Below are 72089 nucleotides of genomic sequence, written 5' to 3'. Positions count from 1 at the left end.
AACCTGATCGAAGCCATTGAACTATCCTCGGACATGCACCGTCGAGGACGCGACAATGTCAACGTGGAGTGCCTCAAGGCCTACCATGAGCCGCTCATTGTGACAAGCTGTTAGGTCACCAGGCGGCTCCCTTTTCGTACTAAGAGTATTTGTAGCGAAGCGTTCGAACTCGGTAATGGGTCGTCCTCTCGAGCACCTTCTAGTGGGTCGCCCTATTCGGCTCTTTTCAAGAGAACGCAGCTCGTGCTGACAGTCGGCCCCGCCTTGACTGTCACTGTCGAGTATCGTCGCCGAGCGCCCACTAATAAACCTCTCTAGATCACGTATTGATGTTGCGCCTCAGATATGCGTAATATATGCTTTTTTATCGAAAATGTTCACAAGCATGAACGCAGCTAACCGTTAAACATGGGTGGGTGTTCTGCCAGTGCTTAAACTTTGGCCGGGTGGCTGAATCGTTGAATCATGTGACAGACAGACAGAATGTGAGTAGAGCCTGCACCACTAATGTATCGCAGGTTGACAGACAGACAGACAGACAGACAGACAGACAGACAGACAGACAGACAGACAGACAGACAGACAGACAGACAGACAGACAGACAGACCAAAATTTCTGCGTTTAAGTTTCCCAAGAAGAACCATCGTCTTTAAAAACAGGCGCGGCCTGCTGCGTGGCGCAGAAACGGCGTCTGGGGCTCAGTTTTCCTTGCGCCCGCTGTGGCGGCGGCGCTCCGGTACAGCCAGAGCCATATATACCTCTGGGTACACCCGTTCAAAGAGAAGCGCTGACGCGTGTACAATAACGCGTGTTGTTGATGCGTGTACAATAACGGATCACCTGTCCGGTGATCCGTTATTGCGAAAGCCGGAATACGTTTACGGGCATGTTAGAACTCCGCAGCGCTATTTACGCCATCGTGCGGAGGCTTCTTACTGAAGTTCTTGTGATTAGATGGCAACCCGCTAGCTGGTCGGCAAGCAGAGCAGCGACTCCCTTCAATTAAAGAAGCGACAAGAAAAAACCGCGTTAAGCGATCTGGGTAAAGAGCTGCCATGTTAAGCAGCTAAAGCAATGCCATTCAGTTGTTTCGGAATGAAACGAAATACTTTGAAGCAAAATTGGTCCCAGTTAATAAATTTTAAATCCAATACTCTTGTGCACAGACGTTTAGTGCTGCATTATATATTCATATAATAACAAATTTGCGAATGTGTCGAAGTATCTTAAGATAGAATTGAAATGCACCGTACCGCATACAATCAGTGTTGCAGTATCTTGTATCGGCATATGAAATACTTGCCTGTGTATATTTATCGTATCGCCACACAATTTCAAAGTATCTGCGCAGTCCTGCGCACGATCAGCCCATAACTGAGAAATGCTGCCACGCAGATTTTCTTTCCGAGGCCACCCTTGCTCGCAGTACGACCTGAGCTGAGCGCACTCCCCATTTGCAGCCTGGTGAACTCGGAAGTCTTCGAGGAGGACCGCAAATGTGGGAGGGATAGCCCGGAGTGCTACTTGGACGTACAGCTCCACCTTGTCGACGGCTCGAGTCGCTGGCTGCGCGGCGGTCGGGTCTCGCGAGAGCGCATCTGCGGTAGCAAACTGTTTCCCAGGCACAACTTGACGTCGAACTGGTGCTGGAGGAGGTGTATGCGAAAGCGCTGGATGCGGCGTGGCATCAGATCGAGATCCGCAGTTCCAAGGAGTTTGGCCAACGGCTTATGGTCGGTCTCCAGTGTGAAACAAAGACCCCGAAGGAACTAGTCACACCGGTTGATGGCCCAGGTGGCAGCCAGTGCCTCTTTTTCGCTCTGGCTGTACCTTCGTTCCGTTTCTGTCAGTGGACAAGAGGCGTATGCGAATGGTCGGCGATCCCCTGATGGCTGGTCTTAATGTAGCACTGCGCACAGCCCGAAGGAATTGATGGAATATGTCATCAGGAGTGCAGGGTTGTACCTTGCGAGGCAGATGTCTTAGGGTAGCATGGTCTCTAGCTGCTGAAGGGCTGATACTTGCGCTGGTCTCCACGTCCCGGCTGCAGTGTTGTTCAAGAGACTTTGGATCGATGCGGTCGTCTCAGAGAGACCCGGGAGGAAGCGACCCACGTGGTTGAGCATACCGAAAAAACATTGGACATCATGCACGTCCTGAGGAGCTGGCATGCGCTGAATGGCCGTCACCTTGTCTGGATCAGGAGCGATGCTGTTGGCACCGACGACGACGACAAGGAATCGTACACTGAACACGCGGAAACTTCACTTGGCTGCGCGGGGGTGACCCATGGTTGTTGGAAGCGACCGAGGACTGCTTGCAGGTGTTGGTCGTGCTCTTCTATGGTACGGGCAAACACCAGGATGCCATCCATGAGGTTAACAACACAGGCCAACCCTTCCAGCAGGCGAGACATCTGAAGTTGGAAGTATTCTGGGGCCGACGTTATGCCAAATGAGAGGCCACAATGGCAGCACCTGCCAAACGGAGTGATGAAGCTCGTATACTTTGGGAGTCGCGCGCCAGGCATACTTGGGGGGAGCCTAAAGTTGCGTTCAACGGCGAAAAAACTTAGGCGCCGCCGAGCAGTCCGAGGGATTGGTCGACGGTAGGAAGTACGTGGCGCTCCCGCAGAACGACTTAGTTGAGCTTGATCAAATCCACGCAACGTCGGTAACCCCCCGCTGGCTTCGGGACGAAGACAAGGCCCGCGCACCAATCCGTCGGTTCGTCGACGCGCCGGATCACGCCCTCACGCTCTATCCTGTCTAGCTCGTTGTTGACTACGTCTCGTAGGGGTGTTGGGATAGGCCGGGCAGTGCTGAAAGAATACAGCACCGCATCAGGCTTGATGCAGATCGTGTACTCTTCCTTCCGGGAACGTGCCCGGGCCGATGAAAAGGGCTGAATGGGCTTCCCAATTTGGTGTGTTCGGCAGAGCTGGCGTGACATCGCCGACAGACTTGACGACACCAAGAACAACTATGGCGAGATAGCCTAGAAGGGGCTGCTCTTGTCCCGCAACGACGTAGAGGCGCTCATTGACTTGTCTCCCTCTCTAAGACAGCTCCGCGGAGAAGGTGCCGAGAAGCTTCAGGGATTGTTTCTCGGGTCCGAAAAGTCCCTCACCGCGCGGCTTATCGAGGATGGCTGGGCTGCCAGGAAGCCAACGCGGAACCACCGAAACGTCGGCACCTTGAAGGCGAGAGGGCGCCCGATGACTCAAACTTCAACGCACCGCCCGTTCCGAGCCACCACCGCGACGGAGTGGAGCTCCATAGATCCGAGGCGCTTCTCTGAGCGACACACCGACGTGAAGTGGCTTCGCTTCTTGCAGTGGTTACAAACCACTTTAGCAGCTGGGCAGTCGGAGCATCGGTAAACTTCGTGACCGCAAAAGTGGCAGAAGTGCCCATCTTGCCCGCTTTTCGAAGCCTCGCCTACGTTGCTCTTGTTGGTTTGTTAACCGTCGGCCAGGTCACGTGACGCAACGTAGCCAGAGACCAATCTGTGGTTTCGCCGCGTGCGCGCTGCGCGGGCTTACGTGAAGTCACCACGCCCACGTGCGTTACCGTCGGCGGTTGCCCAGCGGTGAACGACAGGCGTTGTTTCTCGCGCTCGGCGTCTTTGTCCTCACGGGTTTGCACAAGTGCGTCGTCAAGGGAGAGGATCGTAGTGCGGAACAGCTTGTCTGATATATGAGACTCCGACAAACCCACGACGAAACGGTCGCGAATGAGAATCTCTTCAACGGCTGGTGACTATCCGTTACACTTGCCTGCTATGTTCCGAAGGGCCGTGAAGAAATTGTCAATGGTTTCGCCTGGGTGTTGCGTCCGCTTGTGGAACTGAGAGCTTTCGTTCACCTCGTTTACGGAGTACACGAAGCAGCTTGAGCGCCGCCTGGTGGCTTCCGCATAAGACTTGCACGCGTCTTCGTCGGATATGAGCGAACTGAGGACGATGCGTGCCCGTGGACACATGCAGTAGAGGAGGGTCCCTACCCTTGTCTCGTCCGACACTGCGTGCATGACGGTGGCGAAGGAGCAGTCTGCGAATTGCTGCAACCGGGGAAGCCACTTGTCGGCATCGTCGAAGGAGAATGGGGCCTAGTTACGGAGACTGGCGGCAGCAAGTGCAGGAACTGGGGCGTCCTTATTAGCCACGTCGAACGGCAGGAACCTGGGATCCCACTTGTGGTGGGCGGGTTCGAGCCGAGGCGGCCGAGGATGCAGGCCGAAGCCCGAAGGCCGCGGAATCAACACGCACGGTCCATGTCCGCGGCAGAAGTGACCCAGTTTATAATCAATCCACCCCTTATGTACTACCACCTAGAGGGCGCCTCATGTTCGGCTTGGCACTCACGCCCTCTACACATTCTGCCATTAGGGCGGACGATGATACTAAAGTGCTCCCTCGGCAGGCGGGGTAGCCTTGAGGCCGCGGCTAGGCGTTTTTATTTATTTATTTGAATATATTGCAGGCCAATTTGGCCCAGTCAGGAGGGGGTGTACACAAAAAAATACAAGGACAGTTCAACACGTGCAATTGTGCAGTCAATCACTAATCGATAGCATCGCGGTCTTATACAATGCAGTAAAGGTTGCACAATAACACCAACAAAAGACAATAATTGGGTAATAATTAATCACACTCTTATATAGCAAAATGAAACACAACATCAGCAGGAAAGACACTCCAAAATTAATAGAAAATGTGCTCTTCAAGAGATTGACCAAATTCGGCAACATTATTACTGAATCTGGAAGTGTATTCCAGTCCCCCATAGTTATGGGGAAAAACTACGTTTAAATGCATTAGTCTTTGCGAAAATTGGTTACAATGAATGAGGCATAGTGTGTCTTGTTTGTCGAGTTGTAACAGGACGAATGTACGCAAATCCTGTATATTCAAGTTACCAGCCATTATATTATGAATACATTTTATGCCATGAAACTGCCTTCTGAAATGTAAAGAAAGTATTTCGCTTTTGGTCATGAGCGCGCTTGGGGAATCTGTCCTCTTATATTTATTAAAAATAACTCGTGGTCTTGCACTGAATCATTTCCAGTTGATTAATGTTTTTTTTTATTTTTACGGCGCCGGCGGCGATGGTGCGGGACCCGTCGCGTCCGTTGCCGCGTTGTGTCAAAATTGCCCGGGCGCTGACGCCGGGCTGCCTTTGCAGCTTGCGCTTGGAAATCGCTGTGGTCCATACGGACTCCAGGCACACCTCGGGGGTGATGTCCTCCCCCTCGGCCGTCAGATGCATGGACATTCTTGGGAGCAGAGTGTGTGCGAAGGCTAGGCCTCGCCGCGCCTAGCAAACGTGCGGTCAGGTAGCGGTGAAAAACTACCGAAAAATGGCGAAGAAACCACCCACGGCGAAGAACTTGGTATTGGTGTGGTCCTCGAGGCGTACTGCCTCCAGTGGTGCGAAAATTCGTTTAAGATGTCACGTTTTTCTGGCAGGAAATATTTACAGAAGCGGGATCCGATGTGTCCGCTCTAGTGGCGTCCCCTGCTTCTTTCCTACCTCCAATGGCACAACAGTAGCTGTTTAAGCATACGCGATATTTTTCCCAAGCGATGGCGTGGGTGCAAGCTTCGCTTTTCTGTACAGACGCTCCTTTTTATTAGGATAACGATTAAGGCGTTTCTTGAACCGGGGATTGGCTTTGTCATTCTAAATGGACACCAAGGGAGCGTGTCGGTACACTGAATTTGTTAGTATGTTCTTGAAAAGCAACCAATTCTGTTCAACAGTCCTATGGAAAAATGAGGGCAAGAATGCCTGAATGTAAATTCGCTTAGTCCAATATTCATATTCTTATAACAAGCTCGACTAGTCTCGCGGATTTTAATGATAGCACTACTGCGATATGTTAGACGAATGGTAAGTTGTAAGCGGATATGATTACTAAAACGTCCGATAAGCGTATCTGCAAAGGTGAGGGGCTGCGAGTAGCCACATTGCACTCTGCCACGGGTGCCTTTAATAGCCATAATAGCAGGGGTTTAGCGTCCCAAAACCACGATATGATTATGAGGGACACCGTAGTGGAAGAATACGGAAAGTTCGACCAGCTGGGACTTTTTAACGCGCAGCTAAAGCCGTGGCCGGGATTCGGTCCCGCGACTTTCGGGTCAGCAGTCGAATGCCGTAACCACTAGACCACGATCCGACGTAAAAGGCGCAAAGACGACGACGGACAAGAGAGAGAAACACACACACAGGGCGCCACTTCCAGAAATGTTTATTCCGGGAAAAACATACGTGCTATTTACACAGACAATGCATGCACGTTTAATCGCTGCGCAGTCGCATTCAGAAAAAACAGCTCTTTTTGTGATAAAGATATGAAGGCCGCACTCCCGCAAGCATCACCTGCTCCAAGGTTCTTTTTTTGCCTCAATTATTAATCTATTGCATATTCATCCCGCCTCCTGGCGACCACAGAGCTGGCGCGAAAATCCGGTGAACACTTGCCATCTTTGCGATGGATCGCCAGGTGACCCTTTCTGCCAATCCTAACATTATTGCAATGCTGTCTGAGCCTATCGTTTAAGCATTGCGCAGTTTGTTCCATGTACTTTTTACCGCATGGCAGGGGAATATCGCAGACCACTCCAACCTGGCGTTCGACATACTTTCTTTTGTGGTTTCCGGTACAGGCTAAGGCTTTCCGGACGCAAGGGTTTCTCATTCTGCAAAGTTTACGCAGTTTCATAGGAGCAGAGGAGACCACCTTTACATCTGCTCGCATGGCAAACTTTTTTGTGTTATGAGACACACAGAAGAACCGACATTTGGGCGAGTTGGATTGCGTTAAACATGATGAGTGGTTTTCAGCGCAAACGACGAAGCACAGACAAGAAGGAGGAACGCGAACACCAGCGCTGTCTGACAACTAACTTTATTAGCAACGAAATCACACATTTTTAAAAGCGCAACCTATCCCACGTGGGCACACGTCGATGACGCCAGACCAATGATACAGTACGAGATCAAAGGTGTAACTGTAAACATAATGTATCACGATAATAATAATAATATCTGGGGTTTTACGTCCCAAAACCAAGATATGATTATGAGAGACGCCGTAGTGGAGAGCTCCGGAAATTTCGACCATCTGGTGTTCTTTAACGTGCACCTAAATCTAAGTACACGGTACTCTACCATTTCGCCTCCATCGAAATGCGACCGCCGCGGCCGGGATCGAACCCGCGACCTTCGGGTCAGCAGCCGAGCACCGTAACCGCTATACCACCGCGGCGGACAATGTATCACGAGGCAAAACAGTTTAAGAAAGCAATCTCTCTGTCATGCAAGGTGATAGACGGCACACTTACACGCCTAGGGCCTTTCTTGAAGTTATAAAACGCCTCCATTATCTCCCTGGTGGCCTGGTCCGCATGCGCGAAGATACATAAGGTGTGTTGAAACACCGGTGTGCATGCATGTTCTGTGGAATACTTAGCCAAATGGGAATACGGATTGCCTACCAGTGAGCGCTTATGTTCCATTAGTCTAATATTCAGGCAACGGCCCGTTTGGCCTATATATACGTGACCACAAGAGAATGGGATTTGGTAAACAACGCCTACTCTGCATGGGACTACCGGAGATATGTGTTTCACCTTGCACGTTTTTTATTATTTGAACCTGTTCTTTTTTCAAGCAACTTCCGATCAATGATTGCACAGATTTTCTTCACTTTGTTCGGGGCTGATAGGAGAACTTTAACGTTGAAACGTGCTGCAACGTTTTTAAAACCATGTGACAGTGTGAGCATAAGGTCTTACGACACATTTATCTTTGCTCGTTGGCGCTGAATTTATTTCCAAGGTGCGAGTTAATCTCGCTCTTTTTATGAGCTTCTGCACACTCATCCTGAGAACATTATCTGAAAATCCCGATGCTCTGAGACGCTCAATCTGTGTTAAAAAACTGTCCGAGATTAAATGACTACATGTTTTAAACAATGCTGCGAACAAGCAGGAAAAAGCTATACCATTTTTTGCGCTGAAAACCACTCATCATGTTTAACGCAATCCAACTCGCCCAAATGTCGGTTCTTCTGCAGTATATTTCTATTACATCGGGCTCTGTTCTTCGTCCTAACAGCTACGACCTATCTAACCCTTGCACGCTCGCGTCGATGATGGCTGTCTGCATCTGCAAAAGCAGGATTCTATCGTGGCATGCCCGATATGCTCAGTGCCCTAGTGAGGTATAGTCACTCTGTGGCTTTCTACAGCCTTCGACGGGTCACACCAAGAGGATGTGTAAAATCATGCGCGCAGAATGGATGCATCAGGCCAGATACTTCACGGACTGTCTACGCTCGGCGTGTTGGCAGGAGGACAAAGGGAAGAGCAGGAAGGCTTTCCTAGAATGGCGAAAAACTTCCAACCAGCTCGCGGATTGGACTTGGAACAATATCCGGCCTTCCCTTCCGAAACCCCAGAAGGTCAAGGTAGCTGAAGCCAAGGTGTTGGTCCTGGGCGACGGGAGCATACCGGGGGAGCACAGAAGGACGCTGGGTCTGGGACCGAAGTTCGCGCATGAACCACGCCTGAGCCCTCCAGAGAGGTTAGCTCTAACCAGGACAATTACGCGCCTTGGGATGGAAGAAGACAGGCCACGCTTCATTGGTGAATGTGTGGTCGTGTTAGAACGAACTGGAAGAAAGGACTCGACGGCTAGGTCTGTGAAAGACATTGTGCAATATCCTGTAAGTAAGGAACTTCACATTTTAACCTTAGATAAAGAAGGTTTCTTTGTTGTAGTGCCAGATATTGTGTATTGTGAAAAGGCAGCTTTTGCAATTAATAAGAATTTCAGGCAAGTAAACCGGAAACCTGATAAAATTAAGGAACGAGCATTGTCACTACTTCGCCGCCATAACTTGGAAACGTTAGCCTCGGCTGTAAGCAAGGCCAAAAAGCTTAATTTGGATATTTTCTTCGCTGTGAAGACCCATAAAGTTCAAGTTCTGTTCCGAGCGATAATCACGGAAACGGACAGCTGGCAATACTGTGTGTCGTCATATCTGCAAAGACACCTTAATTCTTTGGTGATTGTGGATCCCTTTCTTGTTCAAAATTCAAATGCTCTCGTTTCTTTGCTTGTCTCGTCTAACCCTGGTCAATGCAATATGTTTAGTGTAGACGTGGAAGACTTATATTATAATTTACCGCATGATGCCCTAATGCAAAGTGTAGAAATGTGTATCACTGAAGATAATAATGAAATAGCCTTCGCAAGTGGGTGTGGTGTTTCGGTAGGCACGTTTCTGGAAATTCTGTCCTTTTACTTAACTTCAACGAGTGTAGAATGGAAAGGGAAGTTTTTCATACAAAGATCGGGGGTGTGCATAGGACCAAAGGTCGCGCCAATTCTGAGCAATATTTTTCTAGGAAGGGTGGACATGAATGTGAAAAGTAAACTGGGTGACAATGTAATCAAGGTGTTGCGTTATGTGGATGATTTTTTGATTTTTGTTACAGAGTTCAGCTTCCCATATACGGTAAAAAACGTGCTTGATCTTTTGCATGAATGTGGGCGTGGCCTGAATTTCACCTATGAAGTGCCGCAGAATAAACAGTTGCAATTTCTACATGTCAGTCTTAGACTAGGCAAAAAACATGTGTGCTGGCAGTACAGCCCAAGATCCAACAAACCCATAATAAGTTTTAATTCGGCACACTCGAAAGTTGTAAAAAATGGTATAGCTTTTTCCTGCTTGTTCGCAGCATTGTTTAAAACATGTAGTCATTTAATCTCGGGCGGTTTTTTAACACAGATTGAGCGTCTCAGAGCATCGGGATTTTCAGATAATGTTCTCAGGATGAGTGTGCAGAAGCTCATAAAAAGAACGAAATTAACTCGCACCTTAGAAATAAATTCAGCGCCAACGAGCAAAGATAAATGTGTCGTAATACCTATTGCTTTTTAGCGCAAAAAACGACACCACAAGAAAGAAGACGGAACACAGCGCTACTCTCAATTGACATGGTTTATTGCGTCACTCCACTCTTTAGCGCAGCCAGATACAGGTAGGACATGCGCCGTGCACCCTATGCGCACAATCACCACACCTTGGACACCTGAGCGCAATCATGAAAGCGCATCCAAAAAGCAAAATTCAGCAGAAAACAAGGTAATGGACGGCACACTAATGCACTGCGACCCCAATGATTGAATGAAAAAAGCTTCCGATAATTCTCGGGCGGTGGTGTCACGACTGTTTTTAAGATAGTGGTTAGTCTAAACAAGGCTTGACAATTGCATTTTTTGCAGTGTTGAGCTAAATGTGAGCCTGTACCAGTCGGCAGGGATCGCTCATGTTCTTTAAGGCGCTCATTCACGTAGCGGCCTGACTGACCTACATACACTTAGCCACAAGAGAGTGGAATCTTGTAGACCACCCCTACGCTGCACTCGACAAACTTCTGGTGTCTTTTCACATTGCGGCTTTTTGTTTTCTTTACAAACACGCCTGCACAACATAGGCAGTTTCCGGGGGGCAGAAAATACAACCGGGATTTGGTACCTAGTGGCCACATTCTTAAGATTGTGAGCCACGTTATGGCAATACGGCACTACTACTGGCTTCTTCTCTGTGTCGTTTCTACACTTCTGGCGCTTGCCTTTCAGCTTCTGAAGCAACTTCAGAGACCGACGTCACAACCACACTTGGGTAACGCGCATCCTGCAACCTTTTTAACTGCGCGTTAAAGCTCTCGTTAGCTGTGTGATGGCACGATTTCATTAATGATGATTCAAGACACATCATGGCAATGGCACGTTTGACAACCTTAGAGTGCGCAGACTCGTATGGCAGAAGACCCTTACGTGCACGCGGCGAGTACATCCAGCAGGCATGACCTGCTTGTAAGGAAAGTTGTAGATCCAGAAACTGCAGTTTACCATCCTTTGTGAGTTCGTGTGTGAAGGTTAAACCCTTGCCGTTGTCCTTGAACAGAGATAAAATATCAGCTACTGCGCCAGAGCCTTCGTGGTTAGTTTGTTTTATCACAACAAGGAAATCGTCAATATATCTAAAAATCTGGACCAGGTCATTGTCTAAAACACTCTTAAGAGCACGGTCGACAAAGGATAAAAAAATATTACAAAGAGCAGGCGCCACACACGAACCAATACACACACCCTTTTTTTGAATAAATAGCTGGTTTTCGAACGAGATAAAAGTTGCGCTTAGATAAAACTCAAGAACGGACAAGAATTTTTCTGAGGACATTCCAGTAGCATTGCGAAAGTCTAACTCTCCGTTTTCTTCGATGCAGGCCATCACACAGCGAAAAAGCTCATCGTGCGGTATCGAATAATATAAATCTTCGACGTCCACAGAAAAAAAGTTGACAACTGAGTGGTTGTCTCTCAGAAAGGAAACAACATCGGAGGAGTTTTTTATGCCGAAAGGATCTTCAATGGTCAGCAGATTCAACTGTTTTTGCAAAAAACGGCTAACTAAAATCTGCCAACAATTGTTTTCACTGACTATTGTACGGAAAGGCACATCCAATTTCTGCGTCTTAGCAGTGAAAAAAACTTCAAGAGCGAGCACTTTGCATTGTTTGACACCTTTAGCAAGTTTGGTGAGGCCTACGTTATCCAACAAGGAAACTGCTTTGCTTTTTACCTTGTGAGGTTTCGCTGTGGACGGAATGAAGTTCTTGTTGACAGCCTGGATGGCTTTGTCGTTGAAGACTGCAGCCGGGGCTACTACAAAATTACCGCCCTTGTCACTTAATAACAACCGCAGTTCATTGTCTTTGAAAAACGACACCGTTTTCTTGATCAGAGCCGACGAAGGTGGGGAGTCCTTGTTGACAGTCCTACGCAAGGTATCCACTCCATCAAGGAGGCACCGTTCCTGGTCTTCCAGTTCAGCGTTCCTTGAGATGCGCCTATTCAATGCCAGCAGCTCATGTGCTGGAATACTTGGTTCCGTGCTAAACTTCGGACCTTTCCTTAACAAATGCGCAACTGTGTCAGGAAGCCTGACATTACCGAGAACATGGTAGCCACCAGTGTCGGCTTGCGTTGCGTCCTTCCTCGGCGAACACCTTGACCGAAATTGTAGCAGAAGCTGCACCCACCAAAATTCAGTAGTCTGAGCTGCTAGACGTTTGTAGCAGCCAAATTTCTTCTCGGCCACGGTAGAAGTGTCCCGCGAGTAGCATGTAGCCTTCAACCAGTCATACAGAAGACGTACCTGCCGCCAAATTTCAGAGCGCAGAATCCGACAAAGGCGCCGTGCGTGACCAACGGACGGCCTCACACTACCGAAGAGGAGAGCCACTTCTTGTGGAACGAGTCCTTTCTTCATGCAGAAGGAAAGCATCCTGGCGCGGCACACAGCAAACGCAATGTGACTGACCAGAACGGTAGGTTCTGGAGTTGACGCAGATACACAAAAAACAGGGCCCACAGCAGAAGAAATATAGCTCAACAAAATGCGTTGGCGGGCTAGTTGGTGAGAATCCATAGAAGTTTGTCGAGTGCAGCGTAGGGGTGGTCTACAAGATTCCACTCTCTTGTGGCTAAGTGTATGTAGGTCAGTCAGGCCGCTATGTGAATGAGCGCCTTAAAGAACATGAGCGATCCCTGCCGACTGGTACAGGCTCACATTTAGCTCAACACTGCAAAAAATGCAATTGTCAAGCCTTGTTTAGACTAACCACTATCTTAAAGAAGAGTCGTGACACCACCGCCCGAGAATTATCGGAAGCTTTTTTCATTCAATCATTGGGGTCGCAGTGCATTAGTGTGCCGTCCATTACCTTGTTTTCTGCTGAATTTTGCTTTTTGGATGCGCTTTCATGATTGCGCTCAGGTGTCCAAGGAGTGGTGATTGTGCGCATAGGGTGCACGGCGCATGTCCTACCGGTATCTGGCTGCTTAAAGAGTGGAGTGACGCAATAAACCATGTCAGTTGTGAGTAGCGCTGTGTTCCGTCTTCTTTCTTGTGGTGTCGTTTTTTGCGCTAAAAAAGCAATATGGATTCTCACCAACTAGCCTGCCAACGCATTTTGTTGAGTGTCGTAATACCTTATGCTCACAGACTGTCACATGGTCTAAAAAACGTTTCAGCACGTTTCAACGTTAACGTTCTCCTATCAGCCCCGAACAAAATGAAGAATCTGTGGAATCATTTATCGGAAGTTGCTTGAAAAAAGAACAGGTTCAAATAATAAAAAACGTGCAAGGTGAAACACATATCTCCGGTAGTCCCATGCAGAGTAGGCGTTGTTTACCAAATCCCATTCTCTTGTGGTCACGTATATATAGGCCAAACGGGCCGTTGCCTGAACATTAGACTAATGGAACATAAGCGCTCACTGGTAGGCAATCCGTATTCCCATTTGGCTAAGTATTCCACAGAACATGCATGCACACCGATGTTTCAACACACCGTATGTATCTTCGCGCATGCGGACCAGGCCACCAGGGAGATAATGGAGGCGTTTTATAACTTCAAGAAAGGCCCTAGGCGTGTAAGTGTGCCGTCTATCACCTTGCATGACAGAGAGATTGCTTTCTTAAACTGTTTTGCCTCGTGATACATTATGTTTACAGTTACACCTTTGATCTCGTACTGTATCATTGGTGTGGCGTCATCGACGTGTGCCCACGTGGGATAGGTTGTGCTTTTAAAATTGTGTGATTTCGTTGCTAATAAAGTTAGTTGTGAGACAGCGCTGGTGTTCGCGTTCCTCCTCCTTCTCTGTGTTTCGTCATTTGCGCTGAAAACCACTCATCATGTTTAATGGGACACACGATGAACTTAGGGTTTTGCAGCTACGTTTTCTTTTGCACGAGGAGTCTGTCCACTTAGCAGGCCCGCAATTTTTTCACGATTGTTTCAGCCGCAGAAACTAGCGCAGCCTGCGAATAGCCTGCCTCCTCCAGGCGATTGATCTGCTTGCAAGAAGTTTACGCTACACGATGGGGACAGCATTTCTGAAAAAGATTAAACAAGGTTGGCAATGCCCCCCTTTACAAGCTTCGAATGACAGGAGCTAAAGGATAGCAGCGGTTTATACGTCCGAGGCTGGAACTGCCAGCACACATGAGTTGCGAAAAACAATCGCATGTCTATACTCGGGGACAACTTTCTGTGGCAATGAAGGGAAAGCTACAGCGCCACAATACACGTATCCTACCGCTAATGAATGTAGTCCCACAATTGCGTCCGTATTTTCTGCGTGAGATATATAACAAAACATGGCTGATCCCTCCGTCATAGGAATCGGTATAACACGAAAGTGAAACGTGTCTTCACAGGAGTAGTGGTAATTGTGTAGTGATATATGAGAGCTTGTACAATGTCTAATCGTGCTTGGCAGCTATAGCACCGTTTGACGTGGATGCACCCATGTTGACAGCATGTCTCTATCGCGACGACTAACGCCTATGATCATGATTAAACCGTTGTGGTAGCTGACGTTGTGAACATATATTTGGACACAGCAAATCGTGAATCCCGCGTAAGGATGATATCAACAAGCTCATAATCAACATTGGTACCCTGTATGCACTTCTTCAAAGCGTCGTCAATGAAGGAGAGAAAGGCACGGTGTGCGCTTTCTAGTAATGGGTGACCGACGCCTGCGCTCATGCATACATAACACACACTACGCTTCAGCAACACGGGAGGTAGAGGTTCGTACCCTGAGCCGCAAACGCGTGCGTCCCGCTGGCCTCTGTCTCGCAGGCGCTGCTATCGCTCCACCAAGGCACGACATTCGCCCGTCGAAATCAAGTCCTTTCTGCAACGCATATTGCAGCAGTTTTGTTAGTCGGTGCTCTCGCAATTGAAGCAGTCGGCGGCGGAGAAATCCCGTTGGTTCACGTGGAAGCTGCACTACTTCGATGAGCCGACGCACGCTAACACGGAGCCAAAGACAAAGAACGTAACTGCATAAAGGGTGCCTCGGCGACGCCAGCGCGGCCAGTCCACCTCTCTGGTATCGAGACGCTTTAACCGTGACGTCCGATATCGTTGGCAATCTCGGAGTAAGCGCTAGTAAGTGTCGATCGTGAGCATTACTTCTTTTCACATCTCACAGACGGCGGCACCACCCCGCTCCGCCTAGAGTCACTAGAAAAATTTCAGAGTATCGCATCTGTTTTCCGCGCGCCGCCGCCGACGCGATTGGCTTACTCGCATCACGTGACCTCTCACCGCCATATCCCTTCCAAGCGCTTTGGGTGCAGGCGCGTTGAATGCAGAGCACAGCCGGATATTTAGCAGTACCACGGTCCCTAGAAGTATTTCGTCGCTTTTTTAAACGCGTCATGCAGATGCCAGAGAGTAGCTCACCAGTAACCGAACGTTGCTGGTGAGCTACTCCGGGAATTTCGTATATTTTTGCATTCCGTCTGGGAAACATTAACGTCAAAGAGCGTCGTTGTACGTGGCTGCATAGTCGGCCGCGGAATGAATTTGCCCCCCTCGAAGAACACTCCTTTCTGCAGTGAACTACATAAACTTTGCTGGAAAAGCTCTCATGCAACAGGATACTTCACCTTTTCGGTTCGCTATGTTCAGCGATATTGGAAACTACACACTACATACCTTTCTATTTGCTCGGCTGTTTATATCTCGACCTGTGGAACAGATTGTGCATGCATTTCGAGTTTTAAGCGTGTCACGCACGAGAGCGAAATCGAAGACTTATTAAAATAATAACTGTTTACTGTATACTTTGAAGGCAATTGTCGCATGATCATTTGCCACTGCGCAAAACTGAGGCGTGGCACTCTGTTGATAAACTTGGTATAAGGCAATATGTTATTAAGCGTATTTTATTTTTTTTTCTAAAAATATATTGTTGCTAATGCTGCATTGCGCCGAGCGTACCCTTACAATACAGTTGAGTGGGCGAGAAATTGTCACAGCAAAAAAAAATAATAATAATAATAATAATCGGCCCATCTTCCCACGCATTGAGGGAATCGATTTCATGCGAGCCCTAGATCTACATACATACTGTGTTGCAGTAGCATGCGCGTTGAAAATTTGCGGCATGTGCTATTTCTGATCAAAATAACATAAAGCACTGCGCCGAGGAAGTTTTAACAAGAGTGCATTACGAAAAAAAAAAGTTGAAATTAAAAGCAGTGCAGAAACCGAACCCTAGCTGTTTACGCGCTGGCAACGCAAAAAAAAAAAAAACTTTGTCGGAACACAGCAAAATATTTGCAAATGCACTGTAACGTTGGGAATATTAAGGAGACAAAAAATAGGAAATGAAACAACTGAGTAGTGACGTCAATCATTTTGATGGCTTATTTTCTACGTATCTGTTAAGAAATGACAACGTATTCGCAAAATAAGATGCACCTTACCTACCGCACGCCGATTCGCCCGTGCGTTCGGCTGCTGGCGTTCCGAACCGAGACAAATACTTCACGCACAACTTCCACTTACCGTACACACACCACTTCTATTACAGATAACACCCAGCTGAACAGCAAGCATGGTGCGCAAGTAAGGTATGCATCAGCGATCAGTCGAAGGACGCATTGCTGAACGTTCTCGATGTTCGATAATGTTCTCAAATGCGCTATGAAGTGAACCTGAACACCGACTGCAAAGCTAGCGCAAACAGTCAAAATTCACCAAGTGTCGAAGTAAAGGGCATCTCGTACGGTCATTACGCTAATGCAACTATACAGCTCCGGATCTTGCGAACACACTCGGCCGTGAAACGAAAAGAGACCGCTGAAGCCACGAAGAGAGTTCGCGAGCACATGGCAACATTCGCCGCACGTTTCATTAGCTACACCGCTTACCGCGCAGTCGATTCATGACTGTCGATGACTCGAAATCACTTCTGATATCCTTTTGAAGAAACACACACACACATATTGCAGTTACGCCGAGCGTAACACGGCATCGAGGCGAAAAGATCGGTCACTTCTCAACACACGTTACCAACGCGCCGGACGGTCCGGAAGGGATATGGACGCCGCCGCCCAATGTTGCCCGCGTGCAGCCTACCTTTGCGGTACTCTGAAATTTTCCAGTGACTCTAGCTCCGCCCACCGCGAAAGAGAATGTGTGGAAGATATAAGGGACTATACAAGCGCTATCCGCACACCCGCTCCGCATGTGGCGGGACGCCTGCCGCTCGCAAACGGAGGAGGCGTCGTTCCGGTTTTTCCTCCTCCGTTTGCGGGCGGCAGGTGTCCCGCCACGTGCGGAGCGGGTGTGCGGATAGCGCGTGTTTAGTCCCTAAGGCGCGTTCGCGCCGTGTCTAGCATCTCCCGAGTTAGCTTAGTTGCTAGGGCGTCGGGCGCTTGCCGTCGCGGCCGCAACGTCGTGGGTTCGATTCCCAGCGGGGTATGTTTTAGGGGCGAAGCTCCTTAAAGCGGCACCCGTTCGTCCCCGTCGTAGTGCGTAACCAGTCTTAACGCTAGTACCAGATCTTGACCTTCAAGGTGGTGCCGGTGGGAGATTTCTCCTGTGCGTTGTTGAACAATAAAAAATTCGCAGCGTGCGCGTTAACTAAAAGCCGAATTCTTCTGTTTCTCATTCCCATTAGCAGCCATTGTTTACCTCCAAGGTAGTGCCTGGTGAGATTTCTCCTGTGCGTGATTAAACAATAAAAATTTTGTTCAAAACGCCGTTGATTGATGAAATAAACCAACGAAAGACGCCAGATGTTTTCTAAAAGCAAAACGAAAAGACGCCAGATGTTTCTAAAGCAAAACGAAAAGACGCCAGCTGCTTAACGAAAGACGCCAGATGTTTTCTAAAGCAATGGTTTTCTAAACAATGAAAATTCACAGCGTACATGTAAAATTAAAGTGAGCTGCAAGCCGTCATAACTCTCATCGAAGCTTTAGTATAAACGCGCCCGATCTCACGTCGGTCATGATGTACTGGGCAGAATTCACGGAAGATTCACGGTTTACCGATGAACCTCCGCAGCTTCGCCCACTCATCATCATTCACTCCGTGGATATGCTGTGATTTTTTTTCTTAGTCTTTTTCTTCCTCACCCGTTGTCGTCCATTTTATAAACGTCATATCCGTGACGGATGTACTTGGTGGACCACCGCATAAAACACTTTCGTGTTAATACTCCTTCACTTTCTACATGTAGCTTTTGTGACGGAACGCAATGCACACAAGCGAGATATTTGTATTTATTTTACTTTATACGTTGTCACTTTGCGTTTTTGCGTGCTTGAAAAATTCGCGCCTTTTACCCGTATCTTAGACGCTGAGCAGCGTTTGCGTCAAAATGCAACGCTTGACATCACTTTCCACGGCGTTACGAGACGCGCGCCGAAACGGACTGTTTCGCGTAGCAGTACATGTGCAGATGCTCCGCCCCCGCAGCTATCCCTTCATTGCCACAGAAAGTTGTCCGCATCGTGCATCGGTACGGTGGCGCCACCGCTCGGCTCAGGCAGTTACACCCTCTCCCAACCCCCCATAGGATCCCATGCATTTTGGATGAAGTTTGCGATACCGTTGCGCAAAAACAAACTAGCGCCATCTCTCGACAATACGCCACACCGACGATGCAACACCTCCTCTTTCTTCAACCGACTGGCCATGCTCCAAGCTAACTCCTCTCTCCACTTTCTCTTATTTCTTTCGGTGGCCGTGAGAGCGCGCGCTGTGCACTGTGCAGTCGACAGTGCACCCGACAAGGCCGGCTGGGCTCGTCGCGTCTTCCTTGGACGTTGCAGCGTTAATATTGTGTAAGGCGGTGGCCACACGTCGGACGATGAACCCTGATTTCGTTCAGCTGCCATCTCATTAACGGCAATGTTTCAGACGCCTCAGTTGTGTACTTTTGTCCGTTGGTTGCTGGACAAGATGGCTTCCTGCAAGACCGCGTTTTCCCAAGTCAGCTGTGTGTGCAGTTGTCGGTGTCGTAGCAGTTTGATGACGCGAGGACGTCAACTGGTGCTACATCATGGGAACCGCTGAAGTGACTGCAAGCTTGACGACGATGTGCCAGAATATTCTAGCGTACTGCACGCGCACGATTGTGCTACACTTAAAATACCACGCTTGGCCTCGCGCGTCAACCTGGTACGACTGCGTACAACAAGTGTGTTGTTATCGTTGTTGCGTCGGTTAATATTGAATTCCAATTGGAATACCGTTTTTGCAAAGGTAAGTGAAGCTGTAAGTAGTTGCCCTTCTATATGCTCGCTACTCCACGAACATTACTTCTAGAATCGCATTTTATGTTGAGCTCCACGTACCAAAGGAAAATCTAGCATATGAGATACATTACACGCGTGCGCATTTCCTATATAAATCTGAGTAATGCCACGCGTGCCCATTTCCTATATAAGTCTGAGTAATGCCATGCTCAATTTAAAGCGCATGTGTTAGAGGATTGTGGCTTCAGTGGTGAAAGTGATTAGATATTCCGAAATATGTGATTGCAATGCAGTTAGAACTTTATCGTATGTTAACACGGTCTGTGAACAAAAAAAAATGCTGCAGATCACGCAAACAACTTGGACACATGCACGTAAGAAACGTACGCAGTGCATCGCGCGCACGCATAAAAAACGGGCCTGTCATTTTAAAACAAATAATATAGAACAATCGACGTAACAAACGGCATGGTTGTCTAGTGGAGCAGCGTGGACAGTACAAATATCACACCAGAATGAAAAATGAATAGAAAAACGGCGAGTAACGGGCGCTTTGCCCACGGCTTCTATGAGCCACGCATATCCACCTTTCGCCACCGTTCGCCGTTGGTGGCGCCACCAGTACAGCTCAAAGCAGCAGCGCACGAGGCGGATAGAAACGTTATAGATGATTCGACCGAAAGTTCATGAGTCACTTCAGTTGGTTATAAAATGTGTCTAAAAGTTGTCAACGTTTTACTAACGATCACGTCGGCGTCACTGGAGTTATTTTCACTAAAAACTAAAAAGTCATCCAGAAACCTAAAAAACTTTTTTAATGCCTCTACCGCCGAGCAGACTGGAAACAGATCTATCTGTATGAGCTAGAAATAAATCACTTAAAAGCGGACCTAAATGTGAACCTACGCAGACGCCGCTCTTGTGCAGGTACAGACGGCTGTCCCATTCAACGTAGGTGGACCAGAGATAGTTGTAAGATTGCCATTGAGTTTGGCTTCTGGTATAGCCGCGTCATTATGAAATGACACGGAACCAAGCCTGCATGTGCATTCTTGGACGCACAGTGGTAACTTATTCTTTCGTACTGAAAAAAAAATCGGCAGATCCCATCCCTTGTGGGAATCGGTTTTATGCGAAGCAGCCAGCGAGTACTTCTGTGCTCTATATTATGGCGTTGAGCCAATTAGCGTTACAAGGTGGATCGACGTGTTTTTGTAAGTGTAGTAGCTGTGTGTACCTCGTGGCCTTACTGGGCACGTCGACAACACTGGCATTTAAGGGGTAACTTATGGTGCGAGGTAGTGTCAGCCCTCCATGTTACATACGTTAGTACATACGTTAGTATTACCAAACTAAGTACACTTTTTGGTGCAATCATGTGAATATCATACGCAACTTGCGTCGAGCAATGCTTCAGTATGGCTTCCTGAATCATAGGAATAAAAAAGTAACGTTTATTAGAGTGCTATAAACTCGAAGCCAACACTAGAACCACAGACGTTAATTTGATATTACGTCTGTATCGCAGGAGTACATATGTAGTGTTTATTGCTTTCTTGTAAAATTAGATAGCCAGCACCAGAACCACAATTGACGTTGCACCGACATTAGGCCTGCGTAAGCTGTTTTTCCAAGCCAGTTTATAGACCTGGCACAGCTCTGTGGTGGAATACCTGATTGCCATGCGGAATGCTTGGGTTCGATGCCTGCTGGGATCTTGATTTTTATTCTTTCCATTCCTCGGGTCAACGCTGCCGATGTCGGTCTTTGTTAACGCTCTCGCATTTAAATTACCATTATATGTTCTCGCCGTTCCTGGTTAGATATAAACTGTCAATCACCTGTGGCGCATAGCCGTACACCGCGGCCCGTGGTTAACGGGTGTGTTCCACACGTCTAAGTACAAGCCACAAAGTATGGCTGTTTCTTGCGCGAGGAAATAACGAGAAAAGGGGTTCAGAGGAGCGCAAACTTTCGACTGTTTATTCAAGAGACAGTGCAACCAAATATATAGGCACAGACATGCGCAGCAAACTAGGCACACAGCGAGCGCATACCACCCTAATCACAACCTGTGATCTATGAACTTGCGCTCTGCCTGCGAAAGAGACAATGAAGTGTCACTGATACACATGGAACCTCGTGCTTTGATATGATATGCCTCCAACAACTCTCGAGCCGTGGTGTCCCCGCTTCTACCCAGAATCTGAATATTACTCAAGCACGGCTCACACTTATGTGAACTGCAGTGGGTCGGCAAATGTGCCCCATCTTTACCTTTTAGTGAAAGCTCGTGTTCCCGCGCACGCTCATTCACGCACCTTCCCGTCTGGCCGACATACGTCTTGCCACAGGAAAGCGGAAATTCATACACAACACCGGTGGCACATTTTGTGTACGACTTGGCGTGCTTCTTGCCGCAACCACTTTTCTTGCTCCCATCAGATAGGATACGTGGGCATAGCTGAGACAGCTTCCGCGGCGCAGAAAAAACAATTGGCACGCCATGTCTGTTAGCAACCTTCTTTAGGTTGTGTGCCACCCGGTGCATATACGGTACGACCTCAGGTCTCACCGTTCTCCGCTCTTGCTCTACCCCCGAGCCGTGGTGTTCACTCTTGAACTTCTGGAGGAGCGACTCGGCGACGGCGATGTGTTAACAATGTGTTAGCGGCCTTTTGCCGACTCGGGAAGGGATTGGTGTTCACACACGAGTTGCCGGTTCGCGGCTCCTTGCAGTTTTTAGACTTCAGCATTACCCTGCAGAGGTGTCACGCCTGTTGGCTTTATTCGCCTAGGTCTACAAAATTGCTGCCATATGAGTCGGCGCATTCCAAAACTGTGAAAAGGGCCATAGCTAAACATTGCCTAGAGTCTGCACTTGCAAGGTCGTGCTCACACGTGATGCAGAAGGGTTTTCAAAACCAATTGGATCGACTGGCCTTGGCTGGTTTCCCTCGCACGCTCCTCATCGCCGTCGCCGAGTCGCTCCTCCAGAAGTTCAAGAGTGAACACCACGGCTCGGGGGTAGAGCAAGAGCGGAGAACGGTGAGACCTGAGGTCGTACCGTATATGCACCGGGTGGCACACAACCTAAAGAAGGTTGCTAACAGACATGGCGTGCCAATTGTTTTTTCTGCGCCGCGGAAGCTGTCTCAGCTATGCCCACGTATCCTATCTGATGGGAGCAAGAAAAGTGGTTGCGGCAAGAAGCACGCCAAGTCGTACACAAAATGTGCCACCGGTGTTGTGTATGAATTTCCGCTTTCCTGTGGCAAGACGTATGTCGGCCAGACGGGAAGGTGCGTGAATGAGCGTGCGCGGGAACACGAGCTTTCACTAAAAGGTAAAGATGGGGCACATTTGCCGACCCACTGCAGTTCACATAAGTGTGAGCCGTGCTTGAATAAGATTCGGATTCTGGGTAGAAGCGGGGACACCACGGCTCGAGAGTTGTTGGAGGCATATCATATCAAAGCACGAGGTTCCATGTGTATCAGTGACACTTCATTGTCTCTTTCGCAGGCAGAGCGCAAGTTCATAGATCACAGGTTGTGATTAGGGTGGTATGCGCTCGCTGTGTGCGTAGTTTGCTGCGCATGTCTGTGCCTATATATTTGGTTCACGGTGTAAGAATATTCAGGTGTTGACACTGCGCGCGCCTAAGCGGCCAGATAATGTTCGGTCGTGCGTCCGTTGAGCGGTGCGCCATCTAATGGCTCGAGGCGGAGAGCGCCCGCGAGTAGCCGAACCACGGTGGTCTGCGTCATCGCCGCCGCGCTCGCCGTGCCCTCTCCTGTTACTCTCTCGATTTCGCCCCTCGATGCCGCTTGGCGGATGCACATTGTCCAGCAAAAGGCAAAGAAAAAATGCGCGTTATCAGCAGCATGCGCGTTGCTATGGAGACGACTGCCCCGCTTTTCGTAGCGCCCTCTAAGAAGGCGCCGATGAAACTGCAAGTCATCTGATAAGAACCTGATCATTATCTGGACGCGCGTGGATTGCGGTTTCCCATGCGTTGGGGGAAGAGTGTCATCACCTGAGTGTATTCTTACACCGTGATTTGGTTGCACTGTCTCTTGAATAAACAGACGAAAGTTTGCGCTCCTCTGGACCCCTTCCCTCGTTATTTCCTCGCGGCAAGAAACAGCCATACTTTGTGGCTTGTACTTAGACATGAACCGACTAGCCAAGCAACGTGTACTTCTAGATGTTCCACACGTGTCTGGAGGAAAGTGTTTGACGACGTACGCGACAGCATTTTCACATTATTCATGTCATGACCCGACAGTCATATTCATCAAATCCTCTTACCCTCCCATGCCAATTTTGGCCTAAACAAAGTTAAAGAGGCGATCATCAGGGCATCCAGACGTAGGTGGCTAGATAAATAGATAGATACGTAGATAGAAACGCTCAAAGTGCCAAAGGTTCGCTAAGAAATGCCTCGCATTTATTACAGTTTCTTCAAATCTAATAAAATGCCGCAAAAGTGGACCCTGTCTGCCCTTATAGGAAGTTAACGACATCAGTAGAATCGTGGACGAGGTGAGGGTCATCTACCGTGAGTAGCTCCAGCTTCGCTTGCAGAAAGATTGCGAGGCACTTCTTCCGGGTATTACGCGCAGACAAAATTACTCCTAAAGGACACTGTCTTGGCACTGAAAAATACATCGAGTGTACTTGCTTTACTTTTCGTAATGTCCCACGCTTGCTTTGACAGGCTTATATCTGCACACAGCTTCTTAGCTTCACTCTTCAGCTTTCTCAGAGAAACATCGACGCGACGAAGAAAAACAGCCTCAGGGCATCAAGCACCTTCATCTTGTATAGGTACCGTGGAAGACGGCAAAGCCGTCATCCTTGTCGGAAGGGAGCACACAATAGACGTTCGTCCTCAGGTACGACGCCAGGCGATGAACTGTAGAAGAACCTGGGCCACTGTGGTCTTGTAGAAGGACGTCTACACCAGTCGACACGCACCAGCCCCTCTCACTTGCCGGTGCCAAATGGGTGACCTTGTGCACGAAGAAAAGCAGTTCTGAGGCGCAGGTTTTCGGCTGCACGGCGAATTTCGGCGCCTGGACGAGACAGCTGCTGACGGCCTCAGGCAACGTCACGTCCCCCTCGGTGAAGAAGTCTTTCCCTAGGACTCCTTTCTTGGTAAAACGATGCTGGTCTCGCAGCTGCGACAGAGTACACTGTTAGATGATCTTGGTAGTTTGGCTTGCGAGACGGTTGAATTCCCTGTGAACCCGTTTCTTTCCGTGTTCTTTCATAGAGCCGAGCAGTTGGGCTTTCAGGTGTGTTCTGTAGAGGTGAGCTTGCCTTGATCATTCAGACTTGACGACGTTACACATGCGGTTGCCATGACCGGCTTCACGTCTTCTGGTAGCAGGTTACGCCGAAGGCAATACGAGAGCAGGCGTGATTTACGCGCGGCGACTGCGACTAATGAAACTGTGGCACACGGGTTAGAAGAAACACTTAGCGGAGAGCCCGATGTACTGGAAATATACGATGATAAGGTGGACAAGTGGGCGTGTCGGTATTGCACAACGTAATATGCGCGAAGACGTCGACGGACAAGACACACACACACAGGGCGCCACTTACAACAATGTTTATTTCGAGAAATACATGGGTGTTATTTATACATACAACGCTTTCGTGTTCCATCACTGCGCAGTCGCATTCAGAAAAAGCAGCTCTTTTTGTGATAAAGATATGGAGGCCACTCACGCAAGAGTAACCTGCTTCAACGATCTTTTTTGCCGCAATGATTAATCTATTCTATTTATTCCGACTCCTGGCGATCGCAGAGCAGGCGCGAAAATTCGGTGAACACTTGCAATCTCCACAATGGATTGCCAAGTGACCCTCCACCACCATTCCTAGCATTATTGCAATGCAGAATGACTGGTCCACGATTCTACTGATGTCGTTGACTTCCTTTCAGAGGAGACAGGGTCCACTTTTGAAGAATTTTCTTTAGATGTGAAGGACCTGCATTATTCCTTACCAAAGAATGTTACTTGCGTGCGCCCAAGAATGCAGAGACATAATAAGCTGGGACAGTTGGGCGAGTTGGTTGAAGTTCATCTTTAAAAAGCGCTAAAGAAACCACACCAGACAGGTAGGAAGGAGACAGGGCGCGTCGTCCTGTCTCCTTCCTACCTGTCTGTTGTGGTTTTAGGGGCGAAGCTCCTTAAGGCGGCACCCGTTCGTCCCTCGTAGTCGTAGTAGTGCGTAACCAGTCGTAACGCTAGTACCAGATCTTGATCTCCAAGGTGGTGCCGGTGGGAGATTTTTCCTGTGCGTTGTTCAACAATAAAAAATTCGCAGCGTGCGCGTTAACTAAAAGCCGAATTCTTCTGTCTCTCATTCCCCATTAGCCGCCATTGGCATGTTCCAGTAGGAAACGTTAGTAGAAGTAGAAGTGTAAGTGTTAGCTAAAAGCCGACTTCTTCTGTCTCTCATTCCCATTAGCAGCCATTGTTTACCTCCAAGGTAGTGCCTGGTGAGATTTCTCCTGTGCGTGATTAAACAATAAGAATTTTGTTCACAACGACGTTGATTGATGAAATAAACCAACGAAAGACGCCAGATGTTTTCTAAAAGCAAAACGAAAGAACGCCAGATGTTTCTAAAGCAAAACGAAAAGACGCCAGCTGGTTAACGAAAGACGCCAGATTTTTCTAAAGCAATGGTTTTCTAAACAATGAAAATTCACAGCGTACAAGTAAAATTAAAGTGAGCTGCAAGTCGTCATAACTCATCGAACCTTTAGTATAAACGCGCCCGATCTCACGTCGGTGATGATGTACTGGGCAGAATTCACGGAAGATTCACGGTTTATCGATGAACCTCCGCAGCTTCGCCCACTCATCATCATTCACTCCGTGGATATGCTGTGATTTTTTTCGCGCTTTCTAAAGATGCATAGACAGGCATGGTTCTAGGTCATTTCAGAACGACGCGGGTATACCTGAAGCCAAATTCAGAGGAGCGAGCGGCGTCTTCATAGGTTCATGTGTAGCTCCGATTTCAAGTGATTCATTTTCATCTCAGCCAGGTAGATCTATTTCCAGTCTTCTCAAGCGTAGTGGCGTTATAATAGTTTGCAGGTTTGTAGATGACGTTTTAGTTTTAGGGGCGTAGCTCCTCTTAGTCTAACCTTGTCACGCGTCCGTTGTCCGGCGTATCTCCCGGCAGCCGGCAGTAAACGGCAGTATCTGTCCGGTGGTGGTGGTGGTGGTGTGCGGCGTGACCACCCTTACTGCGCATGCGGATACCCTCTCCACACACCTCCTCTCCACTCCCCCTCACCATTCGCCATGTCCTCTAACCCTTTCCCCTTTCCCTCTCCACTCGCCCTCTCACCTTCCCCTCTCCCATACCCCTCTGCTCCTCCCCTCTCCCATACCCCTCTCCACTTCCCCTCCCCCTTTCCACTCTTCCTTGAAACGCGGGCTAGACATGCCGAAATTCTCTCCTGCGCAACGCCGCGATGAGCTCGAGCGCATGCGCGTCCCCTCCCCTTCTCTCTCCTCTCCTACGCTGCCCCCCTCTCGCCCGCCTGTCGACCGCGTTCCCCGCTCGCCCTGTGAGAATTAACGGCCAGGCTAGATGGAAGATACGACGCGCGTAGCGTCCCTCTTCGCGTTCCACGACGCGAGGTCGGTAGCATGCCCAAAAAACGCCAACGGAACGCGATCGTGGAGGTGCTCCGGCTTCGCATGGCCTCATGGTCCTCCTACGCCCTCCCCCCCATCTTGCCTCGCGGCGCCAAAGCAGGCAGCGTCGCGAGGCAGCGTCTTGATTGAAAAAACCAACCGCTTGCGCTGCACAACCGTTCACTGACCACCCCGTATATATAGGCACTGGATTTTGACCTCCAAGGTAGTGCGTGTGTGCGATTTCTCCTGTGCGTGATTAAACAATGAAAATTCACAGCGTACATGTAAAATTAAGGTGAGCTGCAAGTCGTCATAACTCTCATCGAACCTTTAGTATAAACGCGCCCGATCTCACGTCGGTCGTGCTGTACTGGGCAGAATTCACGGAAGATTCACGGTTTACCGATGAACCTCCGCAGCTTCGCCCACTCATCATAATTCACTCCGTGGATATGCTGTGATTTTTTTTACAGAATAACTCAATAACTCCAGTGACGCCGACGTAGCCGTTAGCAAAACCTTGACAACTTTTGGGCACATTTTATATCCAACTGAAGTGACTCATGAACTTTATGTCGAATCATCTATAAGGTTTTTAGACATGCAATTATTTTTCGCAACTAGCCATGTCTGCTGGCAGTTCGAGCCTCGGGCGAATAAACTTTTGCTATCCTTTAGCTCCTGTCATTCGAAGCTAGCCAACCTCAGCTTGTTTTTCAGAAATTCGGTCCCCATTGTGTAGCGGAAGCTTTTAGCAAGCAGATCAATCGCCTGGAGGAGGCAGGGTATTCGCAGCGGGAAGAATCACGTTGTTTCTCCATTGCACATATGGACGCTGCACCGACACCCATAATTTTGTCGACCGTATGTGCCAGTGAGTCGAGGGTTTCTGTGGAGGAAACACTCAAAATAATCCGGACCTGGTGTGGCAGCCGCCGTAGGAAGAGTTCTCGCACAATGGATGCGTCCAATGCAGTAGAGTGGTGTCCAGTCAGATGCCGCATGAGACGCAGAAGCTCCGTAGGTCACCAAGTTCTTCCGCGGTGAGCAGCTGCTGCAGCCTGCGCTGTTCCGACTCGGCTGACCGGCGTATGCGCTCTGCTCTACGAGTCATAGGGGTTGTGAGGAGGCGGAGAGCGCAGAATGTCTCTTACGATGGTGATGACAGCAAGTGGCGAAACACGGATGACATAGTCGTACCTTGCTGTAGGCGATATTACTCGGTGTCTCGACGCAGAGTGACTCGACGCTCTGAAACCAGAGTTCCGAGTCCGACTGCCAAGACTCCCGTAGCTTGAGAGTAGCGACGACAGGGTCGGGTACCGTGGGATTCGGCGTCACGTCGCTGTTGGTTGTGGTGTCTATGGTCAGCTGGAATGAACGGGGCTGATGGCCTTTACGGTGGTCACCCAAGAAACGGGGGTGGCCATTAACACTCGCTGCGTTGGCGAAGGGACGAGCAGGTGGCACCTCGCCGTTCGACGTCCGGCTCGCCACTTGGGGGAAGACGGCAGGCGTTTCCTATGCCAGATATTTGTCGCCGTTCAAGCATAGACGCGGCCGCTCTCGCCGGTATTTTCTCTCGCGTTCGACCGGAGCGCGCGGAGCTGCTAAGGCGAAACTTCGTCGTCACCGAGGCGCTGGCGGCTCGCCATAAATGTAAGCCAATTTCTATTATTCATTTCTTCGTGTTACGGTGGAGGCAAACGATCACGGCGAGATTTAGACGTGAGAGCTTACCGTTAAATTTGTACCGACTACCTGCAAATGTACGCATTCGCTGTCGTGATAACCGGTATCTATAGGATGGCAATATTTTGCGGCTGCGGGCCCATAAAGCTAGACTGCGTGTTCCAATACGACCCCAACTTGGATAGTTATTCACCGAACACACGACGCCATCAATTACATTAACTCTGCATGCATACTTCACATAAGAGCAATGAGACCAAAAGCAATCAGCTTGCGATATGCGGCGACTTGTACCAATTCTAAGTAACACTCTCGGAGTACGCCAGGAGCGTCGATGTTGGCATAGGTGTGCGCAAAGGTTCCCCTTAAGGAGGAGGGCGGGTGCGGGTTCATCGTAGTGCCCCCCCCCCCTCTCCTGGGTCCAGCATAAATATTAATATCTGGGGTTTTACGTCCCAAACCACGATATGATTATTAGAGATGCCGTAGTGAAGGGCTCTGGAAATTTCGACCATCTGGTGTTCTTTAACATGCGCTGACATCTCACAGTACACGGGCCTGAGCAGTTCGCCTGCATTGAAAATGCGACCGCCATGGCCGGGATCGAACCCGCAGCCTTCGGGTCAGCAGCTTAGCACCATAACTACTGCTCCACCGCGGCGTACGGTTCAGTATAAAGAAACATGCTTCACAATGAATGAATAAATGGAAATGAAGTGGTCACATCTTGCGCAGAATGACCTGCCTTAGGTCCCTGACTTTCCGGGAATAGTGGACAAATCTTGAGATGCAATATCGGGCGCTGTCGGCCGCCATTATCCCGAGAAGTCTGCGTTGCCATAACCCTGCTCTTTAGACCCTCATGGGACAAGTCCGACTGAATAAAAGTATGGGGCAGACACTTAGGCGATTAAGAGGGATGGCCTGTGCGCACGCCTATGAATGATGGGATAGAAAAACGCCGCCAGCTAGGTAACTGAAAAAAAAAAAACAGCAGCATACCCGGTGTAAGTGAGGCCAGCTCTTGGCTGGTAGCCACCGAGTTCAGAGTGTCGACGAGCCCTCTTCGCTCCTGCTCCAGAGAGGCAGCATGCTCTCGCAGCAATTCCACACGCTTCTCCACTTGGTCGAGCATCTTGACGAGGCGCTCGACGACTTGGGAGGGGACGGCAGCATCACGCGTTGCCGACGTCGCCATGCCAGAACCGGCTGGCAAACTTCTTCACCTTCTTCTCTCGCTTAAGACGCTTGCTTGCTTCTTCTCTTGTCCAGAACCGAAACATGAGCATAGAGACAGTGCACAAAATTCAACATAACGCAAGTCATGCTTCATTCTTTAGTGACAATTCAAATATTATATTTGAAACACCTTTGTGAAGCTGTCCACTTTTTGGTGAATCCCCCGAGTTGAGTGTGTGCCACAAGCTCCCAGCATTTAGGTTACCTTACTACAATAGTTCCTGCAACAATTGTTCCCACGTGATCCCGCCAGCCGGACATGAATGCAGTGGCGCCCGCATTCACTAATGTATTGAACACGCCTAACGTATCCGGCAGGAATTACATGAAGTTCAGTTAAGGATTCATTTTAAAATGTGGACGTAGGGGCAACACGAACGCCGAATGTCAACTCCAAAGGCTCACAGCGGCGAAAAAAAAAAAAGCAGACAAAATGAGCCACACGTTTATTTCTTTATTTTTTATGTGATCGGGCTTCACGCACAAAAACTGCTACCAGCGTGCGGTGAACGCCGCGCCCAATGTCCTGGAAAACTTCTCGATTGTATTGCAGTATCCGAGTTTGGAGACTACACTAGTAGTCGCGTTTATTCTGGAAGTGGTGCGAGCACCACCGAGAGCCGTGGAAGGTTCGATCACTCACGAACAAAACAGCGCGTGCCTTCTGCCGAGGATCAGATGTTCGACAACCGTATATCGCCGCTATTGTTGTGCTGTGATTGCTACTCGCGTACACAATGAGTGTTCATTCTCTGTTCAATTCACAATATCTCTGCACAAGTTCACCCAATACGTATTTGTAGCTTACCAGCTTGATTTTCGCTTTTTCACTGTCCAACACATGACGTCTGATGAAAGTGCTGCTTCATTCATGCACCGGACGCACCCGTCAAGCCGTGAACCAAGCCCCGCCAGCGCATATTGAGGATCTAGTGAATACAGAGCTAGCAACCAGGCCGGCACGCGATGGGCTGCTTCCAACACAGGACGCTCTGATGTCATACCATAGCAACGGCGGTGGACGACAGCGGCTACCGACCGCGCCGCTGTATCGTACGCCGATTTTTTCTGCGCGCTGTGATGGCGGCGGTTGCGCCAGATTGGTTACAGTTACAGTGTTCTAGAAGTTACAGTGTACTAGCTTGGGTGTTGTGGTGTTGTCTATAAGTGTTCTGTGGTGTTGTCAACGCCCGTGGGTGTTGTGTAAATGGGTGCGCGTTATCGCGCGACGCCGGCACGGCCCATCGCTTTGCTCGCGCATATTGCGAACGTGGGATCTTCGAAGCTGTGGCAGACGGGGGCGGCGAAGAATGTGAACCATCGATCGTGGACTCAGCCCAACGGTACGATGCGCGCCAAAGGTATGTGAAAGTGTGCCAGCCTGCATTGCCTGCTCGCGCTGTTGTTCCGGCCCAGTAATTTGTTTTGATTCTGTTCGGTTGCTGCGCAGAAGTGGTGGTTCTTCCCCATACCGTGACTGGATTTTGTTTCCGTGTTCTCCTTATATTTTGGCTTTTGTTACCTCGTAATTCTTGCCTGGAGCACGATGATGCCGCTGTTTGTATCGCTTTACGTATTAACAAATTAAAGTTTGCCTTGTGTAGGGGACTCCGCAATCTTGGTCGCTTGGGGCATTCGCCGTAACACTTATGCGCCCCTGCCGAAAAAGCATGTTCGATTGTGACGGGTACAGCTGTGCAAAGAACAGTCAATGTGTTTGTAGACTCGCGCGTTTGTTGTTTCCAGAAGAAATGAGGATGATACTGCTGCTATAGTAAAAGAAACACAATCTTTGCAGGTCATGTCCTTAAAAGTACAATGGTGCAAGGGTACCCAAATTTCTACAAGTGTTCTACAACGATGCAGTGAGACCCCAAGAAAAGGTAGGCGTCACACAAAGGAACAGGAAGATCAATAAGAATGACCTTTTGTTTTTTTGACACAGACAATTGTTGCAGTAACCTCAAGGCATAAAACATTTTGGCTGCCAAACAGTGCTATCAGATCGAAATACTTAAGTGTGCACGAACATGGACTGAGGGGCATGATGGCAACACAAGGGCTTACTTCCAACTAATCATTTATTTACAAAACTGCACAATATGAACACTTTCTCTCATGACGAAACAAGACTGAAATGCCGGCATCAAGTGTATACATGGACGGTGCACTGACGCACGACTGACCCGCCTGTCAACCAAATCAGCTTCGACTATCTTCCTGACATCTTGCCTTATTTCTCACTGCTACCTGGCACAAATTATACAGTGGTTTATGAGGCGTCCTATTCCTTAACCTGCACTCATGACAATGTGCAGGAAGATTGCTGTCTCCCCGCCTTCCTCTTGTGTTCCTGAAGTCTTCGGTTCAGACACCTACAAGTCTGTCTGGCTGATATAGCTGAAATTGCGCGATAGGGGATCTTCATATACCACTCCAGATACACGATACAAATGGGTCCCAATGCTTGGTACTGGATGGCTCTTTCGTTTTCTTGAATGGAAGAGTAATTTGGCAAAGCTTTTCTAACTTCTCGGGGCCAGAAAACACCACTCTGATACTGCTGCAGTTTCCAATCTTTTTTAGGCGTTGCGATCTATTATGCATGCGTGGAAGCATGACAGTATGGACTGTATTTCCTACTTGAAAACGGTGAGCACGATTAGCATGGCAGGTCAGTTGTGCGGCAGCGCACCTTCCATTATTTTATCTAAGCAAACGCAGCTTCTGAGCATGTTCACCTGATATTGGCATTTCTGTCTTGTGGTGGTCATGAACGAAAGCATTCATATTGTGCTGCTTTGTAAATAAATGATTAGTTGGAAGTAAGCCCTTGTGTTGTCATCACCTCCTTCTGTCCTTATTTGTGTGTGCTTAGATGTGCTGCTATGCAAAACATTTGCCTGAAAAACGTTGCTGTAGTGTTCTCAGAAGCAAGAAAACCTTTCTTAGTGACTGCATTTCAATGACTGGTAACCGGAGTCATTACGGTTTTAAAAGCAAACAGCTTTTTTAAGAATTGGTCTATCTTGCAATCATTTATCTCTATAAACCTGTTCTTTTGCGTTATGACTACTGTGGCAAGAGCCTGCTAATTCTAAGATGACACGAGGTAAGTGCAACTCTGATATGAACAAAAGTCTGGTGTAAATTTCTGTGAGGTAACGTCTTGGTGAAAAGGCAAATTTTATGTGTCAGTATCTTCATTCTGGTTCTTTTGTTCCGTTTATTGGACATAACTATCCTACATTCAAGTATTGTTCAGAAGTTTTAGCACTAAAGTGTTTTATGCTGGGATCCACCAACACTTCAGTGACGTATTTTCGTCACTGAAATGACATTTAAAAAATGCACACGATCAGATGGCAAAGCAAAATTTAAAGAAAAATTGGCCGCGTATCTGCGTGCTGTAAAGACGCTGCAAATGTCGTGTAAAGACGATAGAAGAGGCGCTGTGTGAAACATGATATGGACGTGTTGCGTGCTGGTATCTCGCAATACGTCGGGAAACATGAGTGCTGTGTTGCGTGCTGGTAGTCCCGGCGCAGCAGCAGGCGAAGACCGGCGGTGACCAACGCGACCGGCGGGGACGCCAGCCAGCCCGAAAACGCGGTTTGGCGCGAAGCGCTGAAGCAGAGAACTCTCCACACACTCTTTTATTTACACGTCCGCAAAACAGGAACGCCAGAGCGGCGCCCACAACCGGCAGCCTCAACGAGTACTCTCCACACACTCTTTTATTTACACGTCGCCTGGGTAAAACAGGAACGCCAGAGCGGCGCCCACAACCGGCAGCCTGAAGGCCGCCCACAACGCTGCTTTTTCATTAAAAAAAATTTTTTTTTTCACCTTCTTGGCCTTCTCAAAACTAAAGTTTTTCAACACCAACCCATGGCATTCGTACAGTGCAATACAGAACCGAAACCGAAACACAACAATGAGCTCGTGCGAAGGGCACGGAGGAAGGCAAATTAGACGACGACGAAGTCAGCGCAGTCGCATTTTCAGCTTTGTTGAAACAGCGCTCACTAGACGACGACGAAGTAAAAGGAGGCACACGACAGGCAGCGCCTGTCCTGTGCCTTCTTTTACTTCGTCGTCGTCTAGTGAGCGCTGTTTCAACAAAGATGAACGCATACCAACTCGCTCAAGCTTCCATTGTTATGCATTTTCAGCGCAGCTTAAGAAACTAGGGTCCTTAAAATTACGTATGTATGCATTTTCTATTAAAGGAACACGCCACCTAATACTTACCTAGTGATGTTGCACCTCAGATATGCATGATATTTACTTTTTGATCGACAACGTTCACAAGTATGAACAGCCATACCAGTTCAAGACGGCTGGCCCTTGGGCAAGTGGTTCAACTTTGACCGAGTGGCTGAATCGAGGGACGTGCCGACAAACAGAAAGGCAGAAAGACAGACCAAAATTTCTGCGTTTAAGTTCCCCAAGAAAGACTATCGTCTTTAAAAAGTTCCATCAATGGGAGTCGAACCCACGCCCTCACGCTCCGTGACAAAAGATGCCGGGCACGCTATCCACTGCGTCACTGTCACACACTCTGGAGGCTTTACAAACACGCCCTTTAAATCTCACACCACGAGGTGGCGACCTTAACCCAAGCCTTGGCCTCTCTCATAGCATCCATCCATAGTGAAAAAAAAATTGGCCGCGTATCTGCGTGCTTCGCTGCAAATGTCGTGTAAAGACGATAGAAGAGGCGCTGTGTGAGATATGGACGCCATCTCGCAATACGTCGGGAAACATGAGTGCTGTGTTGCGTGCTGGTAGTCCCGGCGCAGCAGCAGGCGAAGACCGGCGGTGACCAACGCGACCGGCGGGGACGCCAGCCAGCCCGAAAACGCGGTTTGGCGCGAAGCGCTGAAGCAGAGAAACGTCCGCACTCAACGAGTACTCTCCACACACTCTTTTATTTACACGTCGCCTGGGTAAAACAGGAACGCCAGAGCGGCGCCCACAACCGGCAGCCTGAAGGCCGCCCACAACGCTGCTTTTTCATTTAAAAAATTTTTTTTTTCACCTTCTTGGCCTTCTCAAAACTAAAGTTTTTCAACACCAACCCATGGCATTCGTACAGTGCAATACAGAACCGAAACCGAAACACAACAATGAGCTCGTGCGAAGGGCACGGAGGAAGGCAAATTTCAGCGCAGTCGCATTTTCAGCTTTGTTGAAACAGCGCTCACTAGACGACGACGAAGTAAAAGAAGGCACACGACAGGCAGCGCCTGTCCTGTGCCTTCTTTTACTTCGTCGTCGTCTAGTGAGCGCTGTTTCAACAAAGATGAACGCATACCAACTCGCTCAAGCTTCCATTCTTATGCATTTTCAGCGCAGCTTAAGAAACTAGGGTCCTTAAAATTACGTATGTATGCATTTTCTATTAAAGGAACACGCCACCTAATACTTACCTAGTGATGTTGCACCTCAGATATGCATGATATTTACTTTTTGATCAACAACGTTCACAAGTATGAACAGCCATACCAGTTCAAGACGGCTGGCCCTTGGGCAAGTGGTTCAACTTTGACCGAGTGGCTGAATCGAGGGACGTGCCGACAAACAGAAAGACAGAAAGACAGACCAAAATTTCTGCGTTTAAGTTCCCCAAGAAAGACTATCGTCTTTAATAGCTCTGCGATGCGCGCCTGCGTTGCCTGGCTGTAACACCGCGTTACCCACTTACGCTCACCCCTAGAAAAATCGCAGCCGCGCTTGAGGGTAGACACGAGGTGTGTTGCGTTTCCCTCTAGTCCCGCCCTGGTGTTCATTAACTCTTTAGCATGCAGTGGGATGGTGCATGTTAAAGAGCCCAAGTTTACGTCCCAAGTACAAGTTCTGCACCCAATCAGCGATGCTCTTCTGGCTGTCACACCGCTTTCTTCGAATACGCTCTCCCCATTAACTGCTACAGCTACCACAAAGGTTTGTCTAATCGTTGATCATGGACATTAGTCGTCACAATGGAGATGTGCTACCAGGGGCGTAGCCAAGGGGGGGGGGGGGTTCAAACCCCCCCCCGAAATTTTTCAATTTTGCTTGCGTATATATGCACGCACACATACAAACGCACGCACGAACATATATGAAGTATGGTTGAACCCCCTCCCGAAAAAAATTTCTGGCTACGCCCCTGTGTGCTACTAAGCGTCGACATCGGTGCATCCATGTTAAACGGTGCTATAGCTGCCAAACACCAATAAACATTTTGCAAGCTCTCTTATATCAATGTACAGTAAACATTCAACTACTTCTGTAAAGACGCATTTTACTTTCTTGTTATACAGATTCCTATGACGGGGGGATCAACCATGTTTTTTATGCTCCTTGCAATCCTAGCTGACGTATAGAGAGGTGTATACAATTTGAGTTGGAACAAACAAACGTAGACTCAAAGTAGAACTTCATGGAAGCAATGTCAATACTATGTGCAGGCAAGCAGTAGACAAGACTACGTACTGCATTTCCTGCATTAATAGGTGCTTGTTACAAAACGTAATTGACTGATACCGATGCTCGATTGTCCGCCAACAAGGTGGATCTAACTCTTTTCACTGAGTTGCACCAATATTTATGAAAGAACGTTGATTGCTCTTTCCAATATGCCGACTGGCTGACTTTCCTCCTCCTGACGAAGCTTGCAGATGTGCCATGCACATTGCACATTCCATGACTCAGAATGAAAAGGAACATAATAGAAAGTCACAGTTTAAGTTCTGGAAAACTTAAAAGTGCGGTTGCTTGAGCAGTGCTTCCCGTGCTCTTTTTTCTTCCAGCACTCTTCTTTTCTTTTTCCAAGCTGGGGTCACATAGCACATGCTACGTGATGCCAGCTAGGAAAAAGAATGTTCCGCATTCGCCATCATTGCTGTGAGCGACGCTAATACTCCGATGTTTGCATGCACATAAATACCCGATAAAATGTACAGGAGGATGACCGCTGCCATAGCTCAATTAGTGGAGCATTGGATGCACTCATAGGTCGACAAACTCACTCATGAGTCGACTCACTCAGACTCACATTGAGCCGTGAGTCTGAGTGAGTCCGGTTGGGAAAAATATTAGCGAGTCAGAATCCGAGTGAGTCCGGTTGAGGAAAATTTTGGCGAGTCTGAATCCGTGTGAGCCCTAAGCGCAACATATATAACTGAGCTCCAAAATTTTTTTGCTGACCTATGATGATAACTACTCAATTTCAGCATTACTATTGTCCTTATGATGGCTCCCGTTAATACTCACTTCTACTCACATATACTTCAACGCACTAGTGTTCATACACCAGCTCATTATTTATTAATCAGAGGCGTGCTCCCCTTGACACCCCCCCCCCTTGAAACATTTTTCAAAGGAACTTGATTAAAATAGCTCGTGTGACTGATATCTTGCAATAAAAATACACCTACTGGATTGCAATCACTGATAACTTGTATATGAAGGTATGAGATCAAAGTATGTATCATAGAGCACCGATTATGCAAGATATGGATGGTTAAGTGCATTGACATCCTGATCGAAAAAGCTAGTTATACGCTAACGGACTAATGAGTCGACTCACTCAGACTCAGATCGAGCTGTGAACCTGAGTCTGACCGAGTCCGAGTGAGTAATATTTAGGTGAGTTTGAGTCCTAGTGAGTCCGGTTGAGAAAAATTAGTCTGAGTGAGTCCGGTTGAGGAAAATTTTGGTGTGTCCGAGTGAGCTCTAAGGTCAAAATATATTCCATGAGCGAGTCTGAGTGAGCTCCACATTTTTTGCTGACCTATGGATGCACTATCCAAATGTTGCAGGTGCAGTCCCTGCCAGCTGCAAATTGTGATTTCATCCACTTTACTTCCTTCACATTTCTATCGTAATTATTACGGAAATAGTACACTTAACACTCCCTATACTTACCTTGGCTTCATTACCTGTTGGTTTTCATTCAGGTTATATGAAACAAAGAAACTAGCATTGTGGAATAGCGCAGATAACATACAGGGACACAGGCAAGTGAGACGACACAGGCACTAACTTTCAACTGACGTTTATTTTTTCGGAGCAACATCACAAACATATTCAATATTTCACAGCCCTGGAAAGTCTTTATTGATCCTGAAAAGGCAGATGCAGCAAAGTGTGTCTGGTGGCTCTGTTGGCAGGCGATACCATTTTGCCTTAGGTTTTATAACAGCAGTTTGTTTGTCCACAAAAAAAAAAAATTCTTCCTGTTCCTTTGTGCCATGCCCATCTGTTGTTGAAATTTTCACTGCATTCTTGTGGAACAAGTGTAGAAATTTGGACACCTTGCTCCAGGTGGTGCCCTGCAAAGATCAAGCATTTTTATTTAGTGTACCAGTAGCATCACAATAAAGACAGAAACTGATACTATGGTATAAGTGTAGCCTTGCGAAAGAACATTATAGCAGTTGAAAGTACACTAGAAGTGATTCAGGCAAAAGTATTCCTAGACAGGTATAATTCTGTACAATAAAGTCCAATCCAAGAACATTTAAGCATTTCTTATCAGTTGTCAATGCAACTGATAAACTCACCCAACCATATAACAGTGTTGTGCCTTAGTGATGTGCCAAACAACCTTGAGAACGTTTAGGGCGATGCAGGCCTCTTTGAAGGCTGGAACGGTTTCAAAGGTGGCAGTTCTGCGGATTTCCATTCCAAAGAACACGATCTATTGTGTTCTCGACAAGTGCCACAGTTACTCGTATTCACGGTTTGTAGAAGCTCCACATCAATGAAAGCATAGCCATTGTCATTACAGATAACATTTTGTCCTTTCGAGACGCGTAATGAGGACAAACAAAGCTTACTTGCTGAAGTGCTCGCACGCTCTTGGTCTTGTTTCTGTGTGCTCTTTCTGAACAGTTTATTTTATTCGTCAACACGAGAATATCTTTTGCCGTCTCAACAAAATTAACAAAGGCGCAACTAAACTAAAAATAAATGCACAGAACCGTGTCTCCGTGCATGTCTCACACAGACAAGGCAAGTGGACTCAGCAAAATGCCTCAAGTGTTCAAAAAGGTGCACTATAGGTAGCCAGAATACTTTTTTTAAAACCTGCTAAGCTCAGGGCAGCTGCCAGTTTTGGTGTTTAAAAAATTCACTTGAGGCAGAAAGCTCGGGCTGTGCACCATCTGATGAAAAGGGGCTTGGCTGCTCGTTAGTTGGTCTGGAAAACCCAGTCTTTTTGGCTCATACAAAGCGCACAAAAATTTGTGGGGCACTGCATATTGTTAAGGAAGGCCCTAGCATTGCAAACAAGGAAAAAACCAAATTTCGATTTTTTAGGAACTTTTACCCTACCCTGTGTCCTTAAGTGTGCTGAGCAGTAAGATATTTCTGATTGAGCTAGTGCAAGTGCCCGTTTGTATGCCTTGCATACTGACTTGCGTTCTTGTTCTTATTCATGGCAACTAGGTGTCATCATCTCTCTTACACAGGCTTTCGCTTGGCACTGGATACACCTGCATGGGTAGATACCACCCTTGGCCTACCGTGATCAGGATCTTAAGTGCTTGGATATATAACTGGAGCAAGACAAGTGGCGGTGGAAGATGTACAGTCACTCTCAATATGACTTGCATCACGGGAGCGCGTGGTATCATGAGTTCAAAGACTGGCCATGGCTTCCACTAGCCCTTATTTCCATAACTAAATGCTGTTCTCGCACTCGGGGATGATTCCAAATAAGAAAATATCATTTAGTTGCTGAAATGAAAACACGTTGAACCCATGCGCAATCTTTAAACTCATGAGGCCACACGCTCCCGTATTGCAAGTCATACTGAGTGGAAAAAAGATTCTGCTAAAAGATTCTACATAAAAGTGGAAAAGTGATTCTGCTACTCCATGTAATCCTGCAGTCTGCTAAGCAGGGCAAGCTCTAGAAGTATGCCCACAAACAATGCTGTCGATATGGTTGCGGTTTGCCTAGTCTAGGAATGGCTACAATTTATGCCTATTGATGCCCATTTCCACTGGGCAGCAAGTTTGCCAGTTTCCCAGCATTACATCATGAATGTAGTGATCACCTGGTTTTTGTGAACTGCTTGAAGTGTGATGTGAAGACCAAGAAGGGCTCCAACGACAATAAAATCATCTTTTTTAAGTGCGAATGCACTTTATAAGCGACCCTGTGTCCGCCGTCCCATAGCAACGGCGCGAGGAGCGGAAGGAGCGTCTGTAGCAACGGCGCAGCGACGTCACGCCCCACGTGACTGCGCGCGCTCCGCCCTCCGCTCCGTGGCTGCGCGCGCCCCGCGCATTGCCTGTGGTGATGAAGGCCGGCGGGGAGACGCCGAACGAAAGCGTGCGAAGCGGGCCGAGCACAGCCGAGCACCCCGAAGCCGATCTGCGCGGGGACGCGCGATGCGTGAGCGAGCGCGGGCCCTCGAATTCGATCGGCCGGACGCGCGCTTCAAGCGAGACTTCCTGGACCGCAGCTTCGGATAAGCTGCGCGGTGTGCGATCGACTGTGGTTCGACAACAACGTGAGCCCCATCTCGGGCGTGCGCAACGCCGCCAACAAGTTGAACGCGTTGCGGCATTCGGGTTCTTTGGACGAGTTCGGAAGACAATCACATCATCAGTAAAAGTGCTTTGCCTTAAAAACGGCGACCTCCGTGGGTCGGCTGGCGCGTGCTCTCTCGCTGCCGTCTCCTTCGCCCGGCTCTGCATTTAGTCGCGCGCGCCCCCTCAAATGTTCTCCTCATACTCCCCTTCGGGGAAAAAAAAACCAGGCAAGCAACAGAATCAAGCAATATTGCTCATGATTTGAGCTACACACAATGGGTCATTCACGCCAAACGTCCCAGCGACCATTCAAATGCTCGAAAAAAATCGTGCTGATTTCTTGCATTCAAAACAGCGATTCGCTAGAATATTTCGGAGAGAAAAAATTTTTTGGTCACATGGGAGCCTTCCGAATTTCGCAGAAGGTCGTCCGAGTGGTGGTTTGTCAGAAAAATTATATTGAGTTATCGTTGCTTGCTTCAATACCAAATTTGTTTTTCTTACTAAGCAAAGGTGTTTGTGTAAGGTGTTCGAAGCTCAATAATATTAGTGCAATTTTTCTGCCACAAACGCCTCCAGAAAATTTGCCAAAATGTCCTGTGTTTGCATTTTTTCCTGTGTAATATTGCGCTATGTATGAATATCTGAATAATGAATACTTACTCTACAAAAAGGTATATTTTGCATTGTTGAAAATATTATTCAGACCACTGCTGCTTTTCAATTTTGCGAGAAAAAATCACAAACTTGAGAAAATCATCATTTTGGTCCACACTGAAAAGCAATTTACACCATGTGGTGCTCTAATTAAAATTCATCTTTATACCTCAATTGAAAGCAAAGCAAAGAAATAGTTCTTATATGGCAAGTTTTATCATTACAATTTTTGTTTTAAGGAAGAAAATAATTTTTGAATTTCCCCATCAACGTCTATGGGGAACTTTAATGAGGAAGCTGCCGTATAACCAAATGGGAAGATAGCCGTCAGTCAGGATCTTAAAAAATTATTTTCTTCCTTAAAACAAAAATTGTAATGATAAAACTTGCCGTATGAGAAGAACTATTTATTTGCTTTCGATTGAGGTATAAAGTTGATTTTTAATTGGGGCACGTGATGTAAATTGCGTCTCAATGTGGACCAAAATGATTTTTTCTCGCTAAACTGAAAAACAGCAGTGGTCTCAAAATATTTTCAACACAAAATAAACTCTCATTTAGAGTTCGAACAAAGGTGCAAAACACAAGTGAGAAGGGCATATAACACAAAAAAAAAGGTACAAGTAAACAGAACAAGCACTTTCTCCCTCCCTCCACAAAGTTAGCAAAATGCGCGAAAAGCAAACCAGTTTGGCAGAGCAACTTGGGATTTTCGTTTGACCGCCGTGAAAAGAGTCGTATGTGCTAGGCTATGTTCTCTGAAATTTGAAACAGGGGACTTTTTATTTATGCCACCTGGTTTTGCAACAAACCAGCAAAGCTGGCTATCTCCAATACGAATGCATGGCCTTCGAGATCGGCAACGTGCAAGAAGCCGTCGCAACAAGAGGGGATTTTATATAATTTGTACAGGGCTGTGAATGAACGAAGGCAGAAAAAAGGCCAGCGAGCTCAACTTTTTGTTGATTACAAACGCAAAAAGCCAACACACACGACCAAGGCAAGGACAAAGAAAAAGAGGAAGAAGTGGCGTTCGTCATTTTTGGTGACTTACGTTCGCAAGTCTGGCAACAAATAACACAGACGTCGTCGCCGCACTAGACCACGCTATGTCGACGTCTATTTGTCCCACGCCCCTCTCCTGCGTGTGCTTGAGGACCGAGCGGCATTTTTGATCGTATTTACGTAAATCGCGTGCTTTTCTTTATACATTCGTGCCATATTTATTGAGGACTATGCTATGCAACTGCCAACGTATTCGAAATACACTACGCTCGCCTTGTGTGATCCTGCGCAGCGTCGACGTCGACAGCGTGAGGTACGTGACTCTTAGAGGGAACACGCGAGCGTTGGCCGGCTGTCCGCGGATAACTGTGGCGAGATTTGCTGCTGCGCACATTTGCGGCGGTGTGCCCCGCGTCGTCTGCTCCTTCCATGCGGCACGCTCGGCGTGCGCTGACCTTTACTGCTTTTGTTTTCGAGTTAGAAGCATTATTGCCTTCCGCTTGTTGATACGTTTATTTTATTGTTGGAAGGGCAGTTAGTATATATGTTCGTTGCATCGCTGTTGGGGCCAGTCACTTGTGTGAAATACTATAACTGCTGAGCAAGCTTCGGTGCTGTTTTTCTTGCAGAAGTGTTTCATTAAGGCCGCACCAACACACCATTGACAAAGTATTGTGGCGTTCTTGCCCCGTAACCGGCAAAAGTTTCAAGGAGACGTTTCTCAATTTTACGCGAAAGTTCCGTGCACGCTTTAACTGTGTGCAAAAAAAAATCTTGTTGTAAAAAATAGTCGATCTTAGTCTGCTCATGATGCAATGAAACCAGTGTAATTGCGAAAGAGCGCAGCAATACCAAATGGTAGGGGACATGACAACGGCTCAAAAAAACGGAACCGCTCGGCGCTTTCCAATCCGGATGGGCGCAGAAGTCCCAAAGTGTATGCGGCGCAATTCGCCGCTTCAGCGCCGCGCAGGCTCGACGCGCTGGCGTGTTCCCTCTAGCGGGTCAGGAATTTGTGAACGACGCAGTCTAAGCAGCTGTTGGATCTTCTGCTGTTCGGAGTTTCATTAAGGCCGCTTGATAACGCGAAAAAAAAAAAAAAAAGCGGTCACAATGTGTAATTTACCGGTAGGGGACATTCAATCGAATCCGGATTCCCAAACGGCGCAATTTTTCGAAGCGGGTCAGGAATATCTAAGCAGATCTTAGTGATATTGACAATGATTTGAAGAAAATTGTGACGCTGCGTCGCATTTAGAGGACGGGTGGTTTGCTGTGTAGTTATGTTTATGGTTTCGTTTGAAGAAGAAAAAAAAAAAGAGCTAGTATCGGCGTTGTGTGCGTCTTCCTTCCTTCAGGCTTAGTTTGTTTTGCGCTGTCCACACACGCACAAAGAAAGCTATCTTGCGCAGTAAACCACTCTTATGATAGCGTAATTAAGTTTTCGAAAGGGCTTGACCTCCACTAGACATTCTTGTTAAACCAAGCGTCAAAACTGACATGTTCTTGGGCATTAATGCCTATGCAATGAATTATACTGCTGGGTTCACAGCTTTATTTTTCTCTGACAACCTACGAAATCTCAAGGGCACATGCCATTTTTGAAATGTAAAAACATTTAAAAGCTGATGTTACCAAACATTGTTTAACGGTCAAGTCAACTGTGACCTGTAAAGTGGTTACCGTTCCCATTCATACATTGTACTTCAGGTTTTACACCAGACTTAGTTTGTGTCAACAGCATAGACTACGAGACACACTGTACTGTGCAACAAGGTCATCTGATCCCATATACTAAGCCTTAAAATCCTGCTACGAATAACTAGCTGCTCGTGTGCTATTTGCTACTAAGTAATTGCGGTAAAGTAACCAATTAAAGGAGTCATAGCAAATCTTTGCTCTTTCTTACTTCCAGGTGCTTTTCTGACAAGTTGTGCAAAGCGTGGTAGTTTTGCATCCGGTTCAAGGGAACTTCCTTGCTTCAAACTAAACACCAAATATTTGTGCTGTTAGGGTTACCTGTATTGTAAAATTAATGCTAATTCCTGTTTGTACTTTTCAATTCTGCCAATAATCAGTAAAAAACGACTGATCGACTTGAATGTAGTCAAGTTTGGTTGCATGTATTCTTCTATCTCTCTCTGCCACCTTTGTGTTTGTAAACTGTCAGAACATCATAGTGCCATATTTTTCTAACCGACTGTATTAAAGGGATGGACACCTCTCAGAACTTCATTAGATCATCAGCTCAATTATTCATTTAACTCAATAAGAGCATTACATGCGGATATCCATTTCTATTTCTCACTGAAGTCACTTTTTGGTGCCTCACGGGGCAAAGTAGTGAGGCATAATAGATGTGATCATGGACCTTTTACGGTGCACACAGTTAATGGTCACTATATCAGTGTTGAAATACAGTACACTTTTTTTTTAATGTAATCTTTCTAATCTAAAATGTGCCATACACCTTCATTGTACTGAGCAGAACATGGTGCCGCTTCATATGAGATATGATCCAATGCTTATGACGGCAGATATGGCCTCTGCGATTAGCTCCGGCAAAGGGCTAATCGAGGAGGCTGCAGCATGAAAGTTAGCTGAGGGACTAGCAGCCCCAGTAGAGAGTTGGAGAAGAGCACGAGCCTGGCCCTCGGTGGTGAAGGGATTTCACGTTGACACGAGCTATTGGAAAAAACTGGATTTTCTAACGGCTTTATAATATCTATATCGATTATATATATATATATATATATACGAAACGTTCATAAACGTTTCCAACTAACTTATTTGCCGTTTGAACGAGGTGCAGCGCATCTGATTCCAATCATTGCAGTTTCCACTGACAATGCATGGAATTAATTTGGTGGTGTGGCCATGTTAAGTGTTCTCTTGTTCTGCTCTTGTTTGTCTGGAGATTTAGGTGTATGTTAAGACCCCAGGTGGTCGAAATTTCCGGAGCCCTCCATACAGCGTCGTCCCTCATAATATAACATGGTTTTGCGATGTCAAACCCCAGCATATTTTTTTTAGATCGTGTTGTGATGTGACAGTCGCTTGTGCTGCGCCCCCTCTTTGTGCGCATATCTGAAGCATATACATTTGGTGATGTGAGAAAAATAACTAGTTGATAGTCGGCGCCCTATCCTATCTTCTCTTTTTTCCTTGCTTTGTCTCAGTTGCGCCACAAATATTTTATTAACCCAGCATAAGCAAATGTTTGTCTGGACACATCTTGCGAACATGACCACGCTGCTGGCACTGGTAGCATTTTGCCAAGTGGAACCCGCATGTCCTAGAGTCGTGCCCCCGTTTTTCCACGCCTGAAACATGGTCTGGTCCCCATTGTGCATTATGTTTCTCAACAGTGTTACACCTTCCTCTAATTCAGGTGAAGGCCTCATCATCTTCATGTTTTCTTCTACCATTTCTGACGACGACGATACCAAGTTATTTTGCAAGCCGCAAGCTATCCGGTCCCGCAGCATCTTATCCAGTGAACTGCTGAAGTTGCAGGTATCTGCCAATTGCCAAATGGCTACAGGAATATCTCTGACTGCCTCCCCTGGCATCTGGTTGCGTGAGAAAAATTTGTAGGATTGGGCTATTTCATTCTGGCTGGGCGAAAAGTGCTGCTGCAGTATGTCAAGTGCTTCTTCGTATGATTGCCTGTTCACCTTTGTTGCGTGCAACGTTCCACTCACGACGGCACGATGTACAGCATACACTGTAACCATCAATATCCTCTTCACAGTAGTAATCGTTTAGTCAAGTCAGGCATAGATCACATTGGCCCAAGCAATGAGACACTAGTAGCCCAAACCACAGTCGATCACACCCACTGCAAATGCAACCGAAGGGGTTAGCTGTAAAGACGTGATGGAAATGTGCGGCCCTGTGGTGAAATGCCAAAGGTACCTGCAATGCAGCCACAGTTGCTGCTCGCTAAGCTTGTTTGCGTTCTTTTGCCATTGGAGCTTCCTCACGCACTGCCATGAGTTCTGCATCCTTTGCAGCCTTCGCTCTCCTTTTTGGGCTGCATTGCTTAGCTGAAGCATTTGAGAGTATGCAACCATGATGTGACGAAGGTCAGAGAGCTTCATCAGCCGGAATGGACATGTCCTGAACTAACCTTATTGCAAATGTTTTCTTCTTGTTGCATCGAAGGATCAGCTTGTAATGTGCAGTCTTGGGTAGTTAGCCGCGGTCCATGTTGACGCTATAGACCGCATGAGGTCACTGCTCGCTGCAGCGGCCATGTTTGCGGAAAGGAGTGAGCTGCTGGCTAGGAGAGCCAAAGTAGGGCTAGTTGAAGTAACAACTGCGACAGTTCGCGCTCGTCCTGTGTATACCTGCGCATTCTTTTCATGCGTCCTCTTTGTGTTTGAGCAGGCACTGCAAGTGTCGAGCTGTGACAGTTGTTAGTTTGCACTCGCCTTGTGCGTTTTTCTTTTCCAGCGTCCTTTGAGCTTGAGCAGCGCACAGGAAGTTTCTATCTGCTTGCCGTTTCTTCACGTGAACATTACAATTCTTGCTATCGCATTCATTGCTTTGCCCTTGAGGTGAAACTGTGATTTTTTTTCTATTGTTGTGTTCTGCTTGCACAATTGTACTCAAGCTTTACAATTTCTGAGTTTCTCGCACACTGCTGTGTTTGAAGAAACCTACAATCAGAGTAACTGAAACAGACCTGCAAATTAGAGCAGGTAGCGCAAAAATACGAAGACACAAACGAGGAACATACTATACACGAGATGAGTGCTATCTGAATATATGTTCCTCACTTGTGTCTTCGTATTTTAGGGGCGAAGCTCCTTAAAGGGACACTAAAGGCAAATAACAATTTATGTCAGAGCGAAAGCTCAATGTATGACAAGGTCTAAAACGGCAATATTATCAACACCAGTGCCCTACTTACCAAAAATTTAGCTAAATGTATCACATGATGAACGACACGAGTGGGACATTTTCGAAGTGATCCCGATGACGTATGGAAGTCTGCCTACAATAAATCACTAGTAATCAAACTAGCAGCAATAAAAAAGAACCTTCCGTGCATCAAAAGACGTAATAAAATGCTGTTTGTTCGTTTCTGTTTGATTCATGGAAAAAAGAACCTCTGTGGCGTTGCCATGGGGAACGGCGCGCGTGGTTCAAGGTTCCGTTTTCGCCGAACTGCACTTTGCCTGGTGCCCTGCTTCGTTTGGGTGGTAATTTTGGTATCGCGTACTGCCGCGTGTGTTTTGCGCGCTCGTGAAAGTCGCTCTGACAGAAAGTTCGACAAATGCCGCATGCATGTGATGTTGGCCGGATGCCCGAATGGTGCACAACGCCAGTGCTGCAGCATGGAAACTGATGTGTCTTTTCACTGGGTGCCGCGGATGAACCCTTACGCTCGAAGTGGCTCAGTGTCATGCCGTAGTGCCAGTGTGCTAAACAGTCAAAAACTCTGCGTGTGTGCTGACTGCACTTTCGTACTGAGGATTACGAGACCAACTGCAACTTGGTCAAGGCTTTCAATGTGCCCATCCGAGCAAGTCTTGCCGCAGTGTCGTCGGCGACTAGTATCGGCGGCCGCGCAGTAAGGCGGGCAACGTTGGGCACGGCAGCAGTGACGTATGAAAGTCTGATTTCAGGCGGGTGATTTGAAGTGCGCTAACGTGATGTGGACCACTAAAACGTGATTTTATTTCAAAATAAGCACTTCTTTGGCATAAAAGTAGCACTACGAGGTTTCTGGACCACTATTTCAACAATCAACGTCGACTTAATATTTGCCTTTAGTGTCCCTTAAAGACCTAGCGTTGTCCGCCGTCAGCGTCCATCATGGTACACGAAACCAAAACTAAAACTGAAAAAAAAAATAATAAATACATGAGAGAGCGCATCGAAAAATCGAAAAAAAACAACACATCTGCGAAAAAAAAATACACGAGGGTGCACCGAAAACTGAACAAAAATCGAAACTGATTAAAAAAAAACATCTGTGAAAAAAAATACACGAGAGGGCGCTGCGGTGCACGACCTCTCACAACAGAGAACACGCTGCAATAAAGCTATCTAACGGAACCATCGTCATGACAGTATACCTGTTTCCGAATCTCTCCCGAGGCAACGTAGAAAAGTACATCGATCTAGCAATGAGCGATTATAAAACAAAGTACAAGAACAACCCCTTCGTGCTAGTCGGTGACTTTAACGTTGACATCACCGACGACTGGCTTGTGCAGTACATGACGTCTCGATACGCTCTACGATGCATTTGTATGACTGTAAACAGCCAACAACCATCAGTGAGATGTGCATAGACCTTGTCTTTGCCAACTCCAGCTTGGATCCAATTGAAGAACCACTGGCTCTACATTTCACGGATCATAAAGCGGTGATAATGAAAGGAAGACGGAATCCAGCACTCAACACGACATACGAATTATGACCGATAAAATGTATATACTCTACACACCTGTTGTCACTCATTACATGGTGAAGAGTGGGCAATATCACGGGAGATTCACGGTTACTGAGCTATCCAAGCTTCGCCCCACTCTTCATCATTCACTTCGTGGATATGCATGGATGTTTTGTGCTACCTGCTCTAATATGCATTCTTACAAACTCGCCCAGATTTCTGTTCTTGTAAGACCTACAAAGTCCCAGGCTACTTTAACTAATTAAACTGCACACCAAACCAGCAACCAACTGGTGTGTGATGTATTTACTGACTTCACTTCCATACGGTACAGGAGTCATTTCTGTACATTTCTGTATGGAGTTTTCTCATGTGCCATGCGGCACAGCAGTCTGTGCCAAAAGCTTAAGACACAGGGTAAGGCAAAATTTAAAAAATAATCACCTTTTTTTCCCTCGCAATCCGAAAAGTGTATACCTTTGTCCATATTCATGTTTATCTTAAAAGTCTTTTTTGTGGCTGAAAAGCAGTTTTTCCGAAAGCAAGTAGTGAGTGAACATGCATCCCAGGATAAGCCCCTCATATGCAATCCATGCTTACAGTCCATTTACTACAAAAAGCTTCGTGTACCAAAGCCAAAATGGTTGTCTAGAGTCAGCTGTTTATAAGAAATTATCGGGTAACTTCTAAGGCAGTCCGGAGACGCTGTGCACCTATTTATTCGCACTTTTTCTTCGAAGCACGTCTGTGCATACACTTTCAGCTCCTAGGGTCATTGGTCATTGTCGTGTCTGTCAATAAGTTGAGATGCTGAAGGTAAAGAAGGCTTTAAAGGAGTACTGACACGATTTTGAAGTGCAGCAAAACGGACGTTTTTGGTTTCCTTGGCATGTAGTGTTAACGCTCTCCCCACAGCGCATCCGCGAAACACGTATAATATTTAAGTTTGATTTTAAAGTTTTCATCTCCCAGCATCTGCAAGGCAGCTTCACCGCATGGAGAGCCCTATGACGTTTCAAGTCAGCTCACTTGGTTTGCGAAATCTGGGTTCTGCATGCAGCCTAAATCACAGAAATCGCTGTCGGATGCACTGGACGACGGTTCACTCATCACGAACCACGTTCGGCTGACAGCAAAGGACAGCAGGTGAATATTTCATGGGTTGCAGTCTGTTTGTGACGTCACGGGCAGACTTGACACGTCACTATGAAGCCGCCCTCTCGAAACCAAACCGAAACTGCTGGTTAAAAGAAGCGATATTAAAAATATATGTAATGCATCCCCAGGCACCACGACACTCTTTTTAGGGTTCTCGACATCCGTGCTTTCATTTAGAGCAACAACCCGAAAAATTTTAAAATTCATGTCAGTACTCCTTAAGGAAGTCTAAATTTCATGGCAAGCAATGCAGTTATCTTGTAAATGTGAATAAATACCAACGATATGCTGAAGTAGAGCACTGCACGGGCCGATTTTTCCGGCCCGGTCCCTGCCCAGCCCGAAAACGCCATGCTCCGGCCCGCCCGAGCCCGGCCCGGTGTTCTTAAATGTGGCCTGTACCCGGCCCGGGCCCGAAAGGTTTGGGCCCGGCCCGTTTGAGCTAGTTATGCCTTGAGCATAAAGGAGGCACTGTCCAGCCATCGGTTATTGTGAAGATACCTGCCGCACACAAGATATTTTCTAGAGATGTTTTAGGAACTTCTTTCAGTGTCACGACTTTTACTGGTACTGTGTATACTTTCGGTTAATTACGCCCGTAACACTCTTGCGAAATAATTGCAGGGAAATATAAAATATAATTGGAGACATAGCTGGCTGTTTCATGTATGCACGCAGTGCTAACCACGCAATCTTATTTTTGCATTTCAAAGAACGACTACAAAATATAATACCTCCATAAAGTGAAAAAAAAAAAAAAAAAAACATGGAAGACATTTTTAGTTTAAGTTCTACATCAATTGCATACGAGCTAGGGCTGTTGAGTAAAAGTAGCAAGTCTGCAAACTTCGTCTATTGCACAATGCAATGAAAAAAAAAAAAAAACGTGCTCTATCTGCTTCTGGTAGGAATACACCATGCTGGGCAGCGTTACATAAATCAAAGCTGTCGTGTTGACTCCTCGGCAGGCAACTGCACCCAACTTACACTACGTTTTCGTGTTCAAAACAAGAACGTTCTTTGTCCCACCCTTTTCCCCGAGTCACCGCCACCGCAGTGCCATATATCTGTCAAAGCGAGGAACACCCGTTGGCGAGCGAGCCACCGTCTTCGCTGTTCCCTGAAGATGGCTGTCTTGTCGTCTTCGTGTGACCGCCTTCGATGTTTAAAAATGTTATGCCTTAAAGCAAGACCGGACTAAGGGCTTCCAAAACAACTGTCTATTGAGCGCCGAAGTGAACCAGCCGGCGGCCTCTTTAGCGCTCCCCGTCGAACGTGATGTGTCGGGTGCCCGGAGCGTGATTATACAGATACGTATGAGACCCGGGCCTAATACGGGCCTGGCTCAGGCCCGAGCCCGACCCAAGCCCGTACATCACGGGCCCGATCCAACAATCCCTTACCCGGCCGGCCCGGGCCCGTGCAGTGCTCTATGCTGAAGTGCCACTTACTGAACGAGCAAGCTCTTCATCGTCAAATCTCTCAGCCTTTCGGGGCAAATCGCCTGCAGTGTGGCAACGGGTATGCTCTAATGCATGGGTTCTCAAACTGGGTTTCAGGAAGGACATCTTAAGGTTCTGCGAGCGGCCAGAACAAATGCAACCCGCTCCTGTTTGACCTGCATTAGCAACTAATTTATTTCTTTAGACAAGCGAATTTGTGTTGCATACTGCATTTAACGAAACCATCGCACGCCCAATGCGCACATTGGGTGTCTGCAGGTAGCGAGACCCACATGGTAGCAGCACTAAAGACTCTTCGTCTAATGAGCGCCACAAAACTTGCACGATTTGCAGATGCATGGTGACAGAATGTGCGCAGCGCTGTTAATTCATGCTCGTGAGCGTTCAAACCAGTTCAAACGACGTTAACGGGCACCTCGGCGCTTTGTTCGTGGCTCATGGTGTGTTGGCATGGCATGGTGTGTTCACATGGCATAGTTTTCACACATGGTGATTTGCCACTGATCCATGTTGGTTTTGTAATCAAACCATGCAACGAGCGCTTTAATACGCGTAAGAGGCGTCGCTTCATGGGCCACATGAGCATTCAGGCATTTACAACCGACGTATCGGTCGACGGCTGTTTCACTGTGTGACTGGCATGCCTCCTTTTATGTTTTGCAAAAAATAAAACAGGCCTCTGTACGCCCGGCGCTTCGTTTGCGTGAACAGATTGCTTACGCTGCACGGTGCCTGAAGCATGTAGTGTATGGTCGGCAGACGTTTTACGTGACTCGTGGAGCGGCACAGGGGCTAATTGCAAGTCTATGTATTATCAGGAGTTCTACATTAATGGCGATGGCCTTCGATATTAAAGAAAGGAGAACAGGCCAACAGGGACACTGTGTTTGCGTGCGTACCCCCCTTCCCCCCCACCAGTTTCGATTGTCTTCATGCTCAAGAAAAGGTTAAGAGATTCCGCGGCACTCTGGAAAAGCCACTGGGGTTCCCCAAGGCCAGAAAGTTTGAGAACCCCTGGTCTAATGGATGTGAATATTATTTGTGATGCAATTAGACAGAATCACGCCTGCAAACTGTGCTGTGAAAGCATTGAGCAAATTGGAATTGCATCACAGACTGCTTTCATTTAATAATGGCAGTATCGCACGTGCCAAAATTCTGAAATTATTAGGGTGGAAGGCCTGGCCAAAATGCAGTCAATTTGCCGACAAAAGTTGACCATAACCTACGACACATTGCGGATAAAGCTCCACAACCGCTCACAAAAGGAGCAAGGCAAGCAAGACGGCAGGCTCGAGAGTGAAGAAATGACTTTGGCAATGATTACCAAGCTTGCAGCTACTAAATAAAAATGTTGAATGGTGTTTGTGGCAAAAGATGTTCGCTTTTCAGCTGCTTTCTTACTTTAAATATCATTATTACAAAATAACCAGTTAAATATTTTTTCTTGTATTTTGCATAAGGATACAAACTACTCTACTGCAGCTGAATTAAATTATGCACTTTACAGTTTGTGTTATAAATTTTGAAAGATTCAAATTAACCCAAAGTTTAGGTCTTAGTGGTAAAAATTCACCAAATTGTATTATTAGTCAGATTTTAATGAACCTGGTAGAGTTAAAAGAGCGCAAAATTTGGAAGAAAAATGACGTTTGTATTATGTCAACATTCCTTTTAGTTACTAAGAATGCGGTTCCTCAGTATGGTAAAAAATGCATGGGACGTATAGGGCTTACCCCGTGCCCTCCTTAAAGGAGTACTGACACGAATTTTAAAAATTTTCGGATTGTTGCTCTAAATAAATATACTGGTGTCGAGAAACCTAAAACGAGTATTGTGGTGCCTGGGAATGCATCGTATATATTTTAATTACCGCTACCTTAAAAAGACACTTTCGGTTTCGATATCAAGGGGGCGGCTTCTCAGTGACGTTTCATATCAGTATGACGTCACGGGGATACAGAAACTCGCGACGTACTAACGGCAAATCCGTCATCTGCTCGTGGTGCACATAAACAATGATGAGTGAACTGTCGTCCAGTGACCCTGACAGTGTCTGCGATTTAGGCTGCATGCAGGACGCAGAACTCGCAAACTCGGGGGAACTGTCTTGACTCGTCGGGATAATGTCCATAGCAGTGGGGCTGGCTTGCAGATGCTCAGCGACGAAAACTTCAATGTCAAATTAAAATATTTTATACGTGTTCTCCGACACCGGTGTGTGGACAGCGTTGACATTGCATACCAAGGAAACGGAAAATGTCCCTTTTGCGATGTCTCAAAATCGTGTCAGTACTCCTTTAAAGGGATATGGAACAGAACATTCACCACCGAGATTTTCAGCCCAATTGAAAGCTTGGGTGCTGAAATTGGTTGCCACAACCTCGTTTTCAGGCAGAAACTAGTGGGAAGTAATGAATTTAAGGCTTGTTTCACAAACTGCCATTACTAGCGGCCGCGCTGTGAACTAGAAGTGACGTGTAACTTACCGAAAACTGGCTTCTCAACCAGGCTCCTGGGTGGGGGCACATCTCGATGCCTTTGTGGGAAAGGCTGAAGGGATGTAAAGGAGACATGGAGAAGGGGAAGTAGCACGACAGGAAAGCGCACACCAACTGCCTGTCTCTACTGCTGCTGCGTCCACCACCAGCGCACACTGCCGTCGAAGAGCTGTTCCACACGTACTGGTGTGCATCTGCCACATGCTCACAATCCTCCAAAGACTAGCCATCTGTTCAAAAGATGTGCGAAATAAAATATGTTTATCAGAACAGTTCACTCTTCAGAGTAACATTTCATTGATTTTGTTAATTTTTTCATATTTATGTTCAGTATCCCTTTCAAGTTGTATATTGTGAACAGTAAGCAAATGCAGATGAAATGCAAGTCTTCTATGTTATAATTTTAACATGAAAACTTTATCATTATGTACCATTATGTAATCACGCTGTCACACAGCATGGTTCTGACTATTCAATCAGCTTCTTCACGATAAGCTAGGGATAAATAAAGACAAATATATCGAACCCATGAACCCACAAATAACACAGTCCGGACCATAGCAAGAAGGTGTGAGAATTTTCAAGCAGGGCAACTGCTTTTCAAAAACCGTTCTTTTCCCGAACAGCACACTGTGGGAATGTCCTGCCTGATGAGGCTGTTATGCAGAAGTGTTCCTTCATTCATGAATGCAATAGCGAAGCTTCTAGCCATCCTTTGAACATAAAACTTTTTTCCAGATATCCCATGTTTTCACCACTGTGTGCACCTGACTCACATTTGTCTCTGCTGTGATGAGCACTTAGTTTGATTATCTATGAAGACCTGCTCAATGTGTTGTATTTCTTGTCTTCATCTGTATTTTACTGGCCATGGAAGTTCATTACAAATAAAGATCACTGAGGGTGCAAAGAGCATATGCAGTGGCCACAGGCACAGGCTTGCTGAATTGCTACCATACCAGCAAATAAGCCGGATGTCCGGGTCTGATCTCTTTCATCGGAAGCATCATCAACAGCCTGACTACACCCGAAGGCTTCTTCTATATTTCGCTAATCAACTTGGTCCTGTGTCAGGCGCAGCCCCATTATCCATGCAAACTTCTTAATATCAACTGTTAACCTTACTTTCTGCCTGCCCGTCATTGTAAGCATAACTTCCTACTAATAACACAAGAGTGCAATCTGGGCATTAAGGCTGGTGTTCACTTTGTGCACACACAATTTGGTAATTGAGGACCTAAGGTATGACATGGCAATTCTACTTTCTACAACATTACAATGCTTCTACGAAAAGTTTTGCAACAGTTTTGAAGATCCAGGGGAGTACTGCCAGCGCACATGGTTATCCTGTAATGCTAAGGCAATGTCTAGAAAATGTACTACACAACTCTGAGGCCTTTGTTCGGAAAATTTCAACCCTCCTCTATTTTCTCGGAATGGTTGCTCACTAAAAGGGCACAGTGTGCCTTTCCGGTTCCATTTTCATTGCCTGGTTCTTTTTTCTTGCCTGTGCCTGCATGCCTTACCTTCTTTCGTGTTGAATCTCAGTCAAATAGCTCAATTTTCTGAGGTGATGTGCATGCATTTTAACATAAAAACAAATGCAATGAATGTAAACGTGGGGCACTTTGGTAGGAGAGTGCAGGTAATCTGCTGCAGCCCTATCTATCCCTACAGTAACGAAAAAAAGCCGAGTTGGCAATGGCGTGGAAACTCTGTTCAAATAAACCAGACGTAGACCAGCTAATGATTTCAATCTCAAGAAGGCAGGGTGTGCTGCACGAAGAAAGATCACGGGGAAAGCAGGGCTTGAGAGGAGGGCAGCATGTAGCTCACTAATGAATAAGGCTCGGCCATACACTAACTTCACGTGAGTGGAGTAACACAGTAATGCAGCCGGCAGTGGCAGTGCACCGCTTTTGCCTGTGACTGAAGCTTAGTACCTCAGCTATCGTTCGTGCATTGTTGGGCAGCAATAGGTAGTTGAACTTCTTGTCCAGAAGTACTTTAAAAATATGAAGCAGTTATTGCATATAAACTATTGTGCTAAAAAGAAATACACTGCAAACCATATGTAATAAGATTTCAATGATGTACTACCTGCATAGCTTCCAGTGCTGCCTAGTATGTAAGCAGTAGACTATAATAGTTCTAAGTTACCACACAGCCATAATGGCTCACTACATTTTATTACAGTATTGCAAGCAGGCAACTTTGGCAGGCAAGCAGGCAAGTTTTCTGTGACGACGAACACTCCTTTGTGCCGGCAAATAGATGTTAGGAAGCTGTATGAAATTAGGTTTGCTTTCTTTTATTATTTTATTTTCAGCCCGCCTGAACTACGTAAGCAGCATTTTGTGGTTGCATACGACACCTCTCACCCCTTATGCTAAATATATCCTTTGCTGTCTCTGGAAGCAAGAAACGCCCGAGTTTACAAACACTGCTGGCACTGGCTGTTCTTCGCACAGCTGTACCCGTCACAATCAAACATGCTTTTTCGGTAGGACACTGGTGTTACGGCGAATGCACCAAGCAACAAAATTGAGGAGTCCCCTACTAGACAGACCTTTCTTACGACGTAAAGCGCAACAGATCGCAGCATCACCATGCTCGTGCAGAATTACGAGGTGACAAAAGCAAAGTATAAGAACACGTTAAGAAAATGCAGTCACGAAATTAACGTTATATATGGGGACGAGCGCAGAGGGGATATAAGACTGATGGGAAATAACACCGCTACTTTGCGTAGCAACCGAACACAAGAACAAAACAAAAATATTTGGGCCTCCGTAACAGCGCGAGCAGGAAATGTAGGCTTAGGTATTGTCGCTTAATTACTAAACACTTTCACATACCTTTTGCACCACGCATCGTACTGTTGGGCTGAGTCCACGATCGATGGTTCACATTCTTCGCCGCCCTGTCTGCCACAGGCTTCATTTTTTTTCACGGCCACGAAGAACTCTTCTTTCACTTGATTCGGCATCCCACGTACGCGATATGCGCGAGCAAAGCAGTGGGCCGTGCAGGCTCGCGCGCGATTACTTACATATGCAGCCACTTTGGCGTAATGCCTACACCGCGTATATGTTTACACAGCGCGGCGTATATCATCACACAACACCAGAGAAGACAACACAGCAGCACAGCCAGACGAGACCTTCAAAGTTTCAAATGTACCAGTACCCGCCGCCATCACAGCGCGCAGAAAAAATCGGCGTACGAAACAGCGGCGCGGTCGGGCGCCGCTGGCGCCCACCGCCGTTCCGCCGTTGCTATGGTATGACATCAGAGCGTCCTATGGTGAAAGCAGCCAATCCGCGTGCAGGCCCGGTTGCTAGCTCTGTATCCACTAGATCCTCAATATGCGCAACCGGGTTACCGGACCACGCGGCGGGCATCTAGTCAAGGAGGCATTGGCTTATTCTACAGTGTTCTTCACTGTACTTATTCTGACCCGCGTCAGAATAACTATAGTGTTCTAGAATAACGAAGCGCTATTTTCACGAGGGTCGGAATAGTCACTGCCGGCCTAAAAAGCCAAGTCAAATCATCGTTGATGTAACGATGCAGGTTGGATGCAGCCAAATCTAACGCGGGAGTTATGGTCAAATAAAACCAAATAAATGTTTTATTCTCTCTGTCTTCTGCAAATGACACTTCAGCGATGCTTTTCGTTTAAGTAACAAAACCAAATCGCCAACGCAATGCTTTTTCTGGCTGCATGAGCGGAGAGCGAGTTTGGAGCCAAAACAACCGAGCGCTAAAACAGAGCTTACGAGCGTTTTTAAACTCCTTTTGACCTTCGCGATGGTGTGGTGCGTTAAAAGTGCCGTAGAAATTATTTATTTTTCTTTAATCTTGCTTTTGTGCCCCTTTCAAAGGAACGACCGCTAGCATCATCATCACGTCGTCTGCAAAATTACCTGCTTCACATGAGAAGGCTTTTGCGCGTTTAGATTTCCTGTGGCTTTCGTTTTTCCTATTGCGGTGCTAGCGCTTAATCGCCGTACTCATCAGCTATGAGCCCTCCGTGAACACCGAGTCTGGTGAGCTTCGCAAAATTAGATCGAGTGGCCGACTCGAATGCCGGCTTTCGCACGCACGGCTTCGATGTAAAGCTCGTTCGAGGATCAAGACATGGGCGCCTTTTGGGGCAAAACAGCTGAAGGCGAAGACACTTGCATATTCTGCAGAATTGCTGCGGGGAAGGAGTCGAAGACAACCCTTCTCTACCAGGTGCAGTTTTCGAAGTTGCACCCGCCACGAATGCTTCCCACGAGATGTGTTTATCGTTTCGTTTCAGGATGAAGACTATGTCGTGTTCTCCGACATCCACCCGGCATCGACACATCACTATCTGGTTGTTCCCAAGAAGCACGTAAAGGATGCTAAATCATTAACGCGCAGTGATATTACTCTAGGTGAGTGTCGCGCAGTATGCCGGTGTATCTTCAAAAGCTTCACCATTCATTGTTCCACTTGTTACCAATGAGCGTCACATGCTTCTTGTGTAACGTCGCGCAGCATGAAGAGTGGTGGCACAACTCGATCGTCTTTCTGTATTGTTCGACGAGTCTGATCGCGGACGAAGGAAAGAAGGCACAGAGAAACACCTACCAAAAAAGAAATGCGGCTCAAGAGCTTTAGATGCGTAAACAGGGGGCATTTGCTCGAGCCGACGTTTCGACAAGACCACTCGTCGAAACGTCGGCTCGAGCACCCACCCCCTGTTTACGGATTTTCTCATCGCAAGGTTCCATCTACCCCTTCCTGCCGTTCGAGAGCTTTAAGTCATTTTAGCTGAATTGTCTTAAAGTTTTTAAAACCATTTCATTTGTCGTCGGCATTCATTGGGGTCAGAACAACTGCACCAAATGGCCTGCCGTAGTGCCATCAGTTGAGAATAAATAAATTAGAATGGTTACTTTGTCTGATCTCTACACAAGAAATCTTGCCGCAACAAAAATGGGCTTCCCAATGAGGTGGCAGAGAAATAAATAAACAAAAAGGTTGTAATAGTATAAAGGTAGCTTACACATCACTTCATATAAGCAGCCTGGCATTGTAGTATGTGTGACGACGTTGCAGCTAATGGTTTTTACTCAAGTATCTGAATTTTGGGGACATCGTCTCTTAATTTCAACGTAGCGATATCGATTTCTGCTCGCCTCGTACTTTCCTAAGGAAGCTGTTGTACTGGAAATGTCACAGCACTCACTTCACAAATATCGTTCAAAAGAATAACTTCAGTTCCAACTCCTGGCTTTTCACTTTCTTGCAGTAAATCGTCTAGTTGAGATTGGGAAGCAGGTGCTGGAACAGCGTGGTGGAGGCATGGATTCCTGCAGGTATGCGCTCATTTTGATGCAGAGTTTAAATTCATTGCAAGTACGAGTTAGCATAGTGTGCTTCCCCTAACTGTACTAGTTTTGTTGGGTCCCTTGCGTACTACTTAGTCATTAATAAAAAAACTCAGTGCATGTCATTATGAAATGGCAAAAAGAGGTGAAAAATAGTTGTGGTTTCGAACAGCAATAATCAGTATACAATTAATGTGGACACCTACAAAGCTGCCTAACAAATTATGTTCATCATCGTGCAGCCTGGTACTCACTCAGCCTTGGCAAAACATGAGAAATGAGTTGCTTGTATGGGAGGTCTACATTTTCACGGAGCTGGTAATGTTCTGTGGCCTTATCTGGAGCGAGCCAAGAAAAGGACACTCATTTTCCTCGGTAAAAAATGAAGCTGACTTAGAGAACTTTGCCGTGACATTTCCTGCCTATCACCATCCTTCACTTCATTTTCATTTTTTTCAGTCACCACCAGTTATTTTTCTTCGTTTCAACCATCCATATAAAATCCAATGCCTAAACTGCCAGCATTCCCATTAGTATGCATTTTCTTACTACACACTATATCTGATTGGAATGCCTGGCCATCACACACTGCCACTGAAACTGACCTATCCAAGTTTCAAGATCTAATTCACTTATGACCACCCAATCTTGTTATTGTTGTCATTATTTTTTAGGCTTGAGTGCTTTTCTGGCAACTTTTGTTGCTGTTTTGTTTTTGTGTACCCTTAATATTTTCTCATGTTTTCTTCTGCAATACTATTTGGTCACAGCATTATTTTGTACACTACCTATGTTTATATTATTGTGTCCTTTCTTGTGTTATGATATTTAATCGACAACCAATGTTGATCGGCCCCTTCCCCATGTGATACCCTCGTAATGAGGGCATTTCGGGGTATTTTGAATAGTACTTATGATATGGAATTTTGTAAAACAAGGCCAAACTGGCGATGGACATAGTGAATTCATAATACTGGCAAACACACACTGTCCTCTGTTGTTCTGTGTTATGGATTCGTACCAGCTAGCCCAGCTAAACAGGCTTGTCTCGTAGGATGGGCTTCCACTGGCCTCCATTCACGAGCATCTCCCACCTGCACCTGCACGTGATTGCACCTACGGCAGATATGTCCACGCTGGGCCGTCTCATCTTCAGGCCCAGAACGCCATGGTTCTGTCTGGTCAGTGCATCACATGGCTGTGCAAGTTTATTTGTCAACTGTGACTAAGAAATCTCAGACATCTAAATCCTACAGTGTGAGGCTGATTGTCTATAAAATCTCGAAATGACCTCTTTGTCGTCTTTGTGTTATAGACGGTTTATGGTTGGGCTGTATAATTTTGCTTTTGAATCCGTGACAAAAGCTTTGCCCACTAATATTGTGGCTTGCTGTCTTTAGCAGTTGATCCAGGATATTGGTTTCGGGGGAAGCGTTGCCAAATATTGAGAGTGCAGGTAAATGGGGGCTGGTGGTAATATACATTATGTATACACATGTATATGTACAGGGTGTTCAGCTAGCTAGCACCAAGTATTAAAAAAATAAACATAGGCGCTTCACGTCTAAAATTGGCACAGTTGTCTTCTGAGCCATTAAGAGCAAGTCAGGATGTTTTTTCAATCTGCCTAGCTCAGTAATTAACAAAAATTGCTTAATGAATCTCTTAATTGTAACTAACGAAAAATCTTCAATACTAAAGTTGTAGCACTTGTTCAGGAACATCGGATTTTTCCCTGTTTAATTTTTTTCAGCCTTTTTTGTAGCGTGCAAGTTTTAAAAAATACCACGTTACTGCTGCCTAACGAGCGGCGTTATTAGTGCCCCCACATATAAGTTCAACGAATTATCAAAGGCTATTCCACACACAGAGATTGATTGAACAGGCTATCAGTGACTGCGATGGACATTATGTGATGGTAGGGGTGTATCGTCTAAAAAAAAAAAGAGAATCTCTGAAAAAGCAGCTGCCACGTGTGATGAATCTCTGTCCTTCATCACACTGTCACCCTCGCCCCCTCCATCGTGGTTTAAAATTTTTTCTTCAAGTATTTGTCACAGCTCAATAAAACTTTCACCATTTATAGAGTTTGAGCTCCACTTTTCAAATCTGCTTTTATTTTTTTTATAGCTCATTTGGTTAATTTTTTGCAGACAATGCATTTGTGAAAACAGTGCATTTTTGTGCAAGCTTAGGCAACAATAGTGAGCACCAAAAACACTAAAAAAATAGCTCATATTGCTCCTAATGAATTGAGGAATTCAATAAAGCAAGAAAACATAGGGTAACATATGTGTGTTAGCCTAGAAAAAAATTCCAATGCTGAGTTTTAGTTTTACCATTCTCAAGGAAGATACTTATCAAATCATCTTGCTGAATATGCTTGTGGAAAACTGCGAAAGTTGTTTCTTTGAATTGAGGACATGTTAAACTATAAGCATGCCAAATTTCATTACGATCGGACTACATAAAGGGCACAAATTTTAGTGCACAGACTCTAAAAATGCAGCAAAACGAAGAACTGAGAAAAACATGTTTGAAAGCTAGACTATGGTGGACGCTACGCTAGACTACGGTGGGGAAAAGATATTTTTTTTCTGTAGTTTTAGCAAGAAAGCCGTGTTGTCGAAGTGGGCTCTGGGAGAAGAGGGTTAGGCCTACATGCTCGCGAAAATTCAAGAGCCGGCAACGCCACGGATCGATATGCCGCGTGCATAAAATTTGGGTAAATTCGCGCTTTCACAAGCCACCACGACGGCTTTTATTGCACTTTTTCTCAACTTCTAGTTGATTCCTAGATTTGATTCTTTAATATATTAAAGAGCAGACTTGGGGGAATACAAAACACAACAAAACACAAATTCAACTTTTTCAAAAAAAATCGCGATTTTTCAAGTAGCATCTCCCCTTAAAGCGGCACCCGTTCGTCCCTCGTAGTCGTAGTTCGTAACCAGTCATAACGCTAGTACCAGATCTTGACCTCCAAGGTGGTGCCGGTGGGAGATTTTTCCTGTGCATTGTTGAACAATAAAAAATTCACAGCGTGCACGTTAACTAAAAGCCACTTCTTCTGTCTCTCATTCCCCATTAGCAGCCATTGGCATGTTCCAGTAGGAAACGTTAGTAGAAGTAGAAGTGTAAGTGTTAGCTAAAAGCCGACTTCTTCTGTCTCTCATTCCCATTAGCAGCCATTGCAGCCATTGTTTACCTCCAAGGTAGTGCCTGGTGAGATTTCTCCTGTGCGTGATTAAACAATAAAAATTTTGTTCAAAACGCCTTTGATTGATGAAATAAACCAACGAAAGACGCCAGATGTTTCTAAAGCAAAACGAAAAGACGCCAGCTGCTTAACGAAAGACGCCAGATGTTTTCTAAAGCAATGGTTTTCTAAACAATGAAAATTCACAGCGTACATGTAAAATTAAAGTGAGCTGCAAGTCGTCATAACTCATCGAACCTTTAGTATAAACGCGCCCGATCTCACGTCGTTGATGATGTACTGGGCAGAATTCACGGAAGATTCACGGTTTACCGATGAACCTCCACAGCTTCGCCCACTCATCATCATTCACTCCGTGGATATGCTGTGATTTTTTTCATTGGTACGAAAATAAAAGGACAAATGGCTATGCTGCATCAAATGCTGCCTACGGTCTCGTATGGCATTGGCTTGTGGTTGCCGTTTTTCATTTTTTCGTTAAAGATTTTTTTTTTCCAAAAATGGCGTGCCCCTTTCGGTTAATGTCCATGCTACAGTCACCGATGGCCTATTCAATCGACCTCTGTTTGCAGAGCAGTTTTTCATAATTAATTCAACTTACATGTGGGGGCACTAAAAGCGCCGCGCGTTAGGTGGCAGTCATGTGGTATTTTTTTTGTAGCATTAGCTACACTTGCCTAGCCGGAGCCGATTTCGCGTGGTTCCTCATGAGCCGTGCTGCACATACACGAGGATCAGTGCAGAGCCGGCATCTCACACGCTCTCTGCCACCGCCACGTGCGGCTCGCCGCTGCTGGTGGCGGAGAGGGGGAGGAGTGGCGTCGTAGCCAGGCAGACAGACTAGCGCCGGCGCGCGCGACTCGCCGCTGCTGCTCTGCGCATTCGAGAGGGGTGACGTTGTAGCCATGGCGCGCGCAGCTATTCGCCTTCGCTGTGCAGTCGCCGTCTGACAATGCGCTGGTGCCGCTTGATAGCGCCTCTGACTGGTGTTTGCAGGTGGGTAATACCATGGAGAAGGAGAGCGCAAATGCTGCTTGACGGCGCAGAAGAGCCGAGAAGCTTATCTCATCGGATCCCGAAGTAGTTGCCTGGCAATTAGCGGTTCAGCGTATGAAGAATGAAGAAGCAACCTGACGTTGAGCAAAAATAAATACGCATGTGCATGGGCGTGCGCAGGGGGGGGCAATGGGGGCGAGAAGGGGGGGCGCAAAGTCAGCCCTATACATTGTAGGGGGGGCGAGAAGAGGGGCGCAAAGGCAGCCGCATACATTGACATAATAGGGAGGGGGGCGCTGCGACGAACCTTCGCCCCCCCTGAAGGGGAACCCTGCGCACGCTTATGCGCATGTGCCACATAATACGTATACCAAAAAAGCGGCAGGAAGCGGAAGATGGAAGCTTGCGATGAAGAAATCCGTAAACAGTGGGTGGGTGAGTGCTCGAGCCTTTTTAACGTTTCGACAAGTGGACTTGTCTTCTTCAAGGCTGGAACTGATTTCCTTAGCTTTTGTGTGTATATGCTTTGTGCCCTCTCCAGAGTGAGGGAGGAGAGGCCGCCATGACGAACTGTGTGAGTCATAAGAAAGGCGGGCAAAAAAAAGGAATAAAAAACGGGGGGGGGGGGGGTACGTTTCGCTGAGTGATTGTCAGTGGAAGCACGTGGAATTTTAATAATAGTAGGTTCGAAATTCCTAGAAGAAGGGCTTAACTCTCGTTGGTTTTCGTTGTGTATGTACCATACCAAATCGATTCAAGAGCCCCCTTAGAAACGTTAATACCTGCTGGCTGGAGTGTGTTGAACTTGTGAATAAGGTACGACTCTGTATATTTTCTGTCCCTTGGGGACCGGAAGTTTGACTGAAGTATGTAAAGTTTGAGATCTTTGAAATTGTGACCTGCTACATTAAAATGCTGTGCCACTGCTTTGGGTAACTTCTTCGCCGTGTCCGCGTGATGCCCGTTTAATCTAACATTAACAGGTTGTCCCGTTTCGCCAATGTACCGTTTTTGACAATATGAACATTCGATCATGTAGGTAACGTTTGAACTAGTGCAGGTAAAACTAGATTTTATATGATGGACGTAATCACTTCCGGTGCTTTTAACTATAACGTCATCTTGAAGGTGTTTACAAGTCTTACATCTTGGACGCTCGAGCACCCACCCACTGTTTACGGATTTCTTCAATACGTATACCGTGTGTGTGTCATTGGAGCAGCAGTAAGCATGACAATCAAGCTAATCCTAGACAATCTGGAATGCTCAGAATAATCAGCTGAACCTTTGCTAACGCTACGTATATCCTGGCATAGCCGAGCTAAGCCACTGCAAATTTTTTTAATTTGTGTGCTTTAAAGAAAGGCTGGAAATAATTAAGCAGGGTAGTTATCTTAGCACTGATTAAACGATCCGATTTTTCTGAACAAGCGCTATAACTTTTGTATTGAAGATTTTTCGCTAGGGTTACTATTTAAACAGTTCATTAAGCAATCTTTGTTAATTACCAAGCTTGACAGATTGGAAAAAATATCTTGATGTGCTCCATGTGGCTCAACACAACAATTTGCCAATTCGAGACGCCTAGCACCCGTGTTTATAGTTGTCACCACCTTAACACTAAAAAAAAGAAACGGCCCTTTGGGGGGGTGGGGTGGGGGGAATTATGCAGGTGTTTGAATTTATTCTGACAAAAAAAAAAAAAAGACTCCATGTTCAGTCTTTGACACGCAATGTCATGTATTGTAACATTGTTTGCCTAGTCAGAAGTCAACATAATTTACATGTACAAAAAAAACAAAACAGAGCTTACCACCTATTCTGCTAGTGTAAAAATAAAGGCCATCCATATATGTGCCGTCCATTTGGTTTGTAAAGCCCCAGCAATTATTATTAAAGGGACCGACAACTGGCCAGAACGGGTGATTAGATCCTGGTGGAAATGAAAAGGCCGTGAATTATAGTGACAGATTCCAGAATACTTTTCGCGATCTGAGTAGGATTTATATTTTTAAATCGCGTTTAAAAGTAACAAAAACCGGCATGTCGCGCAGCCTAGCGCGAGCGCCATGAACTAGACGTATGCAGTCTTAAGCACTTTGTTGTACGTAGTCCAATGCTTTTACACGCAGCAGAACGAGGGCTGAAATGTTGAATATGTATGTTATTGTCAAATCCCGTTTGTTTCTAAGGTAAAAGAAGTAAAACATGAGATGCGGCGCTGCTTTCGTGGCTTCCAGTGAAACGGAGGCTGCGGCGCATGCGCGAGGCGTCCGGCGGCGTTTCCCGCGTAGCTCGACTCTCGTCTGCTCTCGTCGTATCGGACTTTTGAAGAGTAGCACGCGAGTTTGCGCCGCTGCTCGCAAAATGCCATCGACTTACTGTTCTGTGGAGGATTGCTACCACTTCATGAACAACACTGCTGGTGTATCCTACCACTTGTTTCGTTTTCGAAGGCTTAGCTTGGCTTGGCTTGACTAAAATGTGATAAAGCGACCTGTGTACGGCCAAAGTACTTCTACAAGAAGCCCCAGAAAAACGCTATAACTATTGTAAAATAATTTAATAGGCTAGAAAGCAGTAGTCGCGGCGCCGCAGGCTTTGCAAACGTAACATTGCCTTTTTATACTTAGGGCATAACTTGTCACCACTGCTGGCGTATAATCGCTATCGCGCTCACCTCTCACTGTTCGCAGCATGTGATATTAAGACTGCATAATCGCTGCAGATCGAAAAACCCTGATTACAAATGTTTTACGGCGTTCTCCGCGTTACCACTCCGTGATTAGAAGCTCTGACCGGTAAGCTTCCCGTTGCACTCAAGAAAACGGGTACCGCAAAATTTGGTTGTCGGTCCCTTTAACACATGTCCACGGCCAGGAGCCAGCTCTCGTTCTCAGGTTGAGATCTCTAGTCTTTCGGAAAAGGCATTGACGTCATATTTGCTGCTTCGAACGTGGAGAATTGACGCTCACGATGCACGCACGTAACCACTGACGTTGATTTTTTGCTCTAGTTAAATTATCGCTATAACTGGAGGGATCTTACTTTGAGTTTTTATGGGCACAAGATAGAAATTGTTTGAAAATTGCGTGAGAGTTTTGGTGACTAATGAAAAATATTTAGTATTTTCGAAGTTGCTGTATTTACGGTTGTATAAAATGAAAAAAAAAATCGCGAAACGATGGCCAAAACACCGCGGCAATTGACGGCCGGTCTGAGGTACGTACCGGCAACTGGCCCATTGTCTAAAAAACAGGCTGGGCCCGTCTAAAACCGGGCAGGTGGCAATACCCGTGTTTGTTTCTTTAATACTTGGTGATAGTTGACTGAAGTACCGTGTATATTGTACATTATGCATGTATACATATTGTATATTTTGCGATACATATCGCGCGCTCACCGAGGCAAACTCTCCTTCTGTGGGGCATAATAACCGAGTCCAACAATGAGCCGACGACTGGAAGCATTGTTTCGATAAAGTCCTCCCCAGAAGGTGCCTCAAAGCTTGAATTTTTAGCCACACTTTGTAAAGGGGTGCACCCTCTGTGAGTGTCGCATTATTGGTGTGACTGCAGTGGTATATTGCCAGATTCTAATTGTAATAGTTAAGGCTTAGTTTTCAAAAGCATGCACTAGCTGACAGGCATTCAAAACAAAAAGCAGTCGTGTTCTCTCTTGCCACAGGTGGAGGACACCGTGAGCCACTTGGAGCAGTTGCAACCACCAGCCTCCTCTTGAAGCACCACTTCGGCTTGGAAGCTGTTTCCTCCAATGTTGCACATGGTTGCCCATCTACGTTCCACGTATTTGGTTGTGACTGTCTTGTCCATCAGCTGCCAGGAGTGACTCTGTCGCCCAAGCCATGCCGAAGAAGAAGTTGCAAAGAACAACCACTAAAAATGCAATATCATGAATAGAAGGCTCAGGAGGGACTACCTGGATATATCTGTTCCAGGTGACCTTGCCCGTTGGAAAATGAACAAGTTCGTTGTTTCAGTAATTGCATGCAACACAGGACAATTATTTGATGCCCCTTTGGTGCATACACACTATGGCTAACGCCTCGATTAAAAGGCCTCCTGTCCCAACTTGCTGCTGGCATTCAGCAATGCACGCATAAGGCCTTCTGCTAAAACCTGCAATCTATAGAGCTTGCACATTCTCAAACACGCAAGATTTTTTTTAGAAGTGCCTATAATTTTTTGGAAATGTTCAACTATACCTTATGTATGTTTATGTTCGTGCATGTTTTGTACGTGCGCGAGTATATTACATGCAAAATGGAAAAATTTCAGGGCTATGCCCCTGCAGTGTATACTCATAGGTGTGCGTAGGGTTCTCGATTAGAGGGGGGCAAAGTGTCCAAAAGAAAAGAATGATGAAGCAATGTCTCACAAAGGCCGGCTTTCCGGGTGTAAAGGTGGGAAGTTCTTTGAATTAGTCTCGCATCATTGGGGGTATCGTCAAACAAGCATGCGTAGCCATTGAAAAATGACTCGAATTAAAGGTCCGACTGAGTAGAGTTCCGCCTCTTTCACAATGCCCTAGCGGAAAACTCACGAAACACCTCTTCATCTCGGAGGCTTTGCTTCTGGTAACACCGGTTGTCCTGGCCCCTACCAAAGCCCTACCAAAACGGCATAGGGCAGCACAGGAAAATAGGAAAGGTGGAATCCTCTCCCCCATGTTCACACCATGAGTGTACTGCCGTGGTTCCGTTCTTTGCAGAGTGTACCTCTTCCTCAGTTCATGCTGGAGCAGAGGACAATATCTCTTCATATGCATTTAAAATGTTCATGTGGAGTTATCTCTCTCGCATTAACAAACTACCCTTCCAAGGCACCGAAAACAGCGTGAGGGAAAAGAAAGACAGGTGGCACCGCCACTTCCCGCCCAGCTCGCAGTGACGTTGCGATTTTGACGGTGTCTTATGGCATCTTCATGAAATCGCCCCGGGGCGCCAAGGTGCTACAATGATTGGACGAAATGGTGCACCGGGGCGATTTCGTGAAGATGCCATTAATTACAGGAAAGAAAGTACTTACGAGACCCATGAAGCATTGTTTCGGCACGAAATTTATTAAGTTACGATTTCGCCGTAATTTCGTCTTTTTATAGTGCACTTGTGATAGCCTGCATTAGACGGATCATACGTATTGTCCTGTTGTTCACGCTGTTATACCTATATTGCTTCTTTGGTCTAATCTAGCATTTCACTTCTTTGAAGGGGTCCTGCATCAATTTTTCAATATATTCTGAAAATGTTGCCGATCGCAAGTCAAGACTCCTGTGAGCTTTTATTGCACTGCATATTGCGGGGTCTGAACAGATAGCACGCCGCTCTCAGAACACATGGACACAGTTCGCGCCGTCCGAGCAACCAACACGTGTTCATTTGTTAACCTGCTTTTACATCACATCGAGCTCGCCTGCCCGAATCTAATACACAACTAGTAACATGCCAAGTAACCTTATAGAATGCCAATACAATACCCGGACAACATAACACACACCCAAGATAGTGGCATAGCCAGGAGGTGGCTGACCTGGCTACAGCTCTGCCCTGAAATTTTTTCGTACTGTTGTGTACCGCCAACCAAAACAGCCTCCTGCGCCTGAAGTCATCCTGGATTTTTTCTAGAATTGCTTTCCATGGTCGAAAAGACATTTTGGTGCGAACATTGCTGATTTGACTGACTGTCGTCGCTGCACCCATGGCAGCCCTGTGACTGGCTGCGCAGCGTATGACCGTCAGAAATGCCCTGCAAACAGAGGCGTAGCGCCGTGGATTGCCATTTTGCGACGCAGCGACACGCTGATTAACGGGCTCTGCTCTCCCACGCTGAGCCGTGATACCGCGAAGGAATAACCATTGTTGACTGGCCGGAAGCTCGGCATTCAGCTATAGAAATGGTATTGTGAATGCACCGTGGCGGCAGGGACGTCTTGAACATGAAAGGATCATATCGAGCTAGCGGAGGGCCTAAAAATGGGGTGGTCATCTTTGACAGCTGGCAAGAGATGTTTCGCTCTCTTTCCCCAGCACTTTGCAGTAAGCTCATTTCATTGCTCTGAAGGACAACTCAAATGAGCGCCACAAAAAAGAAAGTGAGAGAAAAGAAGAAAAGAGGCGCTGCTTGTTACGCTGTTGCTAGACGCTGTTGTAGTTGGGGTAACATGCCGGCGCTAGCAACTTGATGCGGGTGCACAGAGGGTGACGTCGCTGCTTCGGCAGTGCATCTTCGGGAGGTCAGTCATAATTACACCACAGAGGGGATTAGGCGGCACCCACGGAGCCTTCGTTGAAAGGCTGCATTGTTGAGTTGTGCGCGCTGTGTGTGAGAGCCAAGCACACTTAATTTGCATTCGAAAAGTCGATGCGGGATCTGCTTTGTCGTGTGTCACTGCACATGAACACCTTTTCGGAAGACGTCCCCTTACGTGAACGACTGTAGAATGCCCTTGTGTCAGGGCTATAAAGCGATGAAATGACCGTGTGCCGCGCGGGCTGGGAACGAAGACGTAGCTCCGTTTCCATGAGAAAATCGCAGCTGCGGGATGCATACATCTCTTTAGACGCAAGAATGTCCCAAAAGACGGGTGAATTTATGATTGTAAAAGGTTTACTCCGATTTATCAAAACAATTATTAACAAGGGAGTGGCTAGCGTTACGTCTAGACGTAACGGTACGAGCCGGTGCAGTTACATCTGGACGTAAGAATAACGAGTCTTAAAAGTTACGTCCAGCGTGACAATACAAATACAGCCCGTTAGACCAACCGAACCGATTGGCCTCAGTGGCGCAGCGGCTAGCGTGTCGTGCTCGGAAATGCGAGGACGTTGGTTCGAACCTCGCTGCTAATGCTTTTTTTTTTTTTTTGTCTCGGGTGTTGCTGAAGTCTGTTGCCAGAGAAGCGCGACGCGGCTCTTGGGTTACGTAAGGCCTCCGCCTGCCCCGAAGGGGCAGGCTGCGCGGGCTAAACAGCGCGTGGCCGCGACAGCGGCCAGTAGCGCGTGACCGTGACCCTGCCAACCGGCCATTGAGCGTTAGCGAAATGGCCGCACTCGCGAAGCGAGGGCGAAGCCAGGATTAGGTTGCCGCGCCCGAAGGGCGCAGAGGGCCTTAACTGAGCAACAGGAAAATAATGTACTCACGTTTGTGGAAAGCCACATGACTAGAGTCCCTAGATTTTCCCTGCTCTTCAACAGGGAAAAATCTAGGGACTTTAGTCTGGACGTAACGATAGCGGTGACTACAGTTACGTCTGGACGTAACCCTAGCAACAGCCTATTAACAAAATGACACGGACATTTCACCGCCGATGCACTGTTGTGCCATTGCCTTGGCGGCCTCGACCGCCGAAGCCAGTCGTCGTTCTCCCACGCATCTCAGCGACTGAGAACAACGTTTCTGAGCGGGATGGAAAAGACAATAGCGCTCCGTGCACCTGCGGTGCCACCTCTCCGACGCCATGCAGATCCTCTGACCATTCTGGCCTTATCCCGTCCAGGTGCGACTAAGTGGGGTCAACGAGCCGCCGAATCCCCAAAAAGGGTCATCCGAGGTGTCAGTCTTCCATGTCTAAGCGCTACTAGGGTCCCTAGCACGCTTACCGAATGATGCGGGTGGTGGCGCTTCGAGCAGTCCTCATGCTGGGGAGCGGCCTCCACCGACCAGCTGCGTGTCGCCGAAGCGCGGGCGCACGTTCAGCATAGTTCAGCTAGACCATTTCTTGCAATATTTTTTTTTGCTGCAGCGTAATTGTGCCCATGGCAAATACTAACCGGTTTGATTAACAAGTTCTCACGTGCTTTCGTGCGCAAAGGCTTGCTTTGCCGAGGCACATGTATCAAAGGAATGCATTGTAGTACGTGTGTAGGTTGTTTCTCAGGTGCACTCTAAGCCAAAATCGAGTATTTTGGGAGTGTTTCTGCCACACAACAACAATCTTCATCCACCTCGCGTGCTTTCCTCGCGTTATCACCGCGGTCGCGGCATTTTCCGGTCACGAACGGCGCGCGCGTTATCAGCGTGACATAGCATTCTTGACAGGAAAGTGACGAGAGCTGGGTTTTCAAGAAAGGAAACGCGAGCAAGGCAGATGACGATTATTGTTGTGTGGCATAAATACTCCCCAAATACTCGATTTTGGCTTAGAGTGTGGAACGGCACCAACTGACATTGAAAGAACCAGTTTACTTTTTTTTTTTCAAATATTTTATTGGCATGAGCATCGAAAAAAAAAAAAAACAAAGACAGGGAAACGAAAGTGGTTATGAAAGCAAATAAATATGAAGAGTTGCACAGGTAGGGAAATTATTTACATCTTCTCATTTTCAAATGCTTCAGCTGCTCTTTTTTTGTTGTTCTCTCATTGTTAGTGGGCCTTCACAAAAAAGCGCAGCCGTAGAATATAAAACTTCACTATTTGGCAAGTAATTTGCTGTGCATGCTCTGTGCATGTTAGCGCAGGCAGCTGTACCCACGTAATGAAATCGGCAAAATCGAGAATGCTTTGCTCGTGTAGCACACTATTTAATGAGAACTAACAGACAATAATGCCGGGGAAACTACGAGATGTTATTTGTAGTAATTAGGATATAAATGTGAAGAAAAGTCCCTGCCGGCGGCAAGTTATCTTTTCGTCCACTTTACTTTCTTCACATTTATATCCTAATTACTACAAATAACATCCCGTACACTTTCCATGGCATTATTTTCTGTTAGAATTCTCATTAAATAGTGTGTTTCACAAAAAAAAAAAACGAGCCCTTAAGAGTCATCTTCTTTGCTCGTGTAGCTTATTTACGCTGAAAAATGTCGTGAAGCTGTTCTCAAGGACGGTTATAATATCCTTAAGAGAGCCCGAAGGGTACATCAAACCTCAACTGTGGAAATTTGGTGTGGATTCAGAAGAATGATCCACAGCACCGCGCTTTTCCACAGAGAGCAGCAATGTACACTCGTTACAGGAAGTCTTCCTCAGGATCTTTC

The 72089-nt window shown here is 46.8% G+C and overlaps 1 protein-coding gene across 1 annotated transcript; it reads left to right on the top strand.

Moving 5' to 3' along the window:
- Positions 1-57342: 57342 nt before the first annotated feature.
- LOC119377616 (adenosine 5'-monophosphoramidase HINT3) lies at positions 57343-68370 on the top strand. Its single transcript, XM_037646995.2, has 5 exons — positions 57343-57750; positions 57818-57935; positions 58796-58862; positions 59929-60055; positions 66778-68370. Exons 1-5 carry the CDS (start codon positions 57652-57654, stop codon positions 66829-66831), a joined length of 465 nt encoding a protein of 154 aa, XP_037502923.1. The 5' UTR covers positions 57343-57651; the 3' UTR covers positions 66832-68370.
- The last annotated feature ends 3719 nt before the right edge of the window (positions 68371-72089 follow it).

The sequence above is a fragment of the Rhipicephalus sanguineus genome, unplaced genomic scaffold (assembly GCF_013339695.2).
Source record: "Rhipicephalus sanguineus isolate Rsan-2018 unplaced genomic scaffold, BIME_Rsan_1.4 Seq504, whole genome shotgun sequence".
Classification (NCBI taxonomy): domain Eukaryota; kingdom Metazoa; phylum Arthropoda; class Arachnida; order Ixodida; family Ixodidae; genus Rhipicephalus; species Rhipicephalus sanguineus.
The sequence above is the reverse complement of the archived record's forward strand: the minus strand, read 5'-3'. Positions and strand labels throughout refer to the sequence as shown.

Coding starts and splice junctions, on each gene's coding strand:
- LOC119377616 (XM_037646995.2), top strand. CDS start 57,652: ATGGGCGCCTTTTGGGGCAAAACAGCTGAAGGCGAAGACACTTGCATA. Junction 57,751..57,817: donor AGACAACCCTTCTCTACCAG/GTGCAGTTTTCG, acceptor GTTTCGTTTCAG/GATGAAGACTATGTCGTGTT. Junction 60,056..66,777: donor GAACGCCATGGTTCTGTCTG/GTCAGTGCATCA, acceptor CTCTTGCCACAG/GTGGAGGACACCGTGAGCCA.